The 71,139-nt window shown below is 42.5% G+C and overlaps 4 protein-coding genes and 1 long non-coding RNA gene across 6 annotated transcripts; 2 read left to right on the top strand and 3 right to left on the bottom strand.

Annotated features, from left to right (window-relative positions):
• Positions 1–10,812: 10,812 nt before the first annotated feature.
• Positions 10,813–13,929, bottom strand: LOC306765527. 2 transcript variants are annotated; one of them, XR_013771569.1, is made up of 3 exons: positions 13,845–13,929; positions 13,581–13,737; positions 10,813–12,251 (listed from the first exon to the last, which is right to left on the bottom strand). It is a non-coding gene; the product is annotated as an uncharacterized lncRNA (long non-coding RNA). The 2 variants fall into 2 exon arrangements; XR_013771570.1 differs by having other exon boundaries at positions 10,813–12,311.
• A 4,634-nt stretch (positions 13,930–18,563) lies between these two features.
• LOC306765347 (heat shock 70 kDa protein 1-like) lies at positions 18,564–20,997 on the bottom strand. Its single transcript, XM_079252768.1, has 2 exons — positions 20,862–20,997; positions 18,564–20,634 (listed from the first exon to the last, which is right to left on the bottom strand). Exon 2 carries the CDS (start codon positions 20,610–20,612, stop codon positions 18,693–18,695), a length of 1,920 nt encoding a protein of 639 aa, XP_079108894.1. The 5' UTR covers positions 20,613–20,634; positions 20,862–20,997; the 3' UTR covers positions 18,564–18,692.
• A 2,462-nt stretch (positions 20,998–23,459) lies between these two features.
• LOC306765694 (sterile alpha motif domain-containing protein 9-like) lies at positions 23,460–29,653 on the bottom strand (the record flags this gene model as incomplete). Its single annotated transcript, XM_079253178.1, has 2 exons — positions 23,460–28,045; positions 29,650–29,653. 2 exons carry the CDS (start codon positions 29,651–29,653, stop codon positions 23,460–23,462), a joined length of 4,590 nt encoding a protein of 1,529 aa, XP_079109304.1.
• Positions 29,654–36,405: 6,752 nt separating this feature from the next.
• On the top strand, positions 36,406–38,849 carry LOC306765348 (heat shock 70 kDa protein 1-like). The gene is made up of 2 exons (XM_079252769.1): positions 36,406–36,552; positions 36,795–38,849. The coding sequence occupies exon 2, from the start codon at positions 36,817–36,819 to the stop codon at positions 38,722–38,724; it is 1,908 nt and encodes a 635-aa protein (XP_079108895.1). The 5' UTR covers positions 36,406–36,552; positions 36,795–36,816; the 3' UTR covers positions 38,725–38,849.
• A 1,389-nt stretch (positions 38,850–40,238) lies between these two features.
• Positions 40,239–62,252, top strand: sh2b1 (SH2B adaptor protein 1). Its single transcript, XM_079252901.1, has 10 exons — positions 40,239–40,366; positions 44,578–46,673; positions 48,617–48,718; positions 53,886–53,977; positions 54,053–54,135; positions 54,932–55,087; positions 55,457–55,668; positions 55,881–56,055; positions 57,464–57,554; positions 62,084–62,252. Exons 2-10 carry the CDS (start codon positions 44,961–44,963, stop codon positions 62,103–62,105), a joined length of 2,646 nt encoding a protein of 881 aa, XP_079109027.1. The 5' UTR covers positions 40,239–40,366; positions 44,578–44,960; the 3' UTR covers positions 62,106–62,252.
• The last annotated feature ends 8,887 nt before the right edge of the window (positions 62,253–71,139 follow it).

A 71,139-nucleotide genomic window follows, 5' to 3' on the forward strand; every position in this document is an offset into this window, starting at 1 on the left:
CACTTACAACCACTGCACCCTCAGTAATCCTAACTTCATCAAATCTCAAAAGTGAAACAGGGTTGGGCCTATTTAGTACCTGGATGTAAGACCACTTGGGAATATTAGGTGCTGTTCTGTCCTGGTTGTCACCAGGTGTGTATGAGGGGGATGGGGGCGTTAAGAGTTCGGGGGAGGGGAAGGGGTCGGGGAGTCGAGAATTCAGAAGGGGGGTAATGGGTGGGGGGTGGCTTTTGAGGAGAGATTGAACGAATTGAGATTACATATCGGACACAGATCACATGTTTGATTAAGAGACTGTGTGTGTGGATGCCAGGGTGTATGTGAGGGTGTGGGTGTATATGCAGGGAGGGATTGTGACATGTCCTCGAGGGGACATCCTGGTTGGACCTGGGGGTGGAAGGTCTTGGGTCCGGGGTCTCCTTCTGCCCTCCTCATCTTCCCTCCCTTGGGGTGTAGTTGGTGGGTGCTTTCTGGACCCAGTGGCGGCTCCTTGTCTACAGCTACTGCATGCCCTGGATGTGGGAATAGCTGTTTCTGCTTGTCCTGCTCTTTCGGGGCCCAAGCAGTGGGGGTGCTCATTGCGGCCAGCAGCCAACCTTCTGGAGGAAAGCTCATATTGCTCTGGACCAACAACCCTATAGTTGGCTCTGGGTGGGGTGGGGTGGGGTGGGGGGGGTGGGGGGGGGGGGGGGGGGGGGGGGTGCAGAGTTGTGGTGGTGGTGAGCTTTTACTCCTCTTGCTGGCTGCCTTCCATGAGGCATGGTGGGAGCGAAAGAATTGAGTGTGTGAATCTGGCTGTGGGTGAAAGGTGCGAGACTGGAGAGGTTGTGTCGGGGGTAAAGAATGATGAAGAGGTAACATTTAACTAAGATGCTGTGAGGGAGGTGTTAAGGTGGAGGGTTGAAGGTACTTGCTTGGGTGGTGAAAGGAGGGTGGGTGAATGTGGGTGGGTGGAGAAAGGGCAGGGCCCTAATTGCTGTGCATCTGGGGCAATGGGTTGTGGACTGGTTTCTGCCAGGTAGCCATCAGAATGGGCCTCCTCCCCCTGTTCGCTGTATGGTCCCTCTGACTGTAAGGGGGTGGGGGTGTTTGGATTCTTAAGATTAGGGGCCTGCACTTTACCAGCTCTATCCAGAGTGACCAGTTTACCCATCTAAATGACCAGTTTACCCAGCCTATTGACAAATTTGCTCACATTAGTCATCAGTTTACCTTGCAGAGTGACCAGTTTGCCCAGCAAAGTTCAAAATTCACTTCTTTGATGACCAGTAGAACCATCTGAATTATCAGTTCACCAATCTCAATAACCAGATTATCCACCAGATTGACCAGTTTACCCAGTTAAATGACCAGTTTACCCATGAGTGACCAGTTTTAGCTATTTGAATGACCAGTTTACCCATGTGAATGAATTGTTTATCCATTTAGTTTACCCATCCGAGTGATCTGTTTAAGCAGCAAATTGACCAGTTTAATCAATGCATTAATTCAAATAAAGAAGCTGTTAATGCTTTTACAAACAGGAGGTTGTTTAATATAACTGATATTAAGATGTTATAAAGAGCCATTGTAGAAGGTTGCACTGATATATGCCTACAGATCAATAATAACTGGCAATGTCAATGTCTACCTTTATATAAAGATGAACTATAAGATTCAATCAATTGTAATGTTCTTGGTACTAGTAAAAACATATTTCAGTAAGTATTATATTCTTCTAATATGAAGTCTAGCATGAATGTTAATTTTTTTTCAACTTCTATTTTCATCCTAGGCAGAGCAGGTTCATTGCAATGCAGCTGCTGATCTACTTGATAAGTTAACAACTATCTGTGATTGATCTGTGCATTCCAGAAAATAATTGAATCAATAATTTAGCTCAAAATTACTCATTTAATTTCATTAAACTTCAGTTTCCCCTACAGATTAACACTGCCACAAGTTTACCCAGCTTAATGACCAGTTTACCCATCAGATTTAGCAGTTTACCAAGAACAGTGGCCAGTTTATCCATCTAGGTGACCAATTTACTTATTTGAAGGGCAAGGTTACTTCGCAGACTGACCAGTTTACACACCTGAGAGACCAGAATACCCAGCAGAGTGATTAATTTATCAATTAAAGTAACCGCTTTACACATTTAGATTACCAGTTCATTCATTTGAGCAACCAGTTTATGAATTTAAGTGACCAATTCACACAGCTGAATGATGAATTTACCCATCTACATGTACATTTTATCTATTTGCTTGAACAGTTAACCCAGCTGACTGAATAATTTACTCATCTTAATGACCAGTTACAGTTATCCATGTGACCAGTTATCAATCCGAGTGACCAGTTTACCCATTCAAGAGATCACTTTTCATAGCGGTGTATCAGTTCATCTGTCTGAAAACCAGTTTACAGAGCAGATTTATCAGAACCCACATCTCAGTGACCAGTTTTTGGATCTGAAAACCCAGTTTACTAGTTCTATTTGAGTGACCACTTTACCTATACAAGTTATGAGACTACTCACCTGAATGATCAGTTTACCCAGCTGATTTTCCACTTTACAGAAATGACTGACCACTTTACCAAGGAGAATGACCAGTTTTCTCAGTTGAGTGATAGGTTTACACACGTGACTGATCAATTTACACAGCAGAGTTACCAGTTTACCCTTCTGGATGAAGAATTTACTCAACTGGATGACTATTTTATCCATTTGAGTGAGCCGTTCACCCATCCGTGACCTGTTTACCCAGCTAATTTACCAGTAGGTCTGTCTTCAGTGGTTGTTGAGGTTGATGTTGCATTTATGTCATCAGCAACTTCAGTTTTCACCATAGATCAACACCTCCACCAATTTACCCTGCAGAATGACCAATTATCCCAAATAAGTTATGAGACGACACATCTGAATCACCAGTTTCTCAATCTTAGAGACCCTTTTACCTATTTGATTGGCAACTTCACATAGCAGAGTACTAGTTTACTTATCTGAACGACCAGTTTACGCAGCTGACTTACTAGTTTATCCATATGATTTACCACTTTTCCCAGATGATTGATCAGTTTAACTATTTGACCAGTTTACACACCTGAATGAATAGTTTACCCATCTTAATGACCTAATTATGCATCTAATGACCAATTTAATAAATGTAATAAATCAATTGAAAAAAAAAACTTCTGACGTCTTTATCATTATTAATTGATTCTTTATTATAACTGTAATTTTGATGTTTTAAAGAGCCATAGTGGAAGCTGGAATGGTTGCACACCCCTTATTAATACCTTTGGATCAAAAGTAAATGGAGAAACATCAAGCATATGTACATCATTTACCTAAGTATTTGTACATTAAAAAAAAAAAAAAAAAAGTCCATTATAATTTATAGTATTTTTTATTTTATTTTTCTTATTTTCATTTAAAGAACATATAAGTTGCCATATTTTCACTGAGGTTTATGTGTCATCCAGTCCTAAACAACTTTAGTATTCACCATAGATTAACACCTTAAAACCCATTTAAGTGACCAGAGTATTCACTTTGAGTGACCAGCTTAACCAGCTGAATGACCAGTTTGCCAAGTGGAGTGACCAGTTCACCGATCTAAGTGTGTTTACCAGTTTAGTTATCTCAGTTTTAGAAATCATTCATTCATTCATTCATTTTCCGAACCGCTTATTCCAATTCAGGGTCGCGGGGAAGCTGAAGCCTATCCCAGCTGGCTTTGGGCGACAGGCAGGGTACACCCTGGACAACTCGCCAGTCCATCGCAGGTTTTAGAAATCTGAATGATTAATTTACTTATTTGAGTGAACCGTTCAGCCATAAAAGTAACAAACTTAGACACTTGAATAACCAGTTTATCAATCTGAGTCACCAGTTTACCTACTTGACCTACATCTTATCCCATAAAATGCCAAGTTTACACAACTGAATGAGCAGTTTATCCATTGAAGTTATACGTTTACACACCCAAATGACCAGTTTACCAGCTGATTGATTCAATTACCCATCTGAGTGACCAGTGATCTGAATGACCAATGTACCTGTTTTATTTGAGTGGCCACTTTACCTTTTCAAGTTATGAGTTCACACCTGACTGACCAGTTTACACATGAGAGTCACCAGTTTACCCTTCTGAATGAGGAATTTACCCAACTGGATGAGTAGTTTATCCATTTAAGTGAGCATTTTACCCATCAGTGACCTGTTCACCCATTAAATTTACCAGTTTAATTAAGACAATTAGGTCTGTCTTCACTGGTTGCTGAATTTGATGTTGCATCTATGTCCTCAACAACTTCAGTTTTCACCATAGATCAACACCTCCATCAGTTTACCCAGCAGAATGACCAGTTATGAGTCAAAAAGTTATGAGTCTACACATCTGAATCACCAGTTTCTCAATCTGAGTGACCAGTTTATCCATCTGATTTACCACTTCACCCAGATGATTCATTAGTTTAACTATTTTGTGTGACCAGTTTAATTATGTATTATTTATATTTTTTAAAAATTTTCTAAAATCTTTGAATATTAGTTGGTTCTTTATGATGACATATTAAGATGTTATAAAGAGCCATAGTGGAAGTTGTACAGGTTGCACACCCCTGATCCATATCTATAGATCAATAATCAATGGAGAAAGGTCAAGCAGATGTTCATAAAATATTATCCAGTATAATTAATAGTTTTTTTGTATGTTTGCATTCAAAGAACATATAAATGAAGCCATATTAATTTTTTAAATTAGATTTTGTAGAACTTTATTGTTGCAGATTACAGTTTATTTAAAACCAAAAGGAATTAAAATGTCAACAGAAAATACATTTAATGATGCTTTATTTAATTACTGTTAGTGACTTTCGACCAGTTTATACAATATCACTGTGAATAGACTGTAAATGATTCTCATGCCTGTGATGGACCAGCGACTTGTCCAGGGTGTCCCCTGCCTCCCACCCAGTGATTGCTGGGATAGACTCCAGTTTCCTGCTTACCTTTAATTTAACAAGCAGTTAAAAAATGACTGACTAAATTGCTATGTTTACGTGGGAGTTTAAATTCCTCTTTAAATCCTTAAATACTTTTAAATCCAGGTTAAAAACATTTCTTTTCTCATGCGCCTATGCATGACATCTGCACAGTAACTTTTAATTAATTCTGCTTTTAATTATTTTAATATAATTTATGATTTTATTATGATTCTATTATTTGTATTTTCTTTTATGCTTTTTTCTGTAATGCTTTTAATGTTTTATGTAAAGCACTTTGAATTGTCTTGTACATGAAAGGTGCTGTACAAATAAACTTGCCTTGCCTTTAATTCCAAATCAAAGTTAATTCCGCTTTAAACTGATGAAAAATGACCATGTAAACACTTAATTCCTAATGCAAATTTCTATTTGGAAATAAACTTAATCCCGATGTAAGTGTCTGGTTTATTCACATTTTAATTCCGAACTATTTAATTCCTCTGTCATGTAAACCTTCATTCCGCTCTAAGTTAATTCCAGTCATTCTGAGCATGCTCATTACCTTGTCCTGTCCCAATGATAAAATTTAGAACAAAAATTGTGGCCAAACTGGTACTAATTATGTAGTTTTTACAAGTTATGACTGAAAAGACGAGAAGCAGGGAGCCAACTTTGTTTATTTCTGGTAAACGTCATACGTCACGTGCACACTCTGTCCAATCAGAACCCTTCCCAACCCGCCGCTCTAAAGAGGAATTAAGTCAGGACGTGTTTCATGTAAACGTTCATTCAGAATTATTATTTTCATGTAAACTCGTAGGAGAATATGTTAATTCTGAATGATTTAATTCGGAATTGAAAAAAACATCACGTAACTGTAGCCGATGAGTGACTGATTCTCAGGCCATCCTTGTAGTTTAATTTATAACCGTTTCAGGTAAAGAGTGGTTTGTAATACTTAAATCCCCCAAATCTGCTTCTCTTGCAGAGATGAAGCTAAGTTAGGATTTTTAATGACATGATGAGTAATAAGTTTGTTGATACACTAGCAACATGTTGATGGTAAACAACAGCAGCCTGTTTTAACCACAGAACCTGTCTGTATTTATTTTATTACGTTATTTTCCTTTTTATCTGCAGTTTTCTGGAACCACATCTGTAACATCTGCGGGTTAGAGGCAGATGGATCAGGTTTTAGGGGTCATAAATGTGCTGAAATACAAATCAGAGCAGGATGCTTCACTAAGCAGCTGGTTGACAGTGAGTTATGCTTCAGATATGCAGGGTGGGATTCTAGAAAAGTTTGATGGGGGGAACTGAACAGGAGTTGTATTCTTTTCAGTCTAGATTTGAGTAAATATCTGTTGACTGCACATATAGAATGTGTAGAAGTGCATCACATGCAGCATTCACAGCGTGGAAAGCTCTTTGCTCTGAAAATGAGAGGAAAACATGATGGCAGCAACACGGCTGGAAAGACGTAAAACTCAACTAAATCATGTTAAGACATGAAATAATGACAGCTTGGTTCTAATAGCTGCTAATAATGTAGACTAAGAGTCGATAAAAAGATTCATTTCTTTGGGTATAAAAGGTAAAATGATTTAAAGTTTGTGATGGAAAATAGAGGAAAGTTGATTTAAAACCAGCAGAAAAGAAGAGGAAAAGCAGCATCTGTAGTTTTTTTCTTGCTTATGTGAGAGAGACGAGGAAGACGAGGAGGAGGAGGACACAGTAATGGAAGAGGATCTGCAGGATGAGGAATGAGGAAGAGGAAAGACGACATGCAGGACTCAGTGAAAGGAGAATATCTGACCTATCAGCAAACATCCAGCTGTTACATCCGAATAGCAGCAGATGATAAAAATACATGTTTATCTGCACTTTGTCCTCCTTACATAAATATTTCTATTCATCCTAATGATTTTATTTCATTTAATGTGTTGAACTGGGACATTTCTGAGCGACAGCAGATGGGAGGAGTGCTTTAGAGTCATCGCTCAGGTTAAATTCTAAATGAAAGAAAAAATGGCCTTTTCTGACAATTATGCTATGTTTAAAACATGTTTTTATTTGTTATATGATTAGTTTAGATGTTTTTCAGTTAATATCTGTCCTCCTCTCCATCTTCATTCCCAGTGACAGGGTCCTGTGAGGGGGTCGACATATAAAGTCAACGTTTACGTGTGAAGTTCACCAACCAGCCACATGGTTTTTCCTCCAGCAGCCAGACCACTTGCCCAGATCTGGGTTCTTTGTCAGTCCGTTAACAGCACATCAGCGGAGGAGGGAAGCGTGGATTCCTCTGATTTAACTCTGCACCCTACATGAGGCGAGTCGAACGTTTCACAAGACGGATGCTGCTTTAGTAAAACCACTCGATTCACAGCTTTTCTTTGTGTTCAGAATGAGAAGCGCCAGAGTGGCTTCATGATCAGCGGCTGTGAATCTGCTCTGAAGGTTCGGTACCAGAACATCACATGGTAATCTGATTACTACTACATTCATACTAATACTAAATTCTGTGCAACTGGAACCATCTGTCAGAAGAGCTGACGTTTTTCTATTTAACATTTAGATCTACATCTTAAATGGTAAAATATGTATAACCATAACATGTATGATAGGAAATAATAAATCATTTATTTACTGGTTTATAACCCAAAGATGTTTCTAATATAAGTCAAACTGAAGCCGGAGTGTCAGGAGACTTCGTCAGGCTAAATAAACTATAATACAATATTTAGAGACTTCTATCATGTCTTAGATTTCTTATCTTATGGATTTAATTAATGTTTTTTGCATTAAGGTTCAGCCTGTTCCTCCAAGGCAATTTATCATTGAACTACAACTCCTAAAGAACGTCCCTGTTGGATGGGTCACCCTGGACAGGTTGCCAGTCCATCGCAGTACTTACACATTTAACTATTTATAGTTTCATTGTTGTTTCTAATGCTAAAGTTGGGATAATCCATTGATCTAATCTGATCTTTTCTAGTTTATATTGTGATTTAACCACCACTGTTGGTTGAGATGAAGGAATTCAAATGTGGAAGAAGTAAGAAGACGTAATTTAAAACTAAACAGATAGATAGAGATATAGATAGAGATACAGAGATATAGATAGAGATATAGACATAAAGATAGAGATATAGGGATATAGATAGAGATATAGAGATAGAGAGATAGAGATATAGATAGAAATACAGATATAGAGATACAGATAGATAGAGATATAAAGATACAGATAGAGATATAGAGATATAGAGATACAGATATAGAAATACAGATAGATAGAAATACAGATATAGAGATACAGATAGATCGAGATATAGAGATACAGATATAGATATAGAGATACAGATAGAAATACAGATATAGAGATATAGATATAGAGATACAGATAGAGATATAGATAGAGACATAGATAGATAGATATACAGACAGATAGATAGATAGACGGATAGATAGATAGACAGATATAAAGAACAGGCTGGTAGGAGCTGTTGGTTTAGTTTTCAAGGGTAATAAATGTGAAAAATGACATCTACAGGTAACTGACTATCACTATGGTCCTTTTTTCAGCACACCTGTTGTGATTAAAATGTCTAACTTACTTAATGCTAGCTTACATCTATTAGCATTGTTCATAATCAATAAATTGCTCAAGTTAATGTTGCTCCCACCTTAAATTCATCAGGGATGTTTGGACATGTAACATAAAGCCTGTAAAGTGTTCTCTAAACCTGTTGGATGTGTTTTACCAGCTGGTCAGTTAAAATGTTCCACTTTCCATCCTTATTATAAGCAATGGTTTGATGTAAACCTGCCATCTACAGCTGTTTCAGGATTTCCTCTTGCTGTGGAGGATTTTCCACAGCTTTTGAAAGCCTTTCTCAGCATTTCTCTAATTCCTTACAAAACTCTGCAACTTGCTGTTATTTGGGCTTAAAGATGGAGGTTCTATGTTCTGTTTAATTGTAAAAAGATTTCCGTCTGCTCCTCCGTCCATACATACTGCGCCATCTTCATCTGAAATGAACTGGTCACCTTCATGTCTTGTCTGCCCCCCCCCCCCCCCCCCCCCCCCCCAACAGAGTAATATTTTTTAGTAATATTTGATAGGGGAGTTTTTTTGCCATGCAGAAGTTTCCATTACCAGTTTTTTACTGAAATATTTGAGTTTTGTGCAATTTTTTGGGAACTGGAAATGCAGATAGTGGGATTTCCATCATGCTGATGTATGGTGACATTAAAAGTGGCTGCATTAAGAAAAATCTGAAAAGTAAGACTGTAAAGTGAGTTAGTTGACACGTTGAATCCATTATTACAACTGTAACACCTTCTTTTCGTGTAAATATTTTTTATTTTAGATGTTACAAGAACATTTATGTTCATGCAATACCTTATGTAAATGATATTTTATGTTGTTTGTTCAGTTTTTAGTTATTTTCTACTAGATAGAAAGGAAATCTTACAAACAGTGTAAATGCATGAAGACTAAATTTACAGTGATACAATGCTGACACATTGGTCAGGGAAGTTGTTAGAAGAAGTAAACAGCCTTAAAATCTGGATTACAGCCATTTAAAATAAACTGAACACACTGGAAGGCAGTGTCGTCTAAAGTGGAATTAGCTCCAGTACAGAACCCTGTGGAACTCCACTGTGACTTTTACTTTCTCTGTTAACACGGGCTTAGGTTTGTCTAATTCATCATAATGTGAAACTTTTAGTCCAGAAGATGTTATGAACTGTTGACACATCCGATCACATCCAGATACCAGTAAGTTGGCAGAGGAAGCATCTGAAACTAAACGTTCCCACTCAGACACCAGTATTATTACCAGTATTCAATTCAATTCAACTTTATTTAAATAGTGTCAAATCACAGCAATGCCATCTCAAGACGCTTTACAGACAGAGAAGAAAACATAATGAAAGCCAATTCATAATAGCCTATATAAGGACACCAACAGATTGAGTTGGTCTTTATTGTATACAACTAATTTAAATGTTAGTTTATTTCAATTATTGCATTATTTATTAAAAAAAATAAGTTACATTATTTATAAAATAACTGGATAAACTGGTGAAGTGGTTAAATTTGAATTAATTAACATTAAAGTTTTATTGTTTATAATGTTGTAACATTATGAAAAAACTAAAAATAAATGTAGTCATTCTTAGCAGTAATAACAGATGGAAAATTGAACTGGATGAACCATATAAACTACATAAATCTAATATCTATGTAATTCCAGTAAGACATAAAATCAAAGGTGTTTTAAATCAGTTATCGTTATAAAGTTTATAACTTTCCTTCTTATCATACATGAAATAAAAATCTGTCATAAAAACTAACAAACTCTGTTTCATCTAAAAATATTAACATCTGAATTCCTGCCCAGCTTCAAGGTAGTTCAAATAATGTAAAGAGTTAAAAATCCATGAACAGAATCTTAAGTTTTTCTCGTGGGTGAAGGATAAATTCAGTGTGAAAGGAACAAACACCAAACTTCACCGTTTCTCTACAAGATGATCAGTTATGGAGCGAAAAAATGAAAACTTTTTGAACAATATGAAGATTTAAACAAATGAGGAAAAATTATCTGATTAAAATATTTTAAACAATGAGATACAAGAAAAAGAGCCAAAATCCAGTTAATTAAATCGAGCTTCTGGAACAGAATAGTCTTTAAGGACTGGATCAGGTCTGATTGGGACCAGGTCCCGAGACCCGGTCCCGAGACCAGGTCCCAATCAGACCTGATCCAGTCCTTAAAGACTATTCTGTTCCAGAAGCTCGATTTAATTAACTGAATTTTGGCTCTTTTTCTTGTTAACTTGTACTACGTTTCTGTGGTACATACTGTTAATATTACTATTACTATTATTATTATATTATTATTATTATTAATATTGATATATGAGCCTGATTTTCTCCCATTATCTGTCAGAGTAAATATTATTCACACAAGTTTTTTCATACATATAATTTTTATTTCATTACCATCTTTCATTTCTTCCAGATAACTTTATTTAAAGCTTCTGATCAGAACGTTTATGTTTTTTTGTGGTGAGAAAACTTTTTGAAAATACTAAATTTAAGGTGAAATTTAAATTCTGGACAACATGATTTTTGCCTTTGGTCTGTGATGTGCAGATCAGAGAAGTGTTTATGTTTTCCTTCTTGTTGAGTTTTGCTTCATAGTTCTGTAAAATGTCTCATTTTACAATCAACAATACAAACAGATGCATCAATACTAAAATATATGTATAATATAAATAGGTACTAAATGATTATATTTTGGAAAAAAAATATGAATTACTTCATAAAAATTAGACTGTCATGTTTCTAATAATAAAAATTAAAATAAGTCAAATTTAATGATTGTCTTATAATTTTCAGGTTTATATTTTTAAACACTTTATATTGTTAATTTATTTTTTCCATTTTCATAAATAAAATAAAGACCTGGCTGTCCACCTCAGAGAAAATTCCTGAGCTCAGATTTCCATGAAACCTCAGCGCCGTTCCTTTTCCTCATCCAGCAGAACATCTGGAGTCAAACCTGACGGCCTCGGAGCATTACCGTATAAAAACTGTTGCATCGGAGAAGATTTTATATAAATACTAAGCTTCAGCAGGAAAATCTTATAGTTCTGGGTCACATTTTAGAAAATTAACTTGTGGTGTTCCACATGGTCCGGTACTGGGAGCAAATAAATACTTATTTATATACTTTAAATATTGATATTTAATCAGCTGATATTTATTGGATGTGCAGATTATAGCAGGATCTGACAGTAAAGTATTGCTGACAACAGTGGAAGAGATGACAAACAGGTTAGGATAAGGGATATATAAGTTGTCATTAAATGAAAATAAACATGAATTTATAGCGTTTGTTACTGGGAAATTCAGTCACTCAGAAAATATGAAACCAGATGTGTGGGAATAATTCTGGATCATACATTTAGTTGGAAGAAACATGTAGAATACAAAACAGAAACAGACTAAATTAACAGAATTATTTAGAAAACAAGCAATTTTTTCAACAAGAAATGTTTGCATATGACGTATTTCTCCCTCTAATGTCATGTATATCATGTAGGACATTACACGTCTCTGACAGTGTGTACTTAAAACTGTAAAATTACTACTGAGATTACAGAAAAAGTATTTGACCATTTTAATAATATGAACCATTTCAGTCAGCTGAAGGTTTCATCATCTTTATTGCTGGTTTATGTCCCGTCAGAGGCTTGTCCTGCAACGGCAAGCAGATCCATGATCTCATCTCGTCTCTCCTTTCTTCATTTAAACAAATCTAAAGTTAAAATCCAAGGCAACTTTTTATTAAAACATCTATTTAACAATTTCTGTATTTATATTTGTGTATTCATCCATTTACTTATTAACACAGTCTCCTCTGGGATTAACTTATTTTCTTTTTTAATCATCTCCAGTGCTGCTGAAGCCCCTTTATTCTTATTTTTATTATTAAACAGACAACATATAAACTTGGCCTTTATGTTATTGTGAGAACTTGGTTGTTTTAAATTTTTCTACTGTAACCTCTTTGTCCCCAATAAAAAATCTGGAAGATTTTTTAAAACAGAAAATTTAATCAATTCAGAAAAAAGAAAATACAGTTTCTACAATAAATTCATGATTTTCTTTTTTTTTTTAGTCTTATTTGGAAATAAAAATAAGTTTAAAAAAAAAATCAGGCACCTTGTGTAATTATCTTGGTAATTTTGAGAATACATTGATAATTCTTGTTGATTTACTTTTTATTTTATTCCAGAGAAACATATAATCAGTATATCTGAGTGTTTTTACAACTGATCATTTCAGGTTTTTTTTTTTTATTGCTGAGATTTAAATCCACAGAAGTTGATAATAAATGGTCTGTGACGCAGAATATGAAAATTAATTTTTTTAAGCCAAGAAAACCCAAATATTATTTACTCCTCTCAAACATCTTTTAAATCTGACAAAACAATAAAACTAAAAATAAGTTTCATTATCATGAAAAACAACAAAAATAAAGCCAGTTTTACACACAGTTGCTTTTATGTTGGAAAGTTTGTTAAATCACAAGCAGATTATATTATAGTTACATATATAGGACCAGCTGTTTTATTCTCCATTTCTAATGGAAATAAAATATCTTTAATAGAATAAACCCATGAAATTATGTCGTTTCCTTTCAAGCTCTTTATTCCTGGATGAAAGTTTAAACACTCAAATACTGATTTGTATTATTTGTCTCCTTGTTGATTTTATTTATTATCTGTAACCTGTTGTTAAAATTTAGTTTGGAAAGAAAAGAAACTCAATCCATCCAGAATATTCCAGCTCGCTGCTGTTTACTGGTCTGGAACGTTCTGGAAACTGGGACTCCGCCCTCCACACTACTCACTGGGATCTCACCAGTTTAAACCATGTCTGAATATTTTCTATGTTTTAGTGAAAATTACACACATTTTCTTTGTTTTCCTTCCGTATTTTCCACAGTTTTGCCTGAATATGAACACCAGGAGAAGATTTGACTCTTTAACAGCTCGTTTTTCTGTCTTTCTTTGAACCCAACCTGTTTCTGACTTTTCTTCTTCTCTTAATCACACAGAAACCAGAAAACTGGTTAAACTCGGGACCGGGTTTAAACCCGACCTTCTGCTCCTCATCACGGCACGTTTAACATCTCGTTTCTATGGAAACGGCTCTTTGCTTCGCGGATGGAGACAGTTCTGAAACGAACAAAACAGGTTTTCAGGATTTCTTAAAGTCCTCCAATCAGCTGCAGACCGCAAGTCACCAAACAAACAAACAAACAAACATGCAGGCGAGTACTCACAGACAGGATGAAGGACCGCCGTCGTCCTCGTCGTCCTCCTGTTCCCCTGCAGACTGGCGAGGACCGGAGCGTTTTCCTCTTTTATATACAGCGACGACTAACTGTCTGGTTGCTTCTGGAAGTTTCTATAGTTTGATGGAGTCAAGTAAAAATCAATAGCACATCGTACTTCCGGTGGCGTCTTACAAAGTAAAAGCCGTAAAGCACTAGAAAGAATTCTTTGTTTTTATAGAATCTATCTCGCAAAAAAAGATTATTTCCGATCATATGTTGTTTTTTGTTTTTTTTTGTTTTAAATAAGATTTTATTAGTTTATTGTTTTTTATTCTTAAAGTGCTGGTATTTCAATTATTTAAGTATGAAATATAATTTAAGTGTAAAATATAATTTATCAAGTTATAAGTTGCAATTAAATTAATTTTGTTTAAAAAGCATCTGGCATCTAAAATAAAAAATAATATTTGTCATCTGAGCTTTGTTGAAATTTTTGCAAAAACAGTGCTGAAGCTCATTTTTATTTTTTATTTAGATTTTCTCTTTATTTCTCTGTTTTTCAGCCCCTTCTTGTGAGTTTTCTGTGCATTTTAAAACCACATTTTGACCCTGAACCTGCATAATTTAATTGTTTTTTTTCTACTTATAGAACACAAAACATTTAATTTAGCAAATTTCTGCAGACTGCAACTCCAGAGATAAATAGAACATTTTACTGTTATTTACCACACTTAAATCTTTGTAAAATGTAAACTGGTATTTTTCTTTCTTTCTTTCTTTTTAAAAATCCTAAAATTGCAACAGACAGTTTAAATAAAGTCATTTAATTAATTTAATTTATTTAAAATAATTTTATGATTATTTCATCATTTTTTCATATGTTCTTTGTCATACTATTTAATTTTATTTAATGTAAAGTAATTAAATGAAAGGACATTTTATCGAAGTGCCAAAGTTAACTTGAAATATTTCCCAATTCTAATTGTCATCCAGTTTGAATAATCATTTAAAAAAGAAAGTGTAGGTTCAGAAGGGGTTTGCAATTCAGAGACTTATTTCATTTAAATTTTTTTTACAACCCTATCAGACAAACAGCGTTTGAGAGTTTTAATTTGAAGGCTGAGTGACGTTATCTCCTTATAAGACGGGAGCCAATGCTGTAAATTGACGTGTTTGCGGCGTTAAAACCGACCAATGAAAGCTGCGTGCGCATCGTTTTGTCTGATGACGTCTCCTGCGGTAAATTTCCCTGCTGAAGACTTTTCCAGAAAGAAGTGGAAAATTCCATGCGGGGAAGTTTTACACGATCATCAGACAGTTTGTAAGCGTTAATAAAAACACAATGTTTTCTTCACTCACGTGTTTTTCCATCTTTTTCTTCTCGCTATTTCCGTGGAAACGTGATGTGAATTTATATGTTTATCTTTGGATCTGCGTGTTTCTCATACAGTTCATGGTTTTGCGTGATTATAAGTAGTTTAAAGGTCAATCATCCACATATTTGTGATGAATGATAATTCAATTAACCATATGACGTCACGGTCGTTTAGAAACCTAACATCCATAGAGATGGGGATTATTAAAGAAGTTATTTATGTCATTGTTAAATGATTTAACCATATTTTGATCAGTTGTTCCTGCATGGTATTGATCCAGGTGACAGGGAGATAACAAAGGTTATTCCCAATCAGTTTATGGAAAATTACAGACTCATATCCATACTTCCTCAATCTTCCAAGAACCTGGAAAAACTTCCTTAAACAGTTAGATAGTTGATATATTTGTAGTGTCAGACTTAATTGATCATAATTACCTGAATCTGATGTGCCGCAGAAGGAACACAAGTAAAACCTGCAGGACTGTGGAAGTCCTACTGTTCTTCTGGTTCTCATTGTTTATAGAAATGATCCAGTCCACATCACATCCGGGAGAGATCCAGGTCAGTCTTGGTCCACTTAGGGTTCACATCCATTCCACATCCGGCTTGGAGTCCACCAAAACCAGCAAGAAGGAGCTAGACGAAGCTAAATTACACTGGCCCACATCCGTAATGCGGCTCTGTACCAGTGTCATTTAACACAATGGGCCAATACTGGTCCAAACTGGGCTGGAAGAAAACCAGATCTGACCCAAACTTGGCCCAGAAATGGTCTGGAACCAATCCGAATCTGGGCCGCAACATCACAATTTAGTAATCCACATCTGGCCCAAAGCCGGTTCAGTCCCGGGCCGGTATTGGAAAAATGGATCCGGACCGGTTTTGGCCAACTGAACAAGAAATTAAACCGTTTGCATCTGGACTAAAGACCAGAACTTCAGGAATACCACAAGCTTCTGGAACTCGTCCCAAACTTTTTATTATCTTCATATATGATGCGTGTAACTTGTCTCATGTGTTTAAATGTGGAAAAATTTGTTCAGGCAAAATGTTGAAAGAACTTTTTTGAAATAACAAAAAAAAACTTGGTTTGATTTAAACAAGATGAGACTTGACATCTCAGAAACTTAATTTTATGATATTTGGAAGCAAAAAGAAAACTACAAATATATGGCATCGAAGGTGTTGGAACGACTCCAGCTGAAACTGGAAGCAACTTGTACATGAAGGCAAAAATATCAGAACACATAATATTCCACATACAACTGAAGATCTGATGAATAAATTATTGTCTATTATTTTATTGTATCTGAATACATGACTTACTGTGCAGAGCCACGCGGTAACATCCACAGGACAACAACATGTTGTTTCATAGAAACGTGTCAAACGATGGAAAAATAATGCTAGATATCATAACCAGACCGTCAAACCTAGTGAAATTTAATGATATAGTTTCTGACAAAACAATGCAAATTAGGTTCAAAGCTAAACAAAATATTATTCCATCTTAAGTATTTAAAGCTTCAGCAAATTAAATATAAGTTTAGAGATGATTTTAAGTTTATTGTCCCAAAATCCAGAAAGACGCTTGTCTTTTAGAGACTCAACTGCGGAATAAATTAAAACTTTATTTATCTTATTTGTTTAAAAACAAGATGTCATAGTATATTTTGAGAGACATGTAAGTGTAAGTATTGTCTCTACGCAGGCAGCGTGCTGATGAAGGAGGTTTGTTCGTTTCAGAGTGTTTACATGGAAGCAACAAGCTGTTTGCTTGTGTTGGTCTCTGATCTGCTTTATGTATGAAGAAAATAATTATTTGTGACGAAAACAAAATAAACGTGACTTTAAAGTTGAAATGATTTAAAGTAGGCGGGCCGACTCCACGTCATAAACGACCTCATCAAACTCTGTGATGTCATACTCACGCAGGACGAGTCCACAGTGCAGACATGTACATATTTACCTTCCAGATGTTAATGAAACGCTGAAAATGGCTGGAAGAATTTATTTTACCGCTTGGAAGTGCAGCTGTGGCGCTTCAACAGACCCGTAAAAATACGGCACTTTGTTCAGTTCATTACGCCTCAACAACATGAAAGTTTTAACATTTCAGGTTTTTATATTCAGACCTTTTTATAGACTTTTCTATAAAACACACAAACAGGATGGATGGAAGGAAGGTTTCTGGATTATTTCCATTTCCAGCTTTTAGACGGAGCCAGCTTGGAGTTATGGTTGCGTCCTCGCTGCACATCTGGACGGCACGATTAAGCGTTAGAACATCTGTCCAGTAAACGGCACAAAATGTGACATTATCCATTCATCACAAGATGTGATGAATGGATAACACTGGGAATAAAAAAAAACACCAGTTTCTCAGTTATTGAATACATTTACTGATTTATTCTTTTAGAAAATATGCAAAACAGGAAATTTATGGGAAAAAGGCCAAATTTCAAAAATATTTAGTCAAAGTTTTTATAACAGAAAGAATTTCTTTATTTAAAATCTGTATGTGCATATTTTTTCATTTATAATACATAGTGAGAATTAACACAATTTTAATTTTTTAAAATTATTTTGATTTATAAATTGAGTACATAATTTAATTGTATTGTTTTTAAATGATCTGTTTTTAAACTAAATATCAGAATTTAATGTCAAATTTTTGTCTATCGTCATACTTTATCTGTAAATTATTTAATTTATTTAGACTATTTTGTCTAATTTTAGATTATATTTAATTTTAGAATTTTATTGTATTTTTAAATATGCTGTAAATAAAGTTTTGTGATTTATTTATTAAATAAATATTGATATGTATTTAATTTAATTACTTATTTTACACATTTACAGGTATTAAACATTTTAGATGATGATGAGACTTAATTCTAGGTTTATATATTTCAGCATTTCACATGTAGATCAGAGGAACTATTCCTCATCCAAAAGTTATTTTTAAAGTACATACATGTACATTTCCTTTTTACCTGATTAAAAAGTCTTTCAGTATTTGCTGCCCTCTAGTGGCCTCAGGAGCTGAAACATCCCATTTTCCCTGAACTCCTCACAGATAAAAATCCCTTTGACGACCAATAAGAGAAACGATGATGTTGGCGCTTCTTAGCTCCAGTAAAGCAACATTTTCTCTCTGACCTGGATGTAAATAAGAACCATGTTCTGTGTTGCTGAAACCAGAAAAACAAAGCAAAACATTTAGAAAACCTTGTTAGTTTATTCCAGCAGAGCAAACAGGAAACACAGACGGAAACTTTTTACATCTTTAAAAGTCAAAATATACAAAAACACAGTTTGGATCAAAACGTCCAGTTTTAGGACCACAGAAGAAGAAAATATTTACATGGAGAACAAATAAACAACCATTGATGGAGAACAAAGAAAAAATTCCATTCAGACCAAAGTCCAACAGCCTCAGAGTCCAGAGAGCAGAGTCCACGTTCAGGTCCACTCTAGTCCACCTCCTCCACAGTGGGCCCCTGGCTGTGGGCTCTTGCCTGCTCTCTACAAGAAGCGGCGGGCGTCCCTCCCTGATACAAGTTGCTGATGACGGGGTTGCAGACTTTCTCCAGCTCTTCCTGCTTGTGTTGGTACTCTTCTTTGTCAGCCAGCTGGTTGTTCTCCAGCCAGCTGATGGTCTCCTGACACTTGTCCATCACCTTCTTCTTGTCCTCCTCGCTGATTTTGCCCTTCAAGCTGTCGTCCTGCACGCTGCTCTTCACGTTGAAAGCCAAGGACTCCAGGGAGTTCTTGGCGGCGATCTTGTCCCGCTGCAGGTCGTCCTCGGCTTTGTATTTCTCGGCGTCCTGCACCATCCTGTCGATGTCCTCTTTGCTGAGCCGTCCCTTATCGTTGTTGATGGTGATCTTCTTCTCTTTGCCGGTGCTTTTGTCCACCGCAGACACGTTCAAGATGCCGTTGGCGTCCACGTCGAAGGTGACCTCGATCTGCGGGACCCCTCGCGGAGCGGGCGGGATTCCCGTCAGCTCGAACCTGCCCAGCAGGTTGTTGTCCTTGGTCATGGCTCTCTCCCCTTCGTAGACCTGGATCAGGACCCCGGGCTGGTTGTCAGAGTAGGTGCTGAACACCTGGGTCTGCTTAGTGGGGATGGTGGTGTTGCGTTTGATCAGGGGCGTCATGACTCCTCCGGCCGTCTCGATGCCCAGCGACAGAGGCGCCACGTCCAGCAGCAGCAGGTCCTGGACGTTGCCCGAGGTGTCGCCCATCAGGACGGCGGCCTGGACGGCGGCGCCGTAAGCCACCGCCTCGTCCGGGTTGATGCTCTTGTTCAGCTCCCGGCCGTTGAAGAAGTCCTGCAGGAGCTTCTGGATTTTGGGGATTCGGGTGGAGCCTCCCACCAGGACCACGTCGTGGATCTGAGCCTTGTCCATCTTGGCGTCCCTCAGGGCTTTCTCCACCGGCTCCAACGTTCCCCTGAACAGGTCGGAGCACAGCTCCTCAAAGCGAGCCCTGGTGATGGAGGTGTAGAAGTCCACGCCCTCGTACAGAGAGTCTATCTCCAGACTGGCCTGGGAGCTGGAGGACAGGGTCCTCTTGGCCCGCTCGCAAGCTGTGCGCAGCCTCCTCAAGGCTCTCTTGTTCTGGCTGATGTCCTTCCTGTGTTTCCTCTTGAACTCCTCCACAAAGTGGTTGACCATGCGGTTGTCAAAGTCCTCTCCGCCCAGGTGAGTGTCTCCGGCCGTGGCCTTCACCTCAAAGATGCCGTCGTCGATGGTCAGGACGGACATGTCAAAGGTGCCTCCTCCCAGGTCGAAGATCAGGACGTTGCGTTCTCCGGACCTGCCTTTGTCCAGACCGTACGCGATGGCGGCCGCCGTGGGCTCGTTGATGATCCTCAGCACGTTGAGTCCCGCGATGACGCCCGCGTCTTTGGTGGCCTGTCGCTGGGAGTCGTTGAAGTAGGCCGGGACCGTGATGACAGCGTTGGACACCTTCTGGCCCAGGTAGGCCTCCGCCACCTCCTTCATCTTGGCCAGGACCATGGAGGAGATCTCCTCGGGGTAGAAGGCTTTGTCCTCCCCTTTGTACTCCACCTGGATTTTGGGCCTCCCTCCTTCTGAAAGCACCTTGAAGGGCCAGTGCTTCATGTCCGCCTGCACCACCGCATCGTCAAACTTCCTTCCAATCAGCCTCTTGGCATCAAACACCGTGTTGCCGGGGTTCAGAGCCACCTGGTTCTTGGCCGCGTCCCCGATCAGCCTCTCCGTGTCGGTGAAGGCCACGTAGCTGGGGGTGGTCCTGTTGCCCTGGTCGTTGGCGATGATTTCTACTTTTCCGTGCTGGAAAACCCCGACACAGGAGTAGGTGGTGCCCAGATCGATGCCAACCGCCACGCCTTTAGCTGCACACATCTTGCTGCGTCCACGTCCTCTTCTAAACGTGCACAGACACAAGCAGGACAGAAGACAGCAATCATCAGAGGACTGACTTTATCTGCAGTTCATTTCTCTCATTCTGGACTCACTAAAAACTACTTCTGATCTCGAACCGTCAGGAAAATTCACGCTCAACTGCTTCTTCCAGGAGACACAAAGGACGCTAAAGCGTCTGATGAATGACTGTAGAATAGAATAGAATAGAATAGAATAGAATGTACTTACTGCTGAGTGTTGATGGTCTGAGCTGTGTAGAGAATTACTCTTCTTCCTCTGCTGATGTTTCTTTTCTTCTTCTTCTGCTGTTGATTCTTTTTTAACTTCTTCTTCTGCTGGTATTTAGTTCTTTTTCTTCTTCTTCGGCCGCTGATCTCTGATCTCAAACTGCCTCTGCTCTCAGACTCGCTGCTTTATATCTGTGGAAACTGAACGTCTGGTTGTTTCCAGACGTTTCACTCGCAGCTCTGTCAAGTTACCCAAAACGCCACATACCACTTCCGGTTTGCCTCTTCAAAATAACACAGATTCATGGATACTTTAAACAGCAGTTGGTTGGAAAGTGACACGCTTATCTTTTATTTTGAAGACTCATAATATTATTTCCGGTATCTTTGAATGACTTGACAGATTTTTCTGGAAACTTCCGCCAATGAGAGGCGCGAGCGCAGCTCCAGTTTTACTGAGTTTTCCAGTTTCTGGAGGAGAATTTTCTGGAGAAATGGAGCAAAAAAACGGGACAGAAATGGTTTGATGAAAGAAAAGGAGAGGAACATGTTTGTTTTAATTTATTTCATACTTGTTCTGATTTGGGTTTTTTACACACCCACGTGACCTGTATCTGAATAATTCCTTAAAAAAAACTTACATATACCTTCAGTTCATTTGTTAGAAATGTCTTTTGTTCTTTTTGCCTTTTTGTCGTTGGAATGTGAGAATGCATTCAGATCCATTTTTACATCCATCATAAAAAGATTAAAAAGTGTTTTTTATACATTACTTTACTTTTGTGAATATGGATCTTGAAACAGGATCAGGTTGACAAAAATATAGCAGACAAATCTTTCTTCTTAAAATCTGTTATACCAAACAAAACATTTTCAAAATACAGAAGGAAACCTGGTTTGATGTTATTGTAGATCAGTGCAACAACGTCTTTCCAAAACATTTTTCCAAAAGCTTAGAAGAGGTCTCTGGGAGAAGTTTACAAAAGGAACAAGAAACATCAATGTCAGTTTTGAATCTCTAAAAATTGCTTGGTCAACATTTTGATTTAATATTTCAAACTTGATGGTCAGTTAGTTCTTATTTTCTGACACTTTATTACAATAAAATAAAATTTTGTTCAAGATCATCAGGCCCATGTTTTAGCTGGTTTATTATTATTATTATTATTATTATTATTATTATTATTATTATTATTATGCTTTTCTTTTTTTTTTTTTTTACATTTTCTAGTAAAATATTTTGGAAGAGAAAGATTCATGAGTATTGAAAGAAATTTTTTAAAAAAAATTATTCAATTCAACTTAATTATATTTAATAATAATTCAGTCTTTTCTGATGACTGTAGCTCATTTTCAAGCACTGATATAAACAAATCTGAATAAAAATGAAAAATAGAATAATTTAGAAAAAAGTTTGTACAGACAAAAAAGTCCCTTCAATAAAAAAAATGTTGCAGTTCTGCAATAAAATCTAAATCAAAGACAGAAATTTCCTTTAAAAAAAGAAAAACCTTGAACAAGAAGTTTAGTTACCAAACTTTTCTGATTTATCCTTTTTTTTGTGTGTTTTCTAGATATTATGAATCTAGAAACAAAACGTAAAAACATGAAATTAATTCTGAGTTGTTTATTATCTGAATCAACGTCCTCTCAAATAAAATCTTCCAAAAATGCATAAACTACCTCTCTCTCCCATCGAGCTACGTGGTGGTTTTACAGCATTACATCACAGGACGCCCTCTTTCTCTTCCCAGTGAAAAACCAATCAGTGTTTAGTATGCAGATGAGTTGACAAGTAGCCTGATTTTTGGGTGTCATGTTTCTCTCTTGATCGGACATTTGAGGTGGGCGTGGTTAACACGGAAAAGCATGCTGATCAAGGTGGTGAGAAAGTACGAACGCTTTTACTACATGTAAACATTATCAATCATTACACGAGAGGCTGGTACACCTGGACAGATCTCCAGTCCATCACAAGGCCCCAATGGTCACAGGCGTCTGCTCAAACTTAGCAACTTTGGTGCTTTAATTAGCTATTTTTTTGGACCCTTCTACCAACTCTATTTAAAGAAAGAGTGACCATCAACAAGTCCAGTGACTTTTTCTGGTGTTCTTGAAGACTTCTTGTGAGTAAAGTGAAAACACGTATCTTTTACTCTTCTCTGCATAAGCCCCTCCCCCGCCCAGAAGCACTTTCTCGAAGCTTGGTCCTCCTGCAGCATCCAGCTTCCAGCTGCAGGCAGAGCAGGAGGTGATGAGCTCTGCTGCAGGACCAGGCTGAAGCCACAACACAGTGGGCTTTACTGTCACATAGTAATGTCTGTTGATGAAGAGTATGGATGGAAACATGGAAAACTTTAAACGTCCTGGAACAAGTGGGAGGCTGGAGCTGTTTACTATGCAAATAAAATACGATTAATTGAGAAAAATTAATTAGAAAGCCACTCATTATTTAGATTAATTTTTATTTCATCGAGTCCCACTCATGTAAATAAACAAGTATAGAAGAAATGGATGCAAAATCTAAATGTTCAGCTGTGTTTTTCAGAATATTGAGCTGTTTATATCATGGATAAATAAGTTCTTAATGTCAGACATTTTATTTCTTCACAGTGATGTTGCAGGCTACGGGACCTTTGAAAGTAAACCCAAGGTAGAAGGTGACATTTTCGTTACTGTAAGGCACTGAAGGCCAATAAAGAGGCTGGATACTGAACTTCCTTTTTCTCGGGCCTTCAAGGTACACCACTCCATCTTCAGTCCATCCGGAAACACTCCTTAGCATCTGAGCAAGCTCCGGCCTTTTCCATGCCTCACCATGAAACCACTTCATGCGTTTCTCAGAGAGTGGGAGCGTTTTTGTGACACTTTCGATCTTGCTCTTGTGCACCAACTTGTCCAAACCATTTCCATTGCCCAGGTAAAAGTGTGTGTACAACTTTGCCTTTTGTGGAGGGATGTCCTTTATCTTGGTCCGGTAGTCTCTTTTGAGGTACTCAATCGATGACATCACAATGTCAATCTTTTTGATTTTTTCATCCTCTGTATCAGAATCTTCTGGCCAAAACAACAAGGTCTGCAAGAACAAGGCACTTGGAGAACATTTCTGTTTGTCAGGAGGGAACTGATGGCTTAGTACTTGTAGGTTTTGCAGACTTGCTACCTCTTTACTTTGTGGCAACAGGCAGTTCAGAGCAATGTTGGCTGTGATGTAATTGACAATATCGTTTTGCTGAAATTTGGCTGTCATTGGGTTTCTGGGATAGAGTGAGAGGATGGTCTGAAGGTCTTTTACACCTTGTTCCTGTTGGATCGTCAGTTTGTAGAAGATGGATGTAAAGTAACCTCCACCCAAGTCACGGATTATCATGCGTGTTGTGAAAGGAGAGCATGTTGAAGGATTGCTTGAAACTCCTCTAAAGTGCTTACCATACTGTGAAGATGCTTCTGCTAAAAACCTGAGTGGATTTTTAACAACTTCCTCAGAAGTAGTCTCCTCTTCATGTGCTATGACATCTTTCTGGAAGTAACTGAGGTCTTCTGAAATCCATTCCAATGCGTCATTCATTTCTTTTTGGAGATTTTTCAAACGATAATGAAATGGTTCCCAAGCATCTTTAATTTTTGCTGGAATGTAATCTGGTGTGGTAAGGTACTTGTCACATTCCAAATGGCCTTTGTCTCCATCTGCAAACTCTTTTAATGAAGAGATCAGTTTGAGTAGACCACGTGCAACCTCAACTTCAGAAAAAAATCCCAGCCTGTTCATAGTTTCTGGTTCTGCAACTGCTACTTTCTGACAGTGTTTAAAGTATTCTATGGCAGTGAGGGCAGTGTCCACAGCTGCTGCTGTATTTTGGGCTGTCTTTGGTTTCCCCTCACTTTGAATTACTCTCAATTTGGCTTCAAACCATCTTTTGTACACCTGCCCTCTTGTGTCAAGTATGTATGAGTTATTTGGCATTTTGTTGGCTGCTTTCTCTGCCCAGTCTTTGGCCTCTTCAAACTTTTCACTGGAATAATATAGTCGAGCAATGGTTTGTGCAAAAAATGCATCTTCTTGGAAGCAACTGTATGCTTCCTTGAGTAACTCAATCGCGAGTTCTGGGGTTTCGTTTTTACGCACATGCTCAATCAGAGGGGAAAACAAACTGTTGTTTTCATCCCCTCGGCTAATCCTGGATCGTCTGTTGAGAAGTGCTTTCAGAAAGGCCACGTACTCTTCCCTTCCAAATCTGTGGTCTAAGAGCACTTTCTCAGCAAGCAGATCTTTTGCCAAGTTACCTTGTTTTTCTTGGTCCCCCAGAAGCTGTTTAAGAATTTCCTCAGCAACTCGTGGATGAATGATTTTAATTGATTCAATGTGTGTTTTGTCATCTCTGAGGTGCAAGAAGAGTAGTTTGGCTGGTTCATGGAGAGATGTTTCAAACACCGGGTTGCGGAGCCTCTTAACATATGTGCTTAAACCACGGAAAGCCTCATAGTGGGACTTGGAGATAAAGGAGTTTTGAACATAAGTGTTCAGTAGTGCCACATAGAGAAGGAAGCGAGTGACAGTAGATGTACAATCAATGCCTCGGAGCATGTTGGTGACAAAGTTGGCAACATATGCGGCAACGTTTTCAAATTCTTCACTCATCAGAACAAATGTCAGGATAAACTCAGGCTGATATTTTTCCTCAAGCACTTTTCGTCTTGCAGCAAACATCCTTTTTTCTTTGGTAGACAGTTTGTGAGTGACAGACACATTTTCCAGAGGAGACTCTTTGATTTTCTTTTCTGGATCATTGCACCGTCTGCAGCTCAGCACAATGAAGCAGGGTTTTTCACTACGGATTTTCTTGTTGCAAATGGCTTCCTCCAGGATTTTCCTGAGATCATCAAGGTATTCTTGCTCTACATCTTCAACAAGGAGCAGTACAGGAAGACACCTCTGTGGATCTTTTTCATCATGCTGCCGTAGCTGAACTGCATGTTGTGCAACAACTTCAGCTGAGTATGAAGGCTTCACAACTGCACACCTTAGATCCTTCCTCTTCTCCCACAGTACCTGCCGTGCCACTGTGCTTCCACCGCCTCCAGGGTGATGGTAAATGTTAATTCTGCTCACAGGACTCTGTGTGGAATTACATTTCAAATCATCGAGAAGTTTGCAAATCTCGGTGTATGCATCTCTCTTAATCACATTGACAACAAATTTTTGTTCAGCGAGCCAGAAATTTAGCCAGGTCACTTTCCCCCCTTGGTAAAACTGCTGTTCAATGTTTTCTTTCTCAGCTTTGACGAACTCTTCGCTTGTTTCATCACAATGATTAGTTGTCAGGATTTCCAGTGAATAAATCTGTTCTTTTGTTTTTGTTTCAAGACGACATTTTCCCTTTTCAAAGGTGGCCAAGTGTTTGATGGTGTCAGCGTTTACAGGTTGTATTTGCTGCAGAGTTGCATCGATGTGACTCATTTTCATCCCGACAATACTGCAGTTATTCACAGTTTCTGCTCCATATGACCCCCCCACAAAACTTTGCCATTTATGAAAGTTCTCTTGTGATTCACAGATACAAATGATGTCTTCAAGGCCTTGCATGTCAGCTGAAAATTCATACAAGGTGTGTAGGAGTGGTTTCTTAATTGGTGATGTGATTAAGAAAATGACCTGAAATGTTCCCTTTGGCAAGATGTATTTACAGAGCAAAGACACAGTTTCGCGCAGAAAAGATCGTTTTGTGTTGGTCCAAGTGATTTCATCACATAGATCTTCGCTTCCTTTGAAATCAGAACGTCCGTTGCAGAAGATCCAGCTTGTTTGGTCAAACAGATGTAACTTTCCAATGAATTCTTTGATGCTTGTTTCTCTGGGAATGTTATAGCTCTGCAGAGAATGCATGTTTGCATTATGGTGTTGGAGGTATTTACTGCAAAGACCTGATTTGTTTGAATCTGGGTCAAAATCAAGAACACAAAAAATATTCATGTTCAGCAACCAGTCGATGTGGTAAAGGTCATCAGGTTTCATTTTGTTGGTCACGAGAATGAACCATTTTTCCTTCTCAATTAATTTCTTTCCACTCGTCATTAGCATTAGAAGCTTTCTTCCTTGGTCTTGGTAGATCTCAGGGCCGTTCCAAAACTGAGCCTTCTCTGCCTCCTCTCTTTGAGCATCCCGATCTTTGACGCGATAAAAAAAATCACTTTGGTCTGTCTCAGGCACCGGTTGTGTCTTTGCACCCACCCTTTGCAGAATATTAACTTTCTCATATTCAATTTTGTTGGTTGACTCATTGAACTTTACCAAACGAACCTTGTAGACCTTGCCCCTAACGATGCTTAGTGAAGGAACAATGTCAACCTCCACGACATATCGCTTTTCCGCACTCTTAGGATCCATAACCTCAACAAATCTAGGTGATCTCACGCATTGTCGAACATGCTCACTATCAACAGGGAAGCATTTTTCAATGTAGTCCAGAGAGTCCACATAAATGTCTTTGTCCTTCACAGGGATACCTATTATCTCACCATGCACATAACCTTCGTCTTCCCTGCTGTCCATCACACCAAAGTGGATTGTGCCATTTGATCTGATATTCATACACCCAGTTGCAAATTTCACAACTTCTCTGGCAAACTTGACTCTGAGTCGTGTGTTATCCAACGTAGACGCAGTAACAAGAGACTTGAATTCACGGCATGGATTGATCAGATTGAAAGCTCCTGATTCAGGCTGCAGGACTCTGTGTTTTACATATATGATATCAGGGTCCTGGTCAAATGGTCGTGCTTTGCAGTCCTCCCTTTCTGTCACTGCAGTTGGTATTGAAGCACCTTGTATCTCCTTTGAGACATTGTCCTCATTCTGAAGCACCTCTTGTGAAGGATCTTGTTTTGTTTCCTGTTTTTGCTTTTTGTTTTTTTGCTTCGACTCAACTTTATTGCCACTGCCAAGCTTTTCCTTTTCTTGGGAGTTGGTAAGCTCGTTTCTCTTTTTGATTATCAAATTTGCAGGTCCTAATTTCATGCCAAATTTAGTCTTCAGAAAGTCCTCATCCAATTCAAGAAGACTTCGTCCATCTACTTCCTCTTCATGGAGCTTTACTATATATGGCTCCTTTACTCCAATGGATCTGAGCCAGGTGCTCACTTGAGATTCAGTCCAGTTGTTAACAGACTGATCAGGTGTGTCAGCTGCTGTGAAAAACACAGTGAAGCATGTTAGCAGCTATTTTCAGGCTGCACATGTGTAATTGTGAAAATAAAATTAATATTGAAATTGAAAATTGAAAAACACCTGAAGAAGAACAAAAAACCTACAAAGTGTTCATTTGCTGCCCTCAACTCTTTTGGCTGCTTTTCATTTTCTTCCTATTCCACTTCTGCTTCTCCGATCTGTTCCTTACTCTGACTTACTCCCCCCCCCATCTACCCACCACCCATCTACTAGGACTAAGCAATGTGGCCAAAAAAAAAAAAACTCATATTTTTAAAACAAATACGAATTCCGATTTTAATTCATTTTTTTCCCTCACTGTAAAAAAAAAAAAAAATTACATATGTCAAAAATTATTCTTTTTCAAAAATGCTTTTATTGCAGTCAGCCTAGAAGTTTACCTAAATTTAAAGTGCAACTAAACAAGACGGTAAGCAAGATTGTAAAAAGAGATGCATTATACATTATAAGAAACAACATGTTTTGTACTAAGTGTGTTTCCACTGTGAGATAGTTTTTAAGTTTTGATCATACATTTAAGAATAGGCCTCACTTCACCTGTGTAATTTTATTCTAAAATAAAAAACTGATAAATAAATAAATAAAAATGCCTCCTCCTTTAAGAAAAATAGTGATTCCTTTTAGAGTATTTTGACATTAAATAACCAAAACAATTTCCCACATTAGCAATGAGGGAATAAACAACAGCGAATTTCAGAGTTTTAGAAAAGAAAATGAGAGAGAAAAGCTTTGAAAATCCGAAACAAATTCTCCGCAGCAAGTAGAAACCCCTAAAATAACACTACGTGCCCACTTTGTATTAACCGCAATTACGAAACGTGATGCTAATGTGCTAAACATTGTTCAGAGGAAACACCCGCAAATCCCAACTGTTGTTTGTCAAAACGTACAAATGTTGTTTTATTTTGCAAAAAAAAATGTAATGGAAACACAGAGGGGGAACTTCTTGTACGTTTCTAGCTGTCAAGTTGTTGTGTTTATGCATTTCTGTGGGAAACCAGTGGGAGTGCGCTGACGTCACTATAAGGTACGGAAGCCCAAAACGTGCTGGCGGGGAAAAAAAAAAAAATCCAGATTTTCATCAAAATAAATCTTCATAAACAAAAAAAATTTGAATTAATCAATTAAATCAATAAATCGCCCAGCCCTACCATCTACCCGTCACCCTTGTGGTTTTCAGTGGTAATGCTCCATTTCCTGCATCGAGTGATGGCTATAGTTAAGCTCTTTGAAAACAGAACAAGTTACAAACGCAGTTGACGCAGGAGTTTGATTAAACTAACCATCCAGTTATGCATCACTTTTCTACATCCAGCATAAATGGGCCCTGAGATGTCAAAGTGTCCTGACCATCAGTATAGCCACCTAGTGGCTGACTAGTGTGACCTTTTAGATTTATTTACAGTGTCCGGTAGTATCCAAGCCCAGTAATATCTTTTCAAAAGTCTTATAGTTTTAAACTGCACAACTACATTTTCTGGCATAACATTAATGATAAATAAATTCATAAATAGATTTAAAAAAAAACAAAAAACAGACCCTATAACCATAATGCCCTACTTACCCATGTTGCTCATGTGTTTCAGTCTTCACTTGTCAGATCCATCTGCATAAGAAAATAGATTATTATAATCATAAATTTCTTACAATTTCCCTTTGGAGATAAAGTATATTTCTTTACTTTATTGATGACATCATGATGATGCTGTGACTAATTGACTAATCAGCCCATACTTAAGATATATATATATATGTATACAGACATGGTCAAAAGTGATTGCCTCTAAGGTTGCGCAAGAAAAAATTAAGTTTAGGGTACCATAATTTTTGTCCAGGCCTGTTTTATGAGTTTTATATATATATATATATAATTCTGTTGAAGTTTGGTTAAAAATCAACACCTGACTTTTATTGGTTTATTTTAATAGAATTTTTATTTACTATTACGTTTATCAGATTCAAGTTATTTCTGTAACCATTGTGAGTTTTTCGTTCATTGACCGAAGGGAACCAACAATTTTGTCCACGTCTGCAGAAAGAAATAGTTTCCAGAATTTAAAAAAGTTCCTGTAGTGTCCTAGAGGAAGGGGTTTAAAGTGGGCCAGAGCTCACCGGAGCTGAGCTCTGCCACATCAGGACGGAGCTCCGTCCCACATGCAATGTGATGCACTAAAGTTTGCTATGCTAAAATAATGTCAGTCTAACTACAAAAATATATAAATAAAATGGTTTTGACAATGAGATATTAAATGAGGGTTGGTGATAGGGATGTGTGTGTGTGTGTGTGTGTGTGTGTGTGTGTGTGTGTGTGTGCGTGTGTGTGTGTGTGTGTGTGTGTGTGTGTGTAGGGGAAAGAAATGAAAAGAAGAGAGGGGCTAAAGTGGGAATCACTTTAGCAATGAGCTTTGATGTATGAGGCTAGCTGTAGGTTACAAGCTAGCTTAGCTGCTAATGGTGCTAGCTGATGAGTACAGCTAGGTTAGCAGTAAATGGGATTGACTATGAATGGCTATAAGGCACTTGTTTTGAGGTTGCCATAGCTTAGCACACGTAGCCTACGGTGACTAGCAGGTGGTTAGTCAGTTAAGGGTGTTAGCTCTGAGGCTGATGCTAGCACTAGCTTAGCCAGATACAAGATGGCCTAAATTACTAGATAATAGGCAATTTGGAGGGGAAGAATTGAGCATGAGCTTTAGCTAGCATTAGCTGTGTAATTTAGCAGATTGCAAAATGGTGGACATTCAATAGAAAAGAGGGAGCTCGAACCTCAGCTAGCATCAGCCGTTCAATGCTAATGTTACCCTAACTGATGCTAATGCTAATTTAGCAGATTACAAAATGGCTGACAGGAAGTAAGAAAAAATGGCAGACACTCAACAGGAAAGAGGAAGCTAAAGCTTCAGGTAGCGTTAGCCGTTTGATGCTAATGTTAGCTTAGCCGGTGCTAATGCTTATTTAGCAGATTACCAAATGGCTGACATGAAGAAGGACAAAACGGCAGATAGCCATGTGGTCTTAAGACTCTCAGGTCTGGGGAACTTTGAGGGAGACAAAGGAAGGAGAGAAAGAGGAGATGAAAGTAATGAGAAAATGACTTGAATTGGCAATTCTGTGGTCCTTACACAGGCACAAACATGAGATCAACTCCCACGGTTGTGACTGGAATTTAGAAAGGTCACACAGATAGCCACACAGGCAATTTCAACAGGTTTGCAAAACAATGAGTTTAATTTTCACTCCAGAAATGAGATAAATGGAGATAAAATCAGAACCAAATATAAACAAATAACCAAACCAGCAGCAACAAAACAACACAAATAAAAAGGGAGATAGCGGCGTCCCGCTTTCATTAGCTCGACCATTTGGTCCCTTAACAATAGTAAAAGAAATTACTCTCTTAAACTATCTCTACCCAGACACAGAAGCCTCTTACTTGGCACTGTTTTTGGTGACAGCGAGGAGTCCTCTTTAATCCTTCGTAGTTCTGGTCTGGAGGCCTTTGCAGACTGGTTCCTGCAGCAGGCCTTGGTTCTGTAGAGATGATCCCTCTAGTAGAACCAGTTACGTTGACGGTTTCAGGTACCTTAAAGGGTTGCTGGGTACACATGAGAAAAGATCTTAGACTCACTTCTCGAACACAGATTCACCAAAAAGTGAAGCAAGCAAGCGAGGAAGGTCACAGAATTTTGCCATTATTTGGCCTCAAACACAGAATATCAGAACATATAACACTGTTAGAAAAGTGATTAATTGCATAATACAGGATCAGTAATGGTTAAAACAATGAGTTAATGCGAAAAGTCCAACTAGAGATGCGAAAATTAGGTGGAATATGTTGGATCTTTAGGAAGCACCACACTTTACATGATTGCTGTATTCTTATAAAAGGTTACTGAACTATATTAATACTCTATGGAAGACATAAAAATATATGTTGTGTAGTTGACTAGAAGAGGAAAATGTTAACACATGCATGAAAATGTTGAGAAAAATAAAGCATGTCTGATACATTTATGAAGATAAATGCCCTCTGATAAGTAGCTTCCTGTTAAAAAAAAACAAACAAACAAAAAAAAAACCGCCTGGTGTGAGAATCATTGCAGTAGAAATAAAACATGCAAATCTTACCTCAGAAAAGTGCTGACAGCCCCTTGTATCTTGATGATCTTCTATCTAGGCTTATGGTGGGAGCGCTGTACCTTGTTCTTGATAAACATGAGTGAATGTAACTACATCTACTTGCTGTATGTCTCTTTATGCTGCGCAGCACCAACTGTATATAACACAGCGCTTAGGTTTCGATTCCAGGAAATGACTCAAATGCCCACACCCATAAAACCGGTTTGCATCAACACTTCCACACCCACAATACAAAGACCAGATTTCTTTCTTTGATTACACCAACAGAACATAGTCCTAGTTATTATCTGCTCATGTTAAATGCACTGAAAAATATAAAATCCACATATATGTAAGGAGTACAGACACGATAGAAAAAACAAAAAAGTATCACACTTTGGTATTATTTACTGTCAATGAGTGGAGAGATACAGTAATCGAAAACTGGAAATGCACTTTTTCATAACTCATTTAGATGTTATTTAATTTTGAAATTCAGCATAAATGGAGGAGTGCGGGTGGGTGAATGCAGTACTTGGAGGAAATTGGATGATATTGGAATTTACAACAGCTCACTGACGTCACCCTTAAATTCATGAAAAGGGATAGGAATCGGGTTGCCACCTTTCAGAAATGAAAATAAGGGACACCCACCACAGCTCCAGGTGTGCTACAATGTACATTTGTGTTACAATGTTGTTCTGTGCAACATTGTTGGAGGAAGTTTTGCTAGTAAAGCTGTGATTACATGGATCTCTGCTAACATATGAGGATAACACTTTATATAATAAACAGCCACAAGCACAATTCTTAGCTATTGTGTAATTAATTAACCATAAAGAAGATTTCTGTGTGTAGAGTGTGCAACATTGAACTTTTTTTTTTTTTTTTTAAAGTGACACCTGTGTCACTTCACCTGCATGCAGTAAGAGGGGAGGACTGGGATTAATTCATCTCCTTTATTCCATGATCACTAAAAGTTGGGAGAGTTAAATTACTGTCTTATCATTCTGTTACAAACGTCACCATAGCAACGTGTTAATCAGCTGGTTCAGATCAGCTGACTTTTGATAGGCTACTTAACAACAGTTGTTTGGCAATAAAACTATAGAGACCAACATAAAATAGTTCCTGTAGCCTACTTGTTTAGTGAGTTTTGTAAAAAAAAAGAAAAAAGAAAACAAAACGAAAGAAACATTTGTTATAACATATTCACGGTGTTGGATGAGGCCGGTTTTAGGCAGGAGGCAAGAGGGGGCAACACCCCCTCAAACAAACACTTTGCCCCCTCAAATCAAATCCACCAAAAATACATAAACTGCTGGTTTTACAGAATTACATCATGGGACGAACGCCTTCTTTCTCTTCCCAGTGGACAACCAATCAGTGTTTAGTATGCAGATGAGTTGACAAATAGCCTGGTTGTTGGGTGTCATGTTTCTCTCTTGATCGGACATTTGAGGTGGGCGTGGTTAACACGGAAAAGCGTAGGCGGACAGTTCCCGCTTCCCCATTTTTCCTGTTGCAGGTAAAACCAGTGGTGTAGTCCAGAGTAAACGCAGGTATGCAGAGTTTACCCACTTCTAAACTTCTAAACACCCTGTCACGCTGCTTTTCCAATTACAAACATCTCTACACATGGAGCTCAGATAAGATTACCGATGCTACACTGGTTCATTTAGCCTGAACCAGACTGAACACAGACATAACAAAGATAAATATAAGTCTATAAGCCTCTTTCTCACCAGTCTGTGTGCCAGTACTGGTTTAGTCATTTCATCAGTCTTCCTCCCTGAAACTGAAGAGCAGAAATTATGTGATAATGAGCAAATATACTGATGGATTTTAGGGGTGAACTATGGAGAAGTCTAACCTGTCACTTTTTACTAAACAGTATTTTTCCAAGCAATTTTTTTTGTTTTGTTTTTTGTTTTGTTTTTAAAACAAAGGCGTAAAATGTAGAGTATGTCCACTTTACGAGGGACCATTACCCCACTGGGTAAAATGGACTGTTTTGGTAAAACAGCTGATCAAGGTGGTGAGAAAGTACGAACGTTTTTACAACATGTGGCATTAAAACCGCCCTGCCGCAGAAGTTGTTCGCTAAATATAAAACAACCAGGTTCATTGCGTATAAAGCAGACATGGCGGCCCGCAGGGATCCCTCCCCCCTGCAGACGAAGCTTTTTGTGGAGGATGGATGGACCTGATGTAAAAATTTTTATCTTGTTCTTGCATTCGTGAGCGCAAGAACAAACTTCTTGGAGGATGAAACAAGCGGTTTCCCCTCAACTCCCGCTCGTTTCAGCAGCTCATGTAGAGCTTCATGTTAGCATCTGCATCCATTTTCTCTGTAAAATAAAATTCTTGGCAAAACAGACGTTGTTCCAAAAATGTCCAAATGAAACGGACCTGTCCACTGTGTGGAAACACCTGCAGAGTTTTGGGGCAGAAAACTAAGAGACTGATTGAAAAGAAGGAAATGAGTTTCTTAAAAAGAAAAACATCAACAAAAATAGAAAAACGTTTCATAGTCTACTCTGTGTTTGTTCTTGATTTTTTATATAAATGTGAGATTATTTGTTTGAGGTTCTGCCACATTATTGTGCTCTGGAGTCTGATGTTCTGCCCTGCCTTTGCTGTTTGTGATCGGCCGAACTCATGGAGTCCAAAGTCGGTCCTCCCAGCTGTCCTGCAGGTTTTCCATGTATCCCTGCTCCAACACACTTGACTTCTATTAAATGGATCCAACAGCCAATGAAGTTCAGCACAATTACTGATGAGTTTGAGTCAGGTGTGTTGGAGCAGGGATACATGGACAACCTGCCGGATTGCAGGCCTCGAGGACCGGAGCTGGACACCCCTGGTCTATTTCAGTTTAGTTTAATATTTTAGTTTATTGTTGTTTGAATGTCTAATGAGAAATTTTTAATGTTGTTGGTTGTTAAACTTTGATGATTCATATTTGTTATTTTTTCCTTATTTTAATGTATCTATAATTTTTATATCTCATCCCCCCCTGAGGGATTGCCACCGTATTGTGGTGAGGGGGTTTGGTTCCTCAGTGACCCTAAGAGCTATACCAGCAGGAGTTTTAGTTTCTGGTGGGACACCAAGCTGGACAGGTCTTTGGTTGGAGGCCTGACAAAGTGCAATCCATTTCTTCAGAGTGTTGGAAAACACAAATAAACAATAATAACAACAAAAAGAACTGAAGCATGACGTGCACACATGATGGCCCATTCACATTTCTGCCTGCAACCTCACGTATGTATTCCTAGAGCCGGCCTTGGTCTGAATTATTAATTAGATTTGATCTATGTCAGAAATATAAAATGAAGATGTTTCTTTTTTATTCTTTAAAACATCTTTATTCAGATGCAGCTTGCAAAGGGCTGCAGATGTTTTTAATCTATAAGCAGACCGGAGAGACAAACATTCAATCAGACTAAGTCTCGAACACAATTTAGTCTCAAATCAGCCAAACATCGTGTGTTTGGACTTGTTTGTTGATGTTTTCATCAATAATATCAGACAAAAATCACACTTTTACCAACGTAAACATCAGGTTATTTGGAGGAAAACAATCAAATAACAGCAGCTGCTTTTCGCTTTTGGAAAAAAAATAAATAAATAAATAAATTTTAAAAAAAAAAAAAAAAAAAAAAAAAAAATATATATATATATATATATATATATATATATATATATATATATATATATATATATCAGAACAAGATTAAAATGATTTGAAACAAACATGTTTTTCTCCTTTTCTTTGAGCTGAACATCAGAACCAGATTAAACTAGAAATCAAACCGTTTCTGTCCCGTTTTTGCTCCATTTCTCCAGAAAATTCTCCTCCAGTAACTGGAAAACTCAGTAAAACTGGAGCTGCGCTCGCGCCTCTCATTGGCGGAAGTTTCCAGAAAAATCTGTCAAGTCATTCAAAGATACCGGAAATAGTTAGATAATTCTTCAAAATAAAAGAAAAGCGCATCACTTTCAAACCAACTGCTGTTTAAAGCATCCATGAATCTGTGTTATTTTGAAGAGGCAAACCGGAAGTGGTATGTGGCGTTTTGGGTAACTTGACGGAGCTGCGAGTGAAACGTCTGGAGACAACCAGACGTTCAGTTTCCACAGATATAAAGCAGCGAGTCTGAGAGCAGAGGCAGTTTGAGATCAGAGATCAGCGGCCGAAGAAGAAGAAAAAGAACTAAATACCAGCAGAAGAAGAAGTTAAAGAAGAATCAACAGCAGAAGAAGAAGAAAAGAAGAAGAAAAGAAACATCAGCAGAGGAAGAATAATAATTCTCTATACAGCTCAGACCATCAACACTCAGCAGTAAGTACATTCTATTCTATTCTATTCTATTCTATTCTATTCTATTCTATTCTACAGTCATTCTTCAGACGCTTTAGCGTCCTTTGTGTCTCCTGGAAGAAGCAGTTGAGCGTGAATTTTCCTGACGGTTCGAGATCAGAAGTAGTTTTTAGTGAGTCCAGAATGAGAGAAATGAACTGCAGATAAAGTCAGTCCTCTGATGATTGCTGTCTTCTGTCCTGCTTGTGTCTGTGCACGTTTAGAAGAGGACGTGGACGCAGCAAGATGTGTGCAGCTAAAGGCGTGGCGGTCGGCATCGATCTGGGCACCACCTACTCCTGTGTCGGGGTTTTCCAGCACGGAAAAGTAGAAATCATCGCCAACGACCAGGGCAACAGGACCACCCCCAGCTACGTGGCCTTCACCGACACGGAGAGGCTGATCGGGGACGCGGCCAAGAACCAGGTGGCTCTGAACCCCGGCAACACGGTGTTTGATGCCAAGAGGCTGATTGGAAGGAAGTTTGACGATGCGGTGGTGCAGGCGGACATGAAGCACTGGCCCTTCAAGGTGCTTTCAGAAGGAGGGAGGCCCAAAATCCAGGTGGAGTACAAAGGGGAGGACAAAGCCTTCTACCCCGAGGAGATCTCCTCCATGGTCCTGGCCAAGATGAAGGAGGTGGCCGAGGCCTACCTGGGCCAGAAGGTGTCCAACGCCGTCATCACGGTCCCGGCCTACTTCAACGACTCCCAGCGACAGGCCACCAAAGACGCGGGCGTCATTGCGGGACTCAGCGTGCTGAGGATCATCAACGAGCCCACGGCGGCCGCCATCGCGTACGGTCTGGACAAAGGCAGGTCCGGAGAACGCAACGTCCTGATCTTCGACCTGGGAGGAGGCACCTTCGACGTGTCCGTCCTGACCATCGACGACGGCATCTTTGAGGTGAAGGCCACGGCCGGAAACACTCACCTGGGCGGAGAGGACTTTGACAACCGCATGGTCAACCACTTTGTGGAGGAGTTCAAGAGGAAACACAGGAAGGACATCAGCCAGAACAAGAGAGCCTTGAGGAGGCTGCGCACAGCTTGCGAGCGGGCCAAGAGGACCCTGTCCTCCAGCTCCCAGGCCAGTCTGGAGATAGACTCTCTGTACGAGGGCGTGGACTTCTACACCTCCATCACCAGGGCTCGCTTTGAGGAGCTGTGCTCCGACCTGTTCAGGGGAACGCTGGAGCCGGTGGAGAAAGCCCTGAGGGACGCCAAGATGGACAAGGCTCAGATCCACGACGTGGTCCTGGTGGGAGGCTCCACCCGAATCCCCAAAATCCAGAAGCTCCTGCAGGACTTCTTCAACGGCCGGGAGCTGAACAAGAGCATCAACCCGGACGAGGCGGTGGCTTACGGCGCCGCCGTCCTGATGGGCGACACCTCGGGCAACGTCCAGGACCTGCTGCTGCTGGACGTGGCGCCTCTGTCGCTGGGCATCGAGACGGCCGGAGGAGTCATGACGCCCCTGATCAAACGCAACACCACCATCCCCACTAAGCAGACCCAGGTGTTCAGCACCTACTCTGACAACCAGCCCGGGGTCCTGATCCAGGTCTACGAAGGGGAGAGAGCCATGACCAAGGACAACAACCTGCTGGGCAGGTTCGAGCTGACGGGAATCCCGCCCGCTCCGCGAGGGGTCCCGCAGATCGAGGTCACCTTCGACGTGGACGCCAACGGCATCTTGAACGTGTCGGCGGTGGACAAAAGCACCGGCAAAGAGAAGAAGATCACCATCAACAACGATAAGGGACGGCTCAGCAAAGAGGACATCGACAGGATGGTGCAGGACGCCGAGAAATACAAAGCCGAGGACAACCTGCAGCGGGACAAGATCGCCGCCAAGAACTCCCTGGAGTCCTTGGCTTTCAACGTGAAGAGCAGCGTGCAGGACGACAGCTTGAAGGGCAAAATCAGCGAGGAGGACAAGAAGAAGGTGATGGACAAGTGTCAGGAGACCATCAGCTGGCTGGAGAACAACCAGCTGGCTGACAAAGAAGAGTACCAACACAAGCAGGAAGAGCTGGAGAAAGTCTGCAACCCCGTCATCAGCAACTTGTATCAGGGAGGGACGCCCGCCGCTTCTTGTAGAGAGCAGGCAAGAGCCCACAGCCAGGGGCCCACTGTGGAGGAGGTGGACTAGAGTGGACCTGAACGTGGACTCTGCTCTCTGGACTCTGAGGCTGTTGGACTTTGGTCTGAATGGAATTTTTTCTTTGTTCTCCATCAATGGTTGTTTATTTGTTCTCCATGTAAATATTTTCTTCTTCTGTGGTCCTAAAACTGGACGTTTTGATCCAAACTGTGTTTTTGTATATTTTGACTTTTAAAGATGTAAAAAGTTTCAGTCTGTGTTTCCTGTTTGCTCTGCTGGAATAAACTAACAAGGTTTTCTAAATGTTTTGCTTTGTTTTTCTGGTTTCAGCAACACAGAACATGGTTCTTATTTACATCCAGGTCAGAGAGAAAATGTTGCTTTACTGGAGCTAAGAAGCGCCAACATCATCGTTTCTCTTATTGGTCGTCAAAGGGATTTTTATCTGTGAGGAGTTCAGGGAAAATGGGATGTTTCAGCTCCTGAGGCCACTAGAGGGCAGCAAATACTGACATTTGTAAGACATATTTTATGTTTGAAGAGAAAGAAAACCTGGAGCTCCATGAAATAAAAACTTTGAGTGGATATAAAATTATTGACTTCTAGTTTAATAAACCACCGATTCTGTTATTATTAGTACCAAGATGATATTATTATATAACTGGGTGAGAGATAGACGTTACGTCTCTTTTAAAAAATAAAGTGCCTTTCATTAATCAATTGAATATAAAGACAAAAATCAGATTTAATTTCAGAAATATATAAGATTTAACATTAATGTGAAACAATCAGTTAGAACTAACTGAATATCAATACAGGTGGTGAAAAATGATACAGCATCTTGTTATCGTTTTAGTTTAAAATCTAAAACATAAATAACAATCAGAATGATCAGAAATATAAAAAATCCTGTAGCCGGTTTTGAGCTCATGGTCATCTGTTTGTTTATTTATGGGTTTAAAGCGCTGGATGATCTCAGCTGTGATGCGTTTTGATAAAATTCCTTCCCTTCACATTTTTCCACATTTCCTTCGTGTTTTGCATATTGTTACTATTCTACTTATGTCTTGTTCTATTGCGGTACTGTAGTAGTTTATATTGTTTTGTTCAGCAGCTTAGACGAGGCCTTTCTTTTCTCTCTCTCTTTTTCTCCCTTCATCTTCTTTTTTTCCCTGTTCCCCTGCCAGGTCCAGCACGGCCATATCAAGACTAATGATGATTATAAGAAACTTTTTTGAAAAAAGAATAATAATAAAAATATTCAGATTATGAAGGACATCTATATCAATGAGATGTCTCCCTTGACAAAGCAAATCTGTCTGGCAAAAATATGGCACGCAGATTGCTGTTCTGTATGCTGAGATGCTGGACAGGACAGGTAAAAAAAAAAAGAAAAAAGAAAAAAAAAAAGTAAATATCTCGTCCCTAAAATCCAGCTGCTGGTGACGCTGCGTGCTCGTGCTCCAGATGCAGCCGCCGACGCGCGGGCACGAGACATTGCACTCGTCGACCTCACCGCAAGTATCGCGAGAATTGAGCCAGTGCGAGAAGAAGGGCTCCAGGCAAGACATAGCAATATTCATATTTAGTAACAACAACAACGTTCAGGAAAATGATACTTTGGTCTTGTGGACAGAGAGGATGACGACTCGCGTGGTGCTTTTCCGCGCGGATGTGCTCTTGTGAACAGGTACGAGTCTCCCAGCTCACCGCTCGAGCTCTGTTGATGGCTAGTTAGCTGGTTTATTAGCAGCTAGCTCGCTGCTAACAGTTAGCTTCGGTCGTAGAGAAGGTTTGACTGTATCTGCTGCTGGATTATTCAATCTGTGGTCATTTAACCATCAGCTAACATCAACCAGCACCAAACCAGTTAGAAATAAGCAGCGGTGCAGGACGCTAACCATGGCCACGACCAAGCTGGGGGTCGGTAGCTTTTGTTAGCTTGCTAGCGTCTGTAAAGAGCTGATTGAGCAAGACTCTTACAGGAACACAAAATGTGCGTTTATTGCGATTAATGATGATTCTTACACCCTTAATATAATGAGAAGTTCAAACAGGAACCAGAAGAAATGCTGGAGTACAAGTAGAAGCAGCTGAAGTTATTACCAGACGTGCATCACAGGTGAAAAAAACCCAAAAACAGTTACCATCATTACATTCCTGATTGTTTGTGTTTATTTGATCAATAACCTGCGTGGGATTTCTACATCCAAACTTTTAGTCGTTCATCTGAACACTGGCTGAAAGTAGGTGGGAAATTCTCACATTTTGTTTACTGTTTTACATAGAGTTTTTTTTATTTTGCTTTTTCCACCTTATAAATAATAAATTCACCTGTTGTCCGTGCAGGAGTGATCGTATTTATCTATCTGCTTTGTGGACAACTTGAACAAGCCTCTGACTGAACATGTTTTGTTGTTTTTATTTACCGTGCTGTGTATGTCCAGTCGATTTCTTCTCTGAACAGTCAGTTCCCTGAGTAGCAGGTCAGTCCCCAGAACAGAACCAAAACTCCTGCATGAGTTGTTCAGTTTCTTTAAGTCTCTGGTTCTGGTTCTGCTGCCTCAGGCTGTCCAACAGCTTCTCGTCCATTACTGATACTCTCCACAGCTGCAGAATAATTCATGCAGATGGCAGCAAAACGGAGGTATACAGTGTAAACAGAAGTGGTGAGAGTACAGATTCTTGTGGTGCTCCAGTGCTGCAGACGTACAACGTTTCAGTCTGTTTGTCACTTGTCATAAATCCAGGTGGGTGTGTAGGTTTCCACCTCGACTTTATGGAGCTTCTTGCATTGCAAAGCAGTACATGAGCCTCAAAATGATCTCTAAATCAGGTAGATGATTTAAACCCCAAAATGTAAGATGAGTAAATTGTAAAGGGTGATGACGTGAGATGTTAGAACAACTGTTCTGTGGTCCTCTGGTTGAGATTTAGGTCCTAAACGAGACAGGATATTTTCCACAGCACATGCACTCTTTTCTGACTCAGGATGGTGTTTAAAAGTGCTGAAAAATCTGACATAAACGTTCTGAGAAGGTTTACAGAAGCCATCTGGAGACAGACAAGAGGTGGAGACAGAGGACTACAGGAGACAGGCAGGCTAGAGGTGGAGACAGACAGGCTAGAGGTGGAGACAGAGGACTACAGGAGACAGGCAGGCTAGAGGTGGAGACAGACAGGCTAGAGGTGGAGACAAGACAGGCTAGAGGTGGAGACAGAGGACTATAGGAGACAGACAGGCTAGAGGTGGAGACAGAGGACTAAATGAGACAGACAGGCTAGAGGTGGAGACAGAGGACTACAGGAGACAGACATGCTAGAGGTGGAGACAGACAGGCTAGAGGTGGAGACAAAGAACTACAGGAGACAGACAGGCTAGAGGTGGAGACAGACAGGCTAGAGGTGGAGACAGAGGACTACAGGAGACAGACAGACTAGAGGTGGAGACAGAAGACTAGAGGTGGAGACATAGGACAACAGGAGACAGACAGGCTGGAGGTGGAGGATTACAAGAGACAGACATGCTAGAGGTGGAGACAGAGGACTACAGGAGACAGACAGGCTAGAAGTGGAGACAGATGACTACAGGAGACAGACAGACTAGAGTTGGAGACAGAGGACTACGGGAGACAGACAGACTAGAGGTGGAGACGGAGGATTACAGGAGACAGACAGGCTGGAGGTGGAGACAAAGGACTAAAGGAGACAGACAGACTAAGGGTGGAGACAGAGGACTACAGGAGACAGACAGACTAGAGGTGGAGACAGAGGACTAGAGGTGACAGATAGGCTAGAGGTGGAGACAGAGGACTACAGGAGACAGACAGGCTAGAGGTGGAGACAGACAGACTAGAGGTGGAGACAGAGGACTAGTGGAGACAGAGGACTACAGGAGACAGACAGACTAGAGGTGGAGACAGAGGACTACAGGAGACAGATAGGCTAGAGGTGGAGACAGACAGACTAGAGGTGGAGACAGAGGACTACAGGAGACAGACAGGCTAGAGGTGGAGACAGAGGACTACAGGAGACAGACAGACTAGAGGTGGAGACAGAGGACTAGAGGTGACAGATAGGCTAGAGGTGGAGACAGAGGACTACAGGAGACAGATAGGCTAGAGGTGGATACAGAGGACTACAGGAGACAGACAGGCTAGAGGTGGAGACAGAGGACTACAGGAGACAGACAGGCTAGAGGTGGAGACAGAGGACTACAGGAGACAGACAGGCTAGAGGTGGAGACAGAGGACTACAGGAGACAGATAGGCTAGAGGTGGAGACAGACAGACTAGAGGTGGAGACAGAGGACTACAGGAGACAGGCAGACTAGAGGTGGAGACAGACAGGCTAGAGGTGGAGACAGAGGACTACAGGAGACAGACAGGCTAGAGGTGGAGACAGAGGACTACAGGAGACAGACATGCTAGAGGTGGAGACAGACAGACTAGAGGTGGATACAGAGGACTACAGGAGACAGACAGGCTAGAGGTGGAGACAGAGGACTACAGGAGACAGATAGGCTAGAGGTGGAGACAGAGGACTACAGGAGACAGATAGGCTAGAGGTGGAGACAGAGGACTACAGGAGACAGACAGACTAGAGGTGGAGACAGAGGACTAGAGGTGACAGATAGGCTAGAGGTGGAGACAGAGGACTACAGGAGACAGACAGACTAGATGTGGAGACAGAGGACTAGATTTGACATGCAGCGTTCTCCCAATCACATGAATAAAATACCAGACTACAGGGAGGTGGTGTAGTGGTTCAGTCTGACATGATAGAAGTCAACAATCTGCGTATGAGTGTGTGTGTGACATGTAGTGTTAAGTGCTTTTAGCAGTTCAGACGGTCTGTTTACGTTATAATAAACCTTCAGATTTATTTACTGTCTCTTTTCCTTTTTTAACACAAATCACATTAAATAGAATAGAATAGAAAATATAATTGCGGTGGGAAAATCAAATCCAAAAATTAAAATCGGGATTGTTTTGCTTCACAATTTAAAAATCGATTTTTTTGGTTCAAAAATAGATTTTAAAAAATCCATTATGAAATTTTTGTCATTTTTATTGTTTTTATTGATCTTTTTACATATCTTCTTGGGCATTATAGCAATTTCCTAATTGAAATCAAGAAAAATGAGCAAAAAAAATGTTTCTACATTTATTTTGTTTTTTAATCTACAAAAATGAGCAATATCAAAGAATTGTGAGAATCGCAATTTAAATAGAATCAGCACTCAAAAAAATCGTAATCGAATCAAATCGGGACAAAAGCGTATCGTCACAGCCCTAAAATATAAGTAAAATAAGAGGATAATTTTTAGCTGCTCAACGTGTTGACATGCAGGTCGGGTTGCAGGTTCCACACAAACAGGTCAGGTTTGTGGATCCTAACGGGTTCTGATGGGTAAAACTGGACCCGTGCAGGGTCAACATATGTTTTCTAAAACATATGTTGTTGGTTTTGTTTTTCCTTCCAAACCTGCATCACTTCCTCCTTCTTGATGTTTTACTGCCGTTGGCAGACGTCGCCTTCTGTTTGGTTGCTGGTTGTAAGCAAACCGAGACCCCGGCTTTCAAGCTCACCAGAGTCTGCTTCTTTGGTCCACATCAGAGTGCGGTTTGTATTCATACTGCGTCAAACAGATCGTACTGTCCCTGCGAGCGGACCACGCTCTGTCTCCTGAGAATATTCCGGAGTTGTTTCACCTTTAATCTTTGATTCAGTGAAGTTAGATTTTATAAAACATTTGCAGCAGGTCAGTGTACATCTGGCTTCTTGTCTTCCGTCTCATTTGTACTTTAAACGTTTGTTGTGCGCTCAGTTTGCACTGGCTATAAAGTGACGCTTTTTGTCGACGTGGATGTGAGATTGACGTTCCTGTCTCTTTTCCAGGATGAAGCAAGGCCTCTCTGGATGCAAGTCAGCTGATGAGGATGGGAAAGACCTTGTGACCCAGCTGTGGAACTTCCTCCACTTGCCTGTTTAAGAGAGTCGTTTCCTGCTGACAGATTTGTGTTTTGCATCAGAAAATAATGTAGCAAACGTGGGACCGCTGCGGATATTTGAGCTTTTTTTTTTTTTTTAAGCTTATAACTGGTTGTTTTTGATGGGGCCGAGCGCCGCGCTTCTCTTCACACCCATCTGTAAATTAGAAGACCAATGTGCTGTGTTTGCTCCAGTTATTTACCCCAGCTGTGCGGTCCCTTCTGCCCCCCGCTGTACGTTTGAGCTGGTTTGACATATCGAGAGTCCGTCAGCGCCGGCCTTTCACCAGGATGAACGGCTCTCTTTTAACCCCTCCCAGCCCGCGGGCAGCCAACTCCTCTCCTTTACCTCCATCTCCCTCCCCCTCTCCATCCCCTCCATCACCTTCTCTGCTGCCTTTGTCCCCCAGGCCTCCCCCTCTCCCACCACTAGTAAGCCCCCCGCCCCAGACTCACCCATCCTCACTGTCTGAGACGCCCACGCCGTCCCCCTCGCCTTCCCTGAGCTGGACCGAATTCTGTGAGCTCCACGCCCGCGTCGCCGCCGGTGACTTTGCACGCCACTTTCGGGCTTTTCTGTTGGAGAACCCCCACTACACAGCGGACTCGGCGGCCGCTTTCTGCCGCCGCTTCACCGACCGCTTCACAGACCGCTTCATTCGCCACTTCCAGAGCGAGCTGGAGGGGGCGCTCCCCCCGAGCTGTGCTTCAGGGCGGGATGACATGGTGAGCTGGGCTCCCCCGTCAGACGCTACTTCCCTGGAAGAGGAAGCAGTGTCGCCCCTGTCAGCAGTCGGGGGGGCGGCCCTTCCCTGCCCCCCCACTAACACGTCGCGGGCCTCGTCCAAGCCTGCGCCGACGCGGCTGGTGTTGGAGAACCGCAGCGGGGACCGCTTTCAGGATTCTTACGCACACGGCCAAGTCCTCCCTCCATCGTCATCGTCGTCATGCTGCTCCTCGGTGGGGGGGAACAACGGGAGACGCGAGGAGAGGGGCGCCGTGCTCGGCCCGGGCAACGGGGAGGCACCTGTGGAGGAGGAGGAGGACAGCTGGCTCGGCGTGGCGTCGGTCGGAGAGGACGTGGAGCCAGAAGAGCGAGAAATGGAGTCCTCAGAGGTGGAGCATGCAGACCCCTCCATCACACCTCAGTTCCCTCCTTCCTCCATCACTCCTCCACCCAGCTCCAAAGGTAACGGCACCCCCAGCTCCTCCAAAAACAAGCTAAAAAAGCGCTTCTCGCTACGGAACGTGGGCCGCAGTGTGCGGGGGAGCGTCCGCGGCATCCTCCACTGGCGAAGCTCCTCCAGCGACTCTGCTCAGAGCCAGCTGCCCTCCAGCTACAGCTATACCATGGGTGTTCAGGACCCCCCCAAGAGGAACTCTGGCACACAGCCTCCTACACCCACCTCCTCCATGCCCGTGTCCCTGTCCATGCCCCTCTCACTTCCTCACTCCTCCTCCTCCTCCCTGCCGCCCTCATCTTCCAGCAGTGCCACCTCCCTGTCTCTGTCGGAGGCGGCGCGGGATCGACGGCGGAGCAATGGTGAAGGAGGGGAGAAGGACAAGTGGAGCCATCGTCTGGAGAAACTCCGGTTATCACGATCACCTCCCCCTGTTCTCACGCCGGCCACCTCCGGCTCTCACTCCACCTCCTCCGCACTGCCTCCCAGCAGCGCCGCCCCCATGGGGCCTCCCAGGAAGGTGGGGCGGCTGGTGCGGGAGGGCGGGGTGAGTGTCAGCTCCTCCAGTGACGAGTTGAGCGGAAGCCACGGGTTCTCCGGCTTCTCCTTTGGTCTCCTGCATCACAGTACAGAAAACAACAACACTGCCTCAGCTGCATCCTCAGCATCCCAGGCGTGTCCGGTGCAGCCTCTGGCCAGCGGAGGGAATGTGCCCTGGAGGGGGGGCCGCTGGCACAAATGTCGGCTGGTGCTGAGAGAGAGGGACAGAGAGGGGGGCGAGCGGGGAGAGGAATACTACCTGGAATTTTTCATTCCACCCAAAGTAAGTGAATCTCCCCTATATTTTATCTGCCTCCTGTCTGAAATGAAAGAAGGGTTGCATGTACAAAGACAGTGTCTACAGAAATCTGATACATGGGACATTACTGCAGGCGTGTTACAATCAACATGTGTGTTCCTGTGTCAGAGTAAATCTACCTGGAACACAGTAGAACATGTAAATGTTTTCTCCTCCTGGAAAAAAAACACGTTACTTTCAGTAAATACCAGAAAATGGCAGCTAAGTTTACCTAGGAAGGAGTGAAGTAATCCTGGGAAGGAGTAAAGCAATCCTGGGAATGAGTAAAGGAATCCTAGGAAGGAGTATAGGAATCCTACGAAGGAGTATGTAATCCTAGACGGGAGTAAAGCAATCCTAGGAAGGAGTAAAGCAATCCTAGGAAGGAGTAAAGCAATCTGAGGAAGGAGTATAGGAATCCTACGAAGGACTATGTAATCCTAGACGGGAGTAAAGCAATCCTAGGAAGGAGTAAAGCAATCCTAGGAAGGAGTAAAGCAATCCTAGGAAGGAGTAAAGCAATCTGAGGAAGGAGTATAGGAATCCTACGAAGGAGTATGTAATCCTAGACGGGAGTAAAGCAATCCTAGACGGGAGTAAAGCAATCCTAGACGGGAGTAAAGCAATCTGAGGAAGGAGTAAAGCAATCTGAGGAAGGAGTAAAGCAATCCGAGGAAGGAGTAAAGCAATCCGAGGAAGGAGTAAAGCAATCCGAGGAAGGAGTAAAGCAATCCGAGGAAGGAGTAAAGCAATCCTAGGAAGGAGTAAAGCAATCCTAGGAAGGAGTAAAGCAATCCTGTGAATGAAAAAAGTAATCGTATGAATGAAAAAAGTAATCGTATGAATGAAAAAAGTAATCGTATGAATGAATAAAGTAATCGTATGAATGAATAAAGTAATCGTATGAATGAATAAAGTAATCGTATGAATGAATGAAGTAATCGTATGAATGAATGAAGTAATCCTAGGAAGAAGTAAAGTAATCCTAGGAAGGAGTAAAGCAATCCGAGGAAGGAGTAAAGCAATCTGAGGAAGGAGTAAAGCAATCTGAGGAAGGAGTAAAGCAATCTGAGGAAGAAGTAAAGTAATCCTAGGAAGGAGTAAAGCAATCCGAGGAAGGAGTAAAGCAATCTGAGGAAGGAGTAAAGCAATCCGAGGAAGGAGTAAAGCAATCTGAGGAAGGAGTAAAGCAATCCTAGGAAGAAGTAAAGTAATCCTAGGAAGGAGTAAAGCAATCCGAGGAAGGAGTAAAGCAATCTGAGGAAGGAGTAAAGCAATCCGAGGAAGGAGTAAAGCAATCCTGTGAATGAAAAAAGTAATCGTATGAATGAATAAAGTAATCGTATGAATGAATAAAGTAATCGTATGAATGAATGAAGTAATCCTAGGAAGAAGTAAAGTAATCCTAGGAAGGAGTAAAGCAATCCTGGGAGTAAGTAAAGCAATCCTGAGAATGAGTAAAGGAATCCTGGGAATGAGTAAAGGAATCCTAGGAAGGAGTAAAGGAATCCTAGTTGTAAGTAAAGTAATACTTGATGAGGATGATGATGTTCTTCAGTAGAAGGTAAAAAGTGAAGCTTAACAGGTTTCCAGGTGTTTAATAGAGGTGTTACCAGGTGAATATCTCGGGAAGCCATCAGCTAAGGATGATGATGATGATGATAATGCACACTTCTATCAATGATCAGGAGAATCCAAGTTTAGACGTGAAGCACAACATAGTTTATGATAGGAGGAGAAAATACTTCACTATAAAAACGTCCTTCATCTCCATGGAAACTAGCAGGACCTGCTTCTCCATGGAAACTAGCAGGACCTGCTTCTCCATGGAAACTAGCAGGACCTGCATGGTTCATGTCAGGGAGGACTACAGGAACCTTCCTGCATCTTTTTAACTTTGACCTGATGAGTCACCGTTTGATCCTCAGTCGTCGAAGCCCCGGCTGACCGTCTCCTGCTGCTCCATCGTAGACGTGAGGAGCACCACAGCGCTGGAGGTTCCTGACAAGGAGAACACGTTTCTGCTGCAGGTGATCATTTCTGTGCTTTCTCATGTTGTCCCACTGGAGGTTCTGCTGTTCCTCACCGAGACGTTTGTCCTCAGCGAGGACGGAGATGTCCCCGCTGCATGCTGTGGTTTCTTGGCTGTTCATTTGGGGCTGAGTTGGATAAAGTCTCTTCCATGCAGCTACGTTAACTCTGCAGTTTGAGTTTCACAGGAACCAGAATACAAACTTAGTTCAGAGTAGACTGAAAAAGCAGAGGATTGTGGGTAAAATCAGCTGGATTTTACAAGGCGATTAAAAACTGCGAGTCTTTCTGTCTCACTTGGTCCTGCTAACATAACTAGACTCCTGAATCCTGTTGCAGAGAAGAATTTGTTGAACTTATTGATGAAACCAATTGATGAGACCAATGGTTCCCAAACTTTTTCAGCAGGGTCCCCCTTTCATCAACGACAACTGTAAAGCTCCCGTCCCGTCCCGTCACATGAACCACAGAAACATAGTAAGAAATGCGTCATTAGTTTAGTGACCGTAATTAATGTACTTAAAACCATGTCAGAATTATGATCCATTCTTCTGCTTTAGTGTGAAACGTTTTAAACCAGGAATCTCTTCCAGCTTCTTCAGCTCAGCCGAGTTTTCAATGAGACAATGCTGCTTTAGTAAAACAACTCTGCCAGACATCATAGTTTATTTCATGGTTTATTTCTAAAGTAACCTGCAGGATTTTCTTTGTATTCAGGATGAAAAGTCCCAAAGTGCTGTTGGAACTTGTTTGGTTTCATGTGTGTATATATAGAAATATAATATAGAATATATAGAATATAATATTTTTGATGCATGCTGCAGACTGTGGTCTCTTCATTACCCATCATTGATTATTACTGTTACTTGACTTTTACCTGGTCAAGTAGGAGCAGACCTCTCCCTGAGCCGTCACCTTATCGTGGTGGAGGGGTTTGTGCGTCCCGAAGATCCTAGCAGCTATGTTGTCGGGGGCTTTATGCCCCTGGTAGGGTCACCCATGGCAAACAGGTGTCTAGGGGAGGGACCAGACCAAGCACGGCTCATAGACCCCTATGACGACGACAAACCTGGGCATAAATGTTCCCTTGCCCGGACGCGGGTTACCGGGACCCCCCTCTGGAGCCAGGCCTGGAGGTGGGGTACGAGAGCGAGCGTCTGGTGGCCGGGCCTTCGCCCATGGGGCCCGGTCGGGCTCAGCCCGAAAGGGTTACATGGGCCCCACCTCCCGTGGGCTCACCATCTGCGGGAGGAGCCGTAGGGGTCGGGTGCAATGTGAGCTGGGCGGCAGCAAGGGGCGGGGACCCTGGCGGTCCGACCCCCGGCTGCAGAAGCTGGCTCTAGGGACGTGGAACGTCACCTCTCTGGTGGGGAAGGAGCCTGAGCTTGTGCGCGAGGTTGAGCGGTTCCGACTAGATATAGTTGGACTCACCTCGACGCATGGCTTGGGCTCTGGAACCAGTACCCTCGAGAGGGGCTGGACCTTCTTCCACTCTGGAGTTGCTCATGGTGAGAGGCGCCGAGCAGGTGTGGGCATTCTCATCAGCCCCCAGCTTGGTGCCTGCACGTTGGGGTTTACCCCGGTGGATGAAAGGGTAGTTTCCCTCCGCCTCCGGGTGGGGGGACGGGTCCTGACTGTTGTCTGTGCTTATGCGCCGAACAGCAGTTCAGAGTACCCACCCTTTCTGGGGTCCTTGGAGGGAGTGCTGGAGGGTGCTCCTTCTGGGGACTCCATTATTCTGCTGGGGGACTTCAATGCTCACGTGGGCAATGACAGTGAGACCTGGAGGGGAGTGATTGGGAGGCATGGTCCCCCCCCTCTGAACCCAAATGGTGTTTTGTTATTGGACTTCTGTGCTCGTCATGGATTGTCTATAACGAACACCATGTTCCAGCATAAGAGTGTCCATATGTACACCTGGCATCAGGATTCCCTGGGCCGCAGTTCAATGATCGACTTTGTAGTCGTATCGTCGGACCTGCGGCCACATGCCTTGGACACTCGGGTGAAGAGGGGGGCGGAGCTGTCAACTGATCACCACCTGGTGGTGAGTTGGCTCAGATGGTGGGGGAGGAAGCCGGTCAGAGCTGGCAGGCCCAAACGTGTTGTGAGGGTCTGCTGGGAACGTCTGGCTGAGTCCCCTGTCAGAGCGAGCTTCAACTCCCACCTTCAGCAGAGCTTCGAACATGTCCCGGGTGAGGCGGGGGACATTGAGTCCGAATGGGCTGTGTTCCGTGCCTCTATTGCTGAGGCGGCCAGCCGGAGCTGTGGCTGCAAGGTCGTTGGTGCCTGTCGTGGCGGTAATCCCAGGACTCGTTGGTGGACACCAGCAGTGAGGGATGCTGTCAAGCTGAAGAAGGAGTCCTATCGGGCCTTCTTGGCCTGTGGGACTCTGGAGGCAGCTGATGGGTACCGACGGGCTAAGCGGCATGCGGCTTCGGCCGTTGCCGAGGCAAAAACTCGGGCATGGGAGGAGTTCGGCGAGGCCATGGAGAAAGACTTCCGGACGGCTTCGAGGAGATTCTGGTCCACCATCCGGCGGCTCAGGGGGGGGAAGCAGTGCTCCATCAATACTGTGTACAGTGGAGATGGGGAGCTGCTGACCTCAACTCGGGACGTTGTGGGTCGGTGGGGGGAATACTTCGAAGACCTCCTCAATCCTACCAACACGGCTTCCCATGAGGGAGCAGAGCTGGTGGACTCAGGGGTGGACTCTCCTATCTCTGGGGCTGAAGTCGCTGAGGTGGTCAAAAAGCTCCTTGGCGGCAAGGCCCCGGGGGTGGATGAGATCCGCCCGGAGTTCCTTAAGGCTCTGGATGCTGTGGGGCTGTCCTGGCTGACACGCCTCTGCAGCATCGCGTGGACATCGGGGGCAGTACCGCTGGATTGGCAGACTGGGGTGGTGGTTCCCCTTTTTAAGAAGGGGGACCGGAGGGTGTGTTCCAATTACAGGGGAATCACACTCCTCAGCCTCCCTGGTAAGGTCTATTCAGGGGTCCTGGAGAGGAGGGTCCGCCGGATAGTCGAATCCCGGATTGAGGAGGAGCAGTGTGGTTTTCGTCCTGGTCGCGGAACAGTGGACCAGCTCTATGCCCTCTCTGGGGTCCTGGAGGGGGCATGGGAGTTTGCCCAACCAGTCTACATGTGCTTTGTGGACCTGGAGAAGGCATTCGACCGTGTCCCCCGGGGGCTCCTGTGGGGGGTACTCCGGGAGTATGGGGTACCGGACCCCCTTGTACGAGCTGTCCGGTCCCTGTACGACAGGTGTCAGAGCTTGGTCCGTATTGCCGGTAGTAAGTCGGATTCGTTTCCGGTGAGGGTTGGACTCCGCCAAGGCTGCCCTTTATCACCGATTCTGTTCATAACTTATATGGACAGAATTTCTAGGCGCAGCCGAGGGGTTGAGGGGATCCGACTTGGTGGCCTCAGGATTGGGTCCCTGCTTTTTGCGGATGACGTGGTCCTGTTGGCTTCGTCTGGTCGTGATCTCCAGCTCTCGCTTGAGCGATTCGCGGCCGAGTGTGAAGCGGCTGGGATGAGAATCAGCACCTCAAAATCTGAGACCATGGTCCTCAGCCGGAATAGGGTGGATTGCCCTCTCCGGGTCGGGAGTCAGGTCCTGCCTCAAGTGGAGGAGTTTAAATATCTCGGGGTCTTGTTCACGAGTGAGGGAAGGATGGAGCGTGAGATCGACAGACGGATCGGTGCGGCGTCTGCAGTAATGCGGGCTCTGCGCCGGTCCGTCGTGGTGAAGAAGGAGTTGAGCCAGAAGGCGAAGCTCTCGATTTATCAGTCGATCTACGTTCCTACCCTCACCTATGGTCATGAGCTGTGGGTCGTGACCGAAAGAACGAGATCTCGTATACAGGCGGCTGAAATGAGTTTCCTCCGCAGGGTGGCCGGGCTCTCCCTTAGAGATAGGGTGAGGAGCTCGGTCATCCGGGAGGGGCTCAGAGTAGAGCCGCTGCTCCTTCGCATCGAGAGGAACCAGTTGAGGTGGCTCGGGCATCTGGTCAGGATGCCTCCTGGACGCCTCCCTGGTGAGGTGTTCCAGGCACGTCCCTCGGGGAGGAGACCCCGGGGAAGACCCAGGACACGCTGGAGGGATTACATCTCTCGGCTGGCCTGGGAACGCCTCGGGATCCCCCCCGCAGAGTTGGCAAATGTGGCTGGGGAGAGGGAAGTCTGGGCTTCCCTGCTTAGGCTGCTGCCCCCGCGACCCGACCCCGGATAAGCGGCAGAAGATGGATGGATGGATGGATGGAGTAGGAGCAGATATGCTGCATCATATTCACTTCTCTTTTTTTAGTACTTGAAGTCTCCTGTTGATTAATCATCATTGGTACTTTTACAAATTAGTCCAGTGCCAAAACTCCAAAGTTTTATTTAGCGTTGCTGCTTCACGTCCATCCCATTAAATTAATTGAATTAATTGAATTCAAATTAATTACATTAATTTAATTTAAATTAATTAAATAATTGAATGAATTTTCTTTTGGGGATTAATAAAGTATTTTTCATTTCATTAAAGATGGGAAAGTCGGCTGAAATAAGCTGAAACTGTCTGAAGTAATTATCATTTTAAAAAAATCTTATGAAAATCACTGCATTGTTTGTGAACTTTGGTTCAACAGAAATATTAAAAAAAAAACAACAACAACAAAATAAACATGATAAAGTCATTTAGTTTACTCAAGCTGTTTTATTGATCCTCTGAGGCCATCAGGTGCAGATTTCTGTGACTCAGAAATCTGCGCCTGTTGATTGGTGTTTGGACTCACTGCTCATCACCTCTAATTTATCCTTTTTTTTTAAATTTTTTTTATTTTAATTAAATTTTCAACTCAATCAAATTAAAAATGAATGCCTTATTTTACTTATTTAGAATTTTTATTTCATATTTATTATTACTTTGAGTGACTTGTGAATTTTGCCTTTTGTTTCATGGAAAGGTATTAATACATTTTTATTGAACCTGGTATTCCCATTGAGATGAGAAAAATTCCATATTTTGACCATCAGATATAGAACTATTAACTCCAGGTAATCAATACACCGATCCATACCAGCTGATTAGAAATTCTTCCTGACTCAAACTTTCCCAACTTTCTTTAATAGACGAAGGTTAAATCACGAATGTCTGACCCGAGGTGTTGTTCTTCTCAGCTGGACGGGTTGGCGCAGTACGTGATCGAAACCCGGGACGCCGTTCAGATGAGAGCCTGGCTGAGCGACATCAGGAACGGCATCTGTCTCAGGTGATGATCGCGCCGCCACCATTTGCTGCTTCAGACTGTGTCCCTCTGGTTTTAACTGTCCTCTGTTTGCTGCAGTGAACAAGAAGATGCTGAGGGAGTGTGTGGGGGACCGTTGGACATCAGCGGGACGCCGGAGATCGGCGAGCGTCTTTCCCAAGGTGAGCTTCTGACAGACGCTTCTGTTTGGCAGCTCTTCATGCAGCGAGGTTGTTTTAACTGGATGACACGTGAAGCAGCGGACATGTAGAGGTCGGCGTGGGTTACAGCTGGGCTTCATCCAGACAGTTGTTCTAGGATGTACAAGCAGCTTGTTTAGGTCTGTCAGAGAGTCTGGTCTGAATTAACCGTCGTAGCTGATGGTGAATCTTTAAGGTGTACTGGTGGTTCCAGTTTGCAGTTTTACCACTAGATGTCAGTGGTTCTTCCACTGGTTCCTCCACTGGGTCTTCCACTGGTTCCTCCACTGGTTCCTCCACTGGTTCCTCCACTGGTTCTTCCACTGGTTCCTCCACTGGTTCCTTTAGTGGTTCTTCCACTGGTTCCTCCGCTGGTTCTTCCACTGGTTCCTCCACTGCTTCCTTCAGTGATTCCTCCACTGGTTCCTTCACTGGGTCTTCCACTGGTTCCTCCACTGGGTCTTCCACTGGTTCCTCCACTGGGTCTTCCACTGGTTCCTCCACTGGGTCTTCCACTGGTTCCTCCACTGGTTCCTCCACTGGGTCCTTTAGTGGTTCTTCCACTGGTTCCTCCGCTGGTTCCTCCACTGGGTCCTTTAGTGGTTCTTCCACTGGTTCCTCCGCTGGTTCTTCCACTGGTTCCTCCACTGCTTCCTTCAGTGATTCCTCCACTGGTTCCTTCACTGGTTCCTCCAATGATTCCTCCACTGGTTCTTCCAGTAGCTGTTCCGGTGTTTTAGGTCTGTACTGATATCCGCTGTTCCTTCTGCCTCCTCAGTGTGTTATGGAGGCATTGGAGGCTCCTCTCCTCTGATGGATCCTCTCCCTCCGGAGCTCCCACCTCGAGCCCCTCTCGACGAACCAGACGGTAGGATCCTTGGTGGAGGCGGAGCTAGTCTGGGTACACCTTTTGCTGAGACGCCAGAGGCCACAGGTGAGTTTACCTCAACAAGTTGCTTTAGTTTAAACTGTGCCTCCTGACATTATTTACAATAGTATAAAAAAAAAAAAGCTAAATTGAGGAATAAAACCAAATGTAATAAAATATTATGGTAAATGATAACAATAAACACAGCCGTTGGTGTTGGAGAGGACTTGAGCATCAAAACAATAAAAATTGTGTGAATGAAGAAGACATCTGACCGTTAAAATAAAATAAGTCAAGCGTCTCTGCAGCAAGGCCTTGATGCTGCTCGGTTTGGGACGTTTGGACCTGAAACTTCTTGCATACTTTTTCTAAAATGCTGCTAAATATTAAGAATTAAGTTTCATTTAACCCATCATGTTCTCCTCCATCACGTAGGGTCCTTCCTCTTCTCTGACGTGCCGACGGCGGAGGCGGTGGAGCACCCGCTCAGTGAGTGTCAGTGGTTCCACGGCACCCTGTCGCGCCTCAAAGCGGCTCAGCTGGTTCTGGCTGGAGGTCCGGCGAGCCACGGGGTGTTTCTGGTCCGGCAGAGCGAGACTCGCCGCGGGGAGTACGTCCTCACTTTCAACTTCCAGGGCAAAGCCAAGGTGAGTGGAGGAATTTGCCTGCTGACCTTCCAGAGTCACGGAGTCTGTCACACACCTGACACGTTTCCATGGTAACCCCTCTGTCTTTATCAGAGTGATGTAATGATCAGCTGCCAGGTTGTTGCGTAGGCGACATCAGGTTTCTCGTGTCAGAGGAGCTTCGTCGATTGTTTTTGGGTAAATCTTTATTTTTGTCCTCTCTGTGCTCACAGCACCTCCGCCTGTCCCTGAATGAGGACGGTCAGTGCCGAGTCCAGCACCTCTGGTTCCAGTCCATCTTCGACATGTTGGAGCATTTCCGAGTGCATCCGATTCCCTTGGAATCCGGCGGCGCCTCTGACGTGACGCTCATCAGCTTTGTGGGCGCCACCGCCGTTCGCCAGCCAGGTATGAGCGAGACGGGTGGAACGGGGAGCACAGCGGGATGCACGACAGTGACATCATCAGATGTTGAGCCAGTTAAACCTCAGATCTGAATGAGGTCATCGGGTCAATTACACAGATTAATTATCATCAAGACTTCCGATTTTCTTAGTTTGATTCAGTTCAGCTTTATTTATACACCTTGGTGTATAAACCAAGGTGTATAAACCGGTATAAACCGGATGTTTATCACGGTCCGGTCGAAACAAATCCACCATGTGGTCCACATCAGTCTGGCTTATTATAGCTGGGTTCATAAAACACAAACCTCCATCAGAACCAGAACCGGGAGGGAAACCTCCACCAGGACCAGAACCAGGAAGAAAACCTTCATCAGGACCAGAACCAGGAAGGAAAACCTCCATCAGGACCAGAACCAGGAAGGAAAACCTCCATCAGAACCAGAACCAGGAAGGGAAACCTCCATCAGGACCAGAACCAGGAAGGAAAACCTCCATCAGAACCAGAACCAGGAGGGAAACCCTCCATCAGGACCAGAACCAGGAAGAAAACCTTCATCAGAACCAGTACCAGGAAGAAAACCTTCATCAGAACCAGAACCAGGAAGGAAAACCTCCATCAGAACCAGGAAGGTTCTTTATAGGCCCAGACCGGTTGGGATGGAGATTACAGGAAAGAGGGTCAACCAGCAGCAGGACTACTAAAAGAAGAAAAGAAACACAAACAAACGACAACATCAGGTGTGTTAAAAAGAGAGTGAAGAAAGCAGTGGAGCCCAGTGCGTCACGGGACGTCTCCCAGTGCGTCACGGGATGGCCTGTAGCAGCAGGACTAAAGAGAAGGATCAGGGTCGGCGAAACAGACCTGACTAGAAGATTCATCTGGAATCCAGCGGAACAGTTGATCCATGATGACGCCATTATCACATTTCCAATCTAAAAAATGATCAATATCGCTGCTGTGTTGCTAAGAGACCTGACAAATAATGACAGTCACTTCCTGTCAAACTTTCCACCAATCAGAGAGCTTAGAACAGTTACGTCCAATCAGGAGAAGCCAAAGATCAGAAACGGTGAACCAAAGAACAGCTCCTGGTCCAGAATGATTCCTGTTTTCCACATCTTCTCCTCTTCCTTCGCCTTCATCTGTTGCTCCTCCGTTCTCATCTACATGTACACAAACACCTGACCTCTTAAGTGTAAACAATCATCACCTCGTTGGAACCCATGTGTACCTGAGCTTCTGGAAGCTCTGCAGCAGTTTCAGTGTTCTCAGATGATTCCCAGATGATTCCAGCTGACTTCCCATTCACTTCCCAGCAGAAGTGAATGGACTGTGTAACTGCACCCGTCTGAGTTCTGACCTTTCTGTTGTTGTTGTCTTGTTGTATCCGCTGGATCATCCCTTGCAGGCCGGGACAGGGCAGGCAGTCGGCCTACGGTCTGCGATGTCATCACCACGCGTCATCCTGACTCTCCATCAACCCCCATCTCTGACTGTGTGTAAGTGCGACCGGACTCGGCCGAGAGAGGGGTGAATGAGTGAATGAGTGAGGACAGTTTCTGGTCATGTGATGCCTCAGAACCAATCAGGTCAGGCTTTCATCACATCAGAGGAGTTCAGAAAGTCGTTTTCTACCTTTTAAGTGTCCTTTTAAAAATATTAATACAGTTTTTGTGTAGGAAAAGTAGCAGATATTCAGCCAATTTTTCAGCCATGTTTATTTAAGTCTTTACTGAAACAACGTAAGAAGAAAGAAGAATCTATAATATAAACTCACACACGATTAAACTACAGTAAATTGAAATGAGCTAATAAATTTGAACTAAAGGCTGATTTTTAACATCTAAGCACATAGTGAGACAGAAGAAAACAAATTGACTTATTTGTTATTTACTTATTGTGTCTTTAACAATCTTTTTAAACTCTTACGTAGTTCTTCCTTATTATCTTTATCTGGGTTGTTCTGTAAAATGACCCTGAAGCAACACTATTTTTTAACTTCGTTTTTTTAACATATTTCATGTCCTTTAAAATAAAGTTTAATAACTGTATAAGTTGATGAATAAAAGACAGGACATATCTCGTTCTGCTTCGTAGGAGTCATAGTTTAAAAAAACAAAGATTTTAACCAAAGGGCTGAACTAGTGTTTGAGGGAGTTTCATGAGAAAGAAAAACCTCTTCACACATGAGCTGCAGTAGCAAAAGTTTATTAATCACGTTGTTTTCTACTATTGTACATGATTAGTCATGTTCAAGACGCCTCCACGTCGTCCATTAATTTCTGATAATGGACACCTCAGAGGACATTATCCTGCTTATACCATGGTCACTCACAAAGGAAATAATATAGGATCAATCACTAATGTTGTTTTTACTGTTTAAAATCATGTTTTTAACAAGAAGCGGCGGAGTGGACTATTTAATGTCTCTTGTTGTGGCGTTGCTAAGGTAACCGCCGTTGGCAGCACCTGCAGCTCGTTTGGCAGCAGATACTATTGAAACAAATCACCGATGATGGTGAAATATGATCGTGTTGCGGGATGTGTGTGACTCTGTGGTCCAGGGATCTCAGTGTGTATGAACCTGAGTGAGTGTGTGCACACGCCGCGCTGTCAGGCGATGGAGCCTGAAAGATAAGAGTGTTAATGTGGCGTTCGTGTGTTGTTTATGTGACGTTCATGCGGCATTAATGTGGCGTTAATATTTTCATGTAGCGTTAATGCTGCGTTCATTCGGCGTTCATGTGGTGTTCATATTTTCATGTGGCGTTACTGCGGTGTTGCTGCGGCGTTCATTTGGTGTTCATGTGACGTTCATGTGGCGTTACTGCGGCGTTAATTTGACGTTCATGTGGCGTTCATCTGGCGTTCATGCTGTGTTCGTGTGGCATCCATGTGGCCTAAATATGGCGTTCATCTGGCGTCCATGTGGCCTAAATGTGGCGTTCATTTGGCGTTAATGCGGCATAAATGTGGCGTTCGTGTGGCGTTCATGCTGCGTTCATGTGGCCTAAATGTGGCGTTCGTGTGGCGTTCATGTGGCGTCCATGTGGCCTAAATGTGGCGTTCATCCGGTGTTCATGTGGCGTAAATGTGGCGTTCATGCGGCGCTAATGCTGCGTTCATGCAGCGTTCATCATGCGTCCATGTGGCTTAAATGTGGTGTTCATCCGGCAGTCATGTGGCCTAAACGTGGCGTTCATGCTGCGTTCATGCTGCGTTCATGCTGCGTTCATGCTGCGTTTATGCTGCGTTCATGTGACGTTCATGTGGCGTTAATGCGGCGTTCGTGTGGTGTTCATGCTGTGTTCATGTGGCATCCATGTGACCTAAATGTGGCGTTCATCCGGCGTTCATGTGGCGTCCATGTGGCCTAAATTTGGCGTTCATCCGGCGTTCATGTGGCCTAAATGTGGCGTTCATCCGGTGTTCATGTGGTTTAAATGTGGCGTTCATGTGGCCTAAATGTGGCGTTCATGCGGCGCTAATGCTGCGTTTATGCTGCATACATGTGACGTTCATGTGACCTAAATGTGCCGTTCATGTGGCGTTAATGCAGCGTTCGTGTGGTGTTCATGCTGTGTTCATGTGCCATCCATGTGGCCTAAATGTGGCGTTCATCTGGTGTTCGTGTGGCGTTCATGCGGCGTTCATGTGGCGTAAATGTGGCGTTCATGTGCCCTAAATGTGGCGTTCATGTGGCCTAAATGTTGCGTTCATGCGGCGCTAATGCTGCGTTCATGCGGCGCTAATGCTGCGTTCATGCGGCGCTAATGCTGCGTTCATGTGGCGCTAATGCTGTGTTCATGTGGCATCCATGTGACGTAATGTGGCGTTCATCTGGCGTTCATGTGGCCTAAATGTGGTGTTCATACGGCGTTCATGTGGCCTAAATGTGGCGTTCATGTGGCGTAAATGTGGCGTAAATGTGGCGTTCATCTGGTGTTCGTGTGGCGTTCATGCGGCGTTCATGTGGCGTAAATGTGGCGTTCATGTGCCCTAAATGTGGCGTTCATGTGCCCTAAATGTTGCGTTCATGCGGCGCTAATGCTGCGTTCATGCGGCGCTAATGCTGCGTTCATGCGGCGCTAATGCTGCGTTCATGCGGCGCTAATGCTGCGTTCATGCGGCGCTAATGCTGCGTTCATGTGGCGCTAATGCTGTGTTCATGTGGCATCCATGTGACGTAATGTGGCGTTCATCTGGCGTTCATGTGGCCTAAATGTGGTGTTCATACGGCGTTCATGTGGCCTAAATGTGGCGTTCATGTGGCGTAAATGTGGCGTTCATGTGGCCTAAATGTGGCGTTCATGGGGCCTAAATGTGGCGTTCATGTGGCCTAAATGTGGCGTTCATGCGGCGCTAAGGCTGCGTTCATGCGGCGCTAAGGCTGCGTTCATGCGGCGCTAAGGCTGCGTTCATCCGGCGTTCATGTGGCCTAAATGTGGTGTTCATCCGCCGTTCATGTGGCCTAAATGTGGTGTTCATCCGCCGTTCATGTGGCCTAAATGTGGTGTTCATCCGGCGTTCATGTGGCCTAAATGTGGCGTTCATGTGACGTTTATGCAGCGTTCATGCGGCACTAATGCTGCGTTCATGTGGCCTAAATGTGCCGTTCATGCTGCGTTCATGCTGTGTTCATGTGGCATTCATGCGGCGCTAAAGCTGCATTCATGCTGCGTTCATGCTGTGTTTATGTGGCGTAAATGTGGCGTTCATGTGGCCTAAATGTGGCGTTCATGCAACGTTCATGCGGCGCTAATGGTGAGTTCATGCGGCGTTCATGCAACGTTCATGCGGCGCTAATGGTGAGTTCATGCGGCGTTCATGTGGCCTAAATGTGGCGTTCATGTGGCCTAAATGTGGCGTTCATGCGGCGCTAAGGCTGCGTTCATGCGGAGCTAATGTTGCGTTCATCCGGCGTTCATGTGGCCTAAATGTGGTGTTCATCCGGCGTTCATGTGGCCTAAATGTGGTGTTCATCCGGCGTTCATGTGGCCTAAATGTGGCGTTCATGTGGCCTAAATGTGGCGTTCATGTGGCCTAAATGTGGCGTTCATGTGACGTTTATGCAGCGTTCATGCGGCACTAATGCTGCGTTCATGCGGTGTTCATGTGGCCTAAATGTGCCGTTCATGCTGCGTTCATGCTGTGTTCATGTGGCATTCATGCGGCGCTAAAGCTGCATTCATGCTGCGTTCATGCTGTGTTTATGTGGCGTAAATGTGGCGTTCATGTGGCCTAAATGTGGCGTTCATGCAATGTTCATGCGGCGCTAATGGTGAGTTCATGCGGCGTTCATGTGGCCTAAATGTGGCGTTCATGTGGCCTAAATGTGGCGTTCATGCGGCGCTAAGGCTGCGTTCATGCGGCGCTAATGTTGCGTTCATCCAGCGTTCATGTGGCCTAAATGTGGTGTTCATCCGGCGTTCATGTGGCCTAAATGTGGCGTTCATGTGGCGTTCATGTGACCTAAATGTGGCATTCTTGCGGCGCTAATGCTGAGTTCATGCGGCGTTCATGTGACGTTTATGCAGCGTTCATGCGGCGCTAATGCTGCGTTTATGCTGCGTTTATGCTGCGTTTATGCGGCGTTCATGTGTTGTTCTCGTTTATGCGGCATTCGGTACCGTTAATTTAGCGTTTGGTGTTCAGTGTCGTTGATGCGGTGTTCGAGGTGCTAATGTGACATTTGGCAGTGTTTATGTGACATTCGGCTGCATTAATGTGGCGTTCGGCGGCGTTGATGCGGCGTTCGGGTGTGAAATGGTCTGTCTTTAAAAGCAGTGTGGACGAAGCTGCGTTGTCAGATTAGCGTTCAGACTGTTGGACTTTCCGCCATGACCTCCATGGACTCCATCACCTGCTCCACCAAACCCTCCACTCACTGTCATCTCTCTGTTTCTCCCTCTTTCCTCCGACTGCCCTTCACCTCCTCTGCTCCTTCTCCTTCCTTATTTACACTTCTCTCTCATCCCCCTCTTCTCCGTCTCCTCTGTTTTCTCTCGTCTGTTGCTTCTCCTCGCAGACTTGACCAGCAGACCCCGTAGTCCACCTCAGCCCCCTCCCCTGCCCCCGGGCCGGCCGCCGCCGCCGACTCCGCCCCAGGAGAGAGGAACCGAACCGGAGCCAGGAGCAGCAGCAGCAGCAGCAGCAGCAGCAGGAGGAGGAGGAGCGCCTGTGGCGGCTAGTGGTGAAGGAGGAGGAAGTGGAGGCAGCGGAGGTGGGAGTGGAGGAGGAGTGGAGGACTGGGAGGACAGGGACACTCCTCTCCGCCAACTGGAATCTGTGGAAGGAGAAGAGAGGGACGGGACGAGAGCCCCCCGAGCCATCGATAACCAGTACTCCTTCTTCTGATGATGATGATGACGATGAGGAGGAGGAAGGCGTATGTCTGTGTGTGTGTGTGTGTGTGTGTGTGTGTGTGTGTGTGTGTGTGTGTGTGTGTGTGTGTGTGTGTGTGTGTGTGTGTGTGTGTGGATGAAGGAGATTGGATGAGGTGCCGTACATCATAGCCATTCATAACCAGTATTTTTATTTCGTGGACAAAGTGGGAGGAGTTAAGTACTAACACTATAAGAGACGGAGAGAAGCGAGAGCAGCTGTACGACACTAACCGCAGGTTCGATTCTGTACGTTGTTTCTACGGCTCACAGCTGTGAAGCCAACAGACCCCCTCATACCTCACAGTGGTCCTGCCAAGCCAGCAAACGCTAGCCAGAGGCCAAAATACTCCACAGACATTTCTACTGTGGCAGACGGACCCAAAACATCCCAACTCTGTCCAGTTGCCAGACCACCAAGACGCAGAGTTCTGGAGCCGGACGTCGCCATCCTCCTGATGGGACGCCGTCCTCCTGATGGGACGCCGTCCTCCTGATGGAACACCGTCCTCCTGATGGGACGCCGTCCTCCTGATGGAACACCGTCCTCCTGATGGGACGCCGTCCTCCTGATGGGATGCGTCCCGACAGCTGACCTGAAATGGATCCAAAGAAATGTCATCTTCTCAAACGCACTAAATAGTTTTATTACAAATTAAACCATCAGGTTTGCAGTTTTCAGAGCTCTATCTGGGAGAGAGTTTAAAGTCCAACCTGCTGAGTACTGTTTACACAAAATATACACATGACCTCGTGTTGTCGTCACATCGTTTCACTGAGGCTCCTTCAGATCATATAAAAATACCATCCGTAGAAAAGAAAGAACTAAAAAGGCCCAAAACAGAAAGATGCATCAGGCTGCTGATTAAAAATAGTGAATAAAACCGTAGATGTCTTTAAAAAAAAACAAACTCCATTTATAATCAAAAACCTTGAATTTTTCAGCTGAGATCATCTTGGAGAGCAGAAACATGTCTGATTAACAAAATAGACTAACCAGATTTCTTCTTCTGCTGAATTATAAGCGCTAGCTTCACATACTGCCCCTTCTGGTGAAAGGCAGGAAAAACACATGGAGCACGTGTTTCACATGTGATTTATATGTGAAGTATCAGTGGAAATATTGTCTTGGAATGTTTTTATGCGATCCATATATGAAACAGTGAAACACGTATGGATAACACGTGCTTCACTCGTGAAAACTTCATTTTGGAACACGTGGTTCTCGTGGAAAACTTGCTTTGCAACAGTTTCATGTGATCTACTGGCAGTCCACGTATGAAGCACGTGGATCACATGACCTTCACGTTTTCTCATGTGAACGTGTAATCCGCGTCACATGAAAAAGTGCTAAACTGTATGTTCTGACATTTGTTCCACGTGAACCGTTGTGTTTTTTCCGTTAGGGTCTGAACGACAGATTGATTCCCTTTAAACAAAAGAAACGAGTCTCTTCACATTAATTTCTTCGTATTAATGCTTCTCATAAGGAAACAAATGTTTCCTGGAACGTCTGCAGCGTGTCTTGTTTCTGAAACACAAAACGAAGCTTTAAAGCTGCGTTTCGCAACGCTCCTTCAGGCTGCGACCGGGAGACAGGAGTTCGTTCTTCTGGTAGAAACCATCATCATTGTGTGTTTGTTGGCACGTTAACATCACAAATCACACAACTAACCGCGCAATGAAGCATAAAATGAGCCACGCTACAGATCGAACGAACCACACAACAAAACGCAAAATGAACCACACACTGAACCACACACTGAACCACACACTGAACCACATAACTAACACTACGAATCAAACAACACAGCAGACCACAAAACAAACCACACAACAAAACACACAACAAACAACACAACAAACCACAAAACAAAACACACAATGAACTACACAACGAACCACAAAAGAACCACACCAGAGATCACTCATAAGATCACACCCTGAATTGATCTCGGCTGATTAAATCTTACCAGATCAAAGCTTCGTAGTTTCGCTGTGATTCATAAGCTAAAAACCAAGATGGCAGATGGAGCGTATTCCTGTAAACCTGCGGCGTTCATGTGGTTTGTAGTTTAAAAAGGTAATAATTCCTTTTAACCGTCTGACTTTACTGCCTAGCCTCAAATATAAACTGGAAATGAGCGATAAAGCCGACATATGACTGAATGTAAACCTCCCAGCACTAATAAAACAACACTAACGACTGCATGTCCAGATATGTTTCAGAACTACAAACGTGCCGAAATACTGAAATATTCCCTTTGACTAAATTTATTTTCCCATTAAATACATTTTTATTAATGAGAAAGTTATTTAATTCAAGGTACTTAAATAAATTATTTAATAAAATATAAGCTGATTTTTTTAAATGAAAAATACGCTTTTCATTTAAAACAATAAAAACAATAATTTCATAAGGAAAACGGGTGTTTCGTGGGTATATTAGTAGAACAGCTCTTCATACATGACTAATCTGTTGTATATTATATAATATTTCTATGTAGGAATACATTCTTTATTCTTATGTTTATACGTCGCTGATAAGCTGTTAAACTAAACAACCTCCAGGCTGCGAGCTCTGACTGCAGTTCAGACACACACTACTAACTTAAACCTCTTTAACCTGCTACTAACCGGGTCATTAGAGCGAAAACATCCAGAAAACATCAGATTCGTGTTTTTCAATTAATTTAAATTCAAATGACTAAATATGTTGTTATTTTAATTGATTTAACCCTTTAAATCCCACATGATGACACAGTTGTGTTTTACACATAAACACAGAAAGTGAGTTACTTTACATATAGTTGTTTTAAGACTAAGATTTTATTTAAAGATTAAATATTCTTAAATATCAAATTATTGTGATGCATTTTTTCTTTTACATTGTTAAATTTGGAAATTACTACGCGTTCAGGTTAACGGACTACATGTTTCTTCTCCTAAAACCTGCTGAAATCATACAGATTTATCTAATTTAGGCCTCTTCAAAACAGCCATGTATGTCATTATTAAAGTTATTTTAACACTTCCATGCCAGTTTACAGACATGATGCCACATTTTCTATGTTAAAAAAATGAGTAAAATAAGTTAATAAGTTAATTAGGATTTATTCAATCTTGTTTATTTTTTTATGGACAGTTCATAATTTACGACTCTTTCAGGTCATTAAGGGGGAAAAAAAAGTGAGTTATTTTCATGCAGTAGATATTAGAAGACATTTTATTTGTAGAACTAAGACTGATCTGTATATAAATTTCCAGCGATCCACTAGCTGTTGCATGGAAAATAACTTACTTTTTATTTTAATCTTTTTTTCCAAGTAAAACCACATAATGTTACCTAACTGGTATTTAAAGGGTTAAAATAATTAGAATACATTTTTTGTATGGAGTGGTATTATGACGTAATTTGTAAGTTATTTTTGTCCTCTGTCCTGAACGTGTAGTTTGTTTGTCCTGCTGTTCCAGAGGAACATTTCCATCTTCAAATAAACCCAAATGGTAAAAACACTAAACGCTGGTGTGTTAAAAGACAAGAAAAAATCCATCTTAAAGCGGCCCTGGCGTGGAAACCACGTATACAATAAACCAATGAAAAATGACAACCGTAACTTAAAAACTCTGTAAATTGAAAACCACAATGACAACTAAAAACAACACAACAAATTAAAATTGACGGCAATTTAAAAAAAAAAAAAAAAAAAAGCACAATAGATTAAAAGTGACAATACTTTTGAAAAAACATGACAAAAAACACAACTGCATTAATCTGCCGGACTAGGTCCGTACTGGTGGGCAACGTGGGAAATGGCTGATTGGAAGGCGGCACTGGCGTCCATTCCAACATGTCTGACGTTGCCTACTTTTAGTCTCATTTTCAGTCATGAGTTTGACCACCGTACCAAAAAGGCGCAGGAAGATAAATATGTGACGGTTTTTGTTTGTAAATGTGGGGATGTGGTTCTTCCAAGCCGAGGTCCTGGCTGAGATCCGGTTTCTTGCTTCTCCATGGAGTCTCTACCAAGCCTTGGTCCTGGCTGAGATCCGGTTTCTTGCTTCTCCATGGAGTCTCTACCAAGCCTTGGTCCTGGCTGAGATCCGGTTTCTTGCTTCTCCATGGAGTCTCTACCAAGCCTTGGTCCTGGCTGAGATCCGGTTTCTTGCTTCTCCATGGAGTCTCTACCAAGCCTTGGTCCTGGCTGAGATCCGGTTTCTTGGTTCTCCATGGAGTCTCTACCAAGCCGAGGTCCTGGCTGAGATCCGGTTTCTTGGTTCTCCATGGAGTCTCTACCAAGCCGAGGTCCTGGCTGAGATCCGGTTTCTTGGTTCTCCATGGAGTCTCTACCAAGCCTTGGTCCTGGCTGAGATCCGGTTTCTTGGTTCTCCATGGAGTCTCTACCAAGCCGAGGTCCTGGCTGAGATCCGGTTTCTTGCTTCTCCATGGAGTCTCTACCAAGCCGAGGTCCTGGCTGAGATCCGGTTTCTTGGTTCTCCATGGAGTCTCTACCAAGCCTTGGTCCTGGCTGAGATCCGGTTTCTTGGTTCTCCATGGAGTCTCTACCAAGCCGAGGTCCTGGCTTAGATCTGGTTTGGTTCTCTGTGGACTCTGTCCGGACAGCGCGGGATGCTTTGGGTCCGTTTCAGGCAGGAAACCTTTACCTCAGCAGCACCACTCTGGACGTTTAGTTTCCTTTCCGAGTTGGCTCTCCGACACGCTAAAAGCAGAAGACGGAGGGATTTAGCTTCCCTCAGGGGGAAATGATGGACGCTACCAATAAGAATAACCTGGATGGAAATGATGTTAATAATGACGATCAGAATAGTATTACATTTGTTTTTTTGTTTTGTATGCCTACTCCATGTAACGCTTGTTCAGACTCCATCTTGTAATTCAGTTCAGACGTCTTTGTGCCTTTTTTATGTTGGAGATAAAAGAAGGAAAAAAGTGCAAGATTTTCTCTAAAAGTCTCTTTGTCACGGCTTCAGCATCCCTCAGTCTTTTCATGCTGTCTTCTCCTCCTCATCCTCACCGTTCCTTCATTGGGGGGACAACTGGCGGGAAATGTGGATGAAAATACTTTTTCTACTCGTGCCTTTCTGTGTCTGTCGTCCGGTCATCGACCTCCGTTCGGTTTAGAGCTCGCCTCGTGTTTTTCGTTGCTCATGTTTTTTGTGTTGATGCACCTTTTGGACCCTTGTCATCACGTTCTGTCCTTTTCCTCAGTTTCAGAACTCTTTGTGCCTTTCTCTGTCTCTTTTCTCTCTTTGCTGGGACCGTGTGATGAGGACGGGCAGAGCCGTCTGTCCGGCCTGTGTGCTTAGTTTCAGGTACTACATTGAATTTAATGATGATATAATATAAATATAGTGAAACATATGAGCTGGTGTGTGTGTGGTGTTTTTCTTTCTCTTCAGATTCATTTTCATCAAGTCTGAATTCAGTTTAATCTCAGAGTTTCATCCAAAACACCACGATGGTGTTTGCCATTGGAAGGCAGCCCAGTGTTTGTCCGAGTACGATCAGATCCGGCCGACATGTTTACATGGACGATAAAATGGACAGACGTGTTACAATTGACACAACGTTGTTGTGCAACGCGCCCTAGTTTGGAAGAAGTTTTCTCTCTGAACCTTTTATTTGTGGAAATGTCGAATGATCCTGAATCCTTCGTGTCTGTTGCGCGCAAACTTTGGTCCATTTTCTGCCCCTTTGTGTTCCTGAACGTGGACGTCTGTTTCTGTGGTTTGGTCAGCTCTTCCACCAGGGGGCAACGCTGAGTTCAGTCAACTTCCACATTCTGACACTGGTTGCTAGCGGTAATACATCGCTATAAAGCTGTTTACAACCGTCCAACCGAAGCAGAAGAAAACATGTTTATTTTGATGTTCTGTCTGCATAATCTTATTCCTGTTCCTCTTCGTCTCTGGTTTATTTTATTATCTGGTTGTGTGTCAGCTGCACAACTCAGCGCTACCCATGTGATTTCTCGTCGTATTGCTCTTTTTTCTGCTTCAAGTGACAGGTAGCCAAAGGTCCTTGAAAACTGACATAATTAGGAGTGTAACCGACTAAGCGGATGTACAAAACCGTGTGTTAAAGGAGCACCAGAACTCATGAGGGCAGTGTTGAGTTTTACAGCTAACACACAACCAGAGAAGAAGAGAAATGGGAAGAAGGTGACGCAGAAACCGCCAAATGAAAAAGCACCCCAAGATGACGCTGAAGAAGTTGAGAATTCCAAGAAACCTGGTGGTTTTCTTCTTCCAAATCAAGCGGCAACCTCCGGCGATTAAAAGTGAAGCCTATGTGGAAGTGCATAAAACTGCAGTTCCCCTTCATCCACTAGGGGCTGCTAAACGGAGCAGATCCCCATAGACTCCCATGTTAAAAAGACCAACTTCACAGCAGAAATAAACATGTTTACAGCCTGGTTCAAAAATCCATTTTAGGTTTAACAGGTCAGGTTTACCTTCATGACAACTGTGGGGGGAGTGAATTTTTTTCTAACTCTCCCATTTAAAAGTAATTTAATCTCGAAGTTTGGCACATTTAGGGGCGTGTCCTTTTGATTAACAAGTACCCGATCTTCCGCTTCAAGTAAGAAGAACGTAGAACAACCGTGGTTTTTAGCTGGTAACAACGTGACTTAGCTTTAGCCCACTTACCTCCGTTAGCTGGTTAGCTCCTGTTATCTCCGGGTTAGCTCGGTTAGTTCTTAGCGACAGACAGCTCGGAGATTATTCAATGTCAATCATCACAGCCCCCCTCTCAGCTCCACCTCTTTGCCCATATTTGTATTTTCCGGGTGAGACCTTACGCATGCCCCTGCAAAGATGGTGATGGTAGGAACCGCCCACCGAGCTTCAATTCAGCTCTTCAGACACCTACGGGTGACGTCACAGAGGCTCCGCCCATCTCTTTATATACAGTCAATGGTTCAGATGAAAAGAAACCGTGCTCGTTGTTTGTATGGGACTGAAAACATCCTGTTCACCGCAAGTAAAAAAGGAACCCCGATACATTTCTGGTTTCTGGTTTCACTTTGTTCAAACCTGATGCTGTTTCCACCAGAAAGTCCAGTCTGAGCAGCAGAAGCAGCCATCTTGTTTTAGACAATGCATCAAGCACCACCTCCTCTCTGTAGTTCATTGTTTGCTTTCTCACTGCAAGCAAACTGAACCACAACTCAGTTCCATATAAACCTCCTGATTTTCAAGCGAACCAGACTCCAAATAAACATTTCCAACTCTCCAAATGGACGGACGTGGACGAGGATTTGTTTACTTGGCGTAAACTCCAGTGTGAATGTGCCCGTAAAGATCCAGATCTTCAGAACTGGACCAGCTGTGGTTCTGGTTCAGATTCTGGATTTATTTTTATCTCTGCAGCTGTTTCTTGCTTCAACAAAATAAAGATGTATCAGGACTTTCAGCTGATCCATCAACTGTTGGCCGAAGTCTCATCAGACGTGGTTTCCATGGAAACGTAGCTTTCAAGAAGCTACAAAAAAGTGGAGGTCACATGACCCAGGAACTGGACTGAAGATCAGTGAAAACTGGTATGATGGAGGGACGAATCTTTTTTCCTCAGTGGTTTTTTCCCAATATTTCTGGTTGGTAAGTGGAGTTTCTGTGTTTTTTTTAATCTTGCACACTGTTCAGGTCTAATTTGACCCGATTTTGACATTATACACATAAGTTATTTTTGTTTCTCTAAAATGTGATGATTTATCACAAAGTGACGCAAAATATTTCATAAATTTAAATTTACTGTAGTGTTTTATGTATCATGCATTTGATTGGCAGGTGAAAGCAATGTTCAGCGTGGTGTTGGCATGAAAACCTGGGAAGGCTGCCACACTTCCCTGAATGCACCATTGTTTTATACGAATAATTTAGATTCTGCAGTAGATTATTTAGAGCATTATTTTCTAAACATTCATGACATTTTCAAATTCAATCAAGTGTTTTGATTTCTTATGTAAAGCAGGACATGATAAGATGTAACAGTATATGCATCTATCCAAAACCGTTTTTTATAACTTGGAAAAATAGACTTTCACTGCTACCTGACACATTTACTAAGGATTAATCATACATTGATTTATATAACATCATTAGCTGATTAAAACTGCTTAAAGACAGTTATGTGAAGAAATTCTCACTCTGGTTTAATTTTATATGATGGTTGAAACGAAATTTATAAACTGCCTCTAACTATAGATATTTTAAATGCATTTATATGTATAAAAATCAATTAAGGACAAGTATGTAACAAATGTAAACACGTTACTGAAGTATGCTTATCAATTAGAAATAAAAAAGAAAACCAACCAACCAACATGGAACAAGGCTATGTAACAATTCACAAAATGTGCAAGAATATAAAAAAAATCACAATCCCTTTTAGCTAAATTGGTTCTATTCTATTCTATTCTATTCTATTCGCACAGCCAGAAACAAAACGATCCCCTGCAGGATTTTCATGACGTAACCTCCCCGAAAGCAGATTTAGACAACAAGGCCGGGTGATTTGATTGGCAGGAAGGTTAACCAATAAGAAAATAGGTCAGAAAATGAGGTAAATATTGTCCAATCCGGTGTTGCAGTATAAAAGTGGGCGGGGTTTCTGATCGCCGTGTTCGTTCCATATACTGATGAACCCGGTTGTTTCGGATACGCAGTTTAAAAGCGT

This window comes from Telmatherina bonti (genome assembly GCF_933228915.1).
Source record: "Telmatherina bonti genome assembly, chromosome: 14".
NCBI classification, from domain to species: Eukaryota; Metazoa; Chordata; class Actinopteri; order Atheriniformes; family Telmatherinidae; genus Telmatherina; species Telmatherina bonti.

Excerpts from the sequence above, each read along its gene's own strand:
- LOC306765347 (XM_079252768.1), bottom strand. The coding sequence starts at position 20,612 with ATGTGTGCAGCTAAAGGCGTGGCGGTTGGCATCGATCTGGGCACCACC.
- LOC306765348 (XM_079252769.1), top strand. The coding sequence starts at position 36,817 with ATGTGTGCAGCTAAAGGCGTGGCGGTCGGCATCGATCTGGGCACCACC.
- sh2b1 (XM_079252901.1), top strand. The coding sequence starts at position 44,961 with ATGAACGGCTCTCTTTTAACCCCTCCCAGCCCGCGGGCAGCCAACTCC. Across the intron at positions 53,978-54,052 it reads AGGAACGGCATCTGTCTCAG|TGAACAAGAAGATGCTGAGG; the intron begins GTGATGATCGCG and ends TGTTTGCTGCAG. Across the intron at positions 57,555-62,083 it reads ACCCCCATCTCTGACTGTGT|ACTTGACCAGCAGACCCCGT; the intron begins GTAAGTGCGACC and ends TTCTCCTCGCAG.